At 41.8% G+C, this 62504-nt stretch overlaps 1 protein-coding gene across 3 annotated transcripts; it reads left to right on the forward strand.

Annotated features, from left to right (window-relative positions):
* The first annotated feature begins 6006 nt into the window (after positions 1-6006).
* On the forward strand, positions 6007-57536 carry TCOF1 (treacle ribosome biogenesis factor 1). 3 transcript variants are annotated; one of them, XM_054978474.1, is made up of 18 exons: positions 6007-6213; positions 17848-17903; positions 21770-21900; positions 22830-22927; positions 24154-24505; positions 25522-25604; positions 26168-26398; positions 27010-27261; positions 32835-33015; positions 38048-38196; positions 41214-41441; positions 41996-42308; positions 43365-43447; positions 47615-47849; positions 50681-51154; positions 55329-55394; positions 56038-56073; positions 56798-57536. In XM_054978474.1, the coding sequence occupies exons 1-17, from the start codon at positions 6091-6093 to the stop codon at positions 56067-56069; spliced, it is 3087 nt and encodes a 1028-aa protein (XP_054834449.1). In that variant the 5' UTR covers positions 6007-6090; the 3' UTR covers positions 56070-56073; positions 56798-57536. The 3 variants fall into 3 exon arrangements, with proteins under 3 accessions (XP_054834449.1, XP_054834448.1, XP_054834450.1); XM_054978473.1 differs by having other exon boundaries at positions 55329-55405; positions 56040-56073; positions 56798-57535; XM_054978475.1 differs by having other exon boundaries at positions 26168-26254; positions 55329-55405; positions 56040-56073; positions 56798-57535.
* Positions 57537-62504: the final 4968 nt, after the last annotated feature.

Consider the following 62504-nt stretch of genomic DNA (forward strand, 5'->3'; position numbering starts at 1 on the left):
CTAGTAATTCTTGAAATTACAGCATTTAAAAGTTCGTCATGACCTTAGTTCTCAGAGTTGGCACATCTCCCCATTGTTCTTTGACATAGTCATTCTGCATTCCCAATACAAAAACTAGCCCTTCATAGCATGAAGATGCTTCCCAGCAGAGATGGGCACGATCCAAAAAAAAATACCGATTAAGCCATTCGTGGATCCGGGCCACTGCCAAACCCAGGCCACTGATTCTAACTGATCAAGTCCCATTTCCGATCCGGAATCGGGAAGGCCAAAGCAGGAGGGCGCCCCGCTGTTTCCAGCGATATAGGAACGGTGGTTGGTGGCAGCGGCCGCCAGGCCCGGCGGGCAGGGGGAGGGAGGGGACATTCACACACACACATACACTTAGAGTAGAGGGGGGGAGTTTTTAACCCGTCAACAAGCCGCCTCCCCTCAGGGAGGGGACATTCCCAGGGCTGGATCTACGGTTGCCAGCGCCCAGGGCAACCATAGTCAGGCTCACGCGTGCGCGTGCTCCTGGGTCCCCCCCCCCCCCGCCCATGCAGCAAGCCGGCTGTCCCAGTTCGCTGCGGAGCTGGTGGCTGCGTGAGTGGCTCGGCGGCTGCCCGCACCGTTCACCTGCCCCGCAAGACAAGGGGAGGCCGGCTTGCCCGCGCGCCCCTTGTCCTGGGGAAAGGCGAACGGCGCAGGTGGCCTCCCAGCCTCCCGCACTGCCTTTTGCTTTCCCCAGGACAAGGGGCAGCCGGCTTGCCTGCGCGCCCCTTGTCCTGGGGAAAGACGAACGGCGCAGGCGGCCTCCCAGCCTCCCGCGCTGCCTTTTGCCTTTCCCCAGGACAAGGGGTAGCCGGCTTGCCTGCGCGCCCCTTGTCCTGGGGAAAGACAAACGGTGCAGGCGGCCTCTCAGCCTCCCGCGCTGCCTTTTGCCTTTCCCCAGGACAAGGGGTAGCCGGCTTGCCTGCGCGCCCCTTGTCCTGGGGAAAGACGAACGGCGCGGGCGGCCTTTCCTTTGTGCCCATGGCTTCAGAACACCCCCTTCCCCCTCCCTCCCCTGGGTTGCTGCTCCGTGGTTGGAAGGAAGCCTGCTAATCAAGGAAAGCTGGGCTTCCATTCATGTTTTGAGGGCGACAGAAGGAGGGCAAACACAGCTCATTCCCCTGGCTCCATTGCCCCGGGAATAAAATAGTCAGGCTCACGCGTGCACGTGCTCCTGGGTCCCCCCCCCGCCCATGCAGCAAGCCGGCTGTCCCAGTTCGCTGCGGAGCTGGTGGCTGCGTGAGTGGCTCGGCGGCTGCCCGCGCCGTTCACCTGCCCCGCAAGACAAGGGGCGGCCGGCTTGCCTGCGCGCCCCTTGTCCTGGGGAAAGACGAACGGCGCAGGCGGCCTCCCAGCCTCCCGCGCTGCCTTTTGCCTTTCCCCAGGACAAGGGGTAGCCGGCTTGCCTGCGCGCCCCTTGTCCTGGGGAAAGACAAACGGCGCGGGCGGCCTTTCCTTTGTGCCCATGGCTTCAGAACACCCCCTTCCCCCTCCCTCCCCTGGGTTGCTGCTCCGTGGTTGGAAGGAAGCCTGCTAATCAAGGAAAGCTGGGCTTCCATTCGTGTTTTGAGGGCGACAGAAGGAGGGCAAACACAGCTCATTCCCCTGGCTCCGTTGCCCCGGGCATAAATTACAGGCGCAAGAGTGTCTGCAATTCCGAACAGAAACCGATACATCCAATCAAGTCCCGAACAAGCAAACCCCCGACTGCTGGATCGGTTGCCGTGGACGGAACCGATTAGCTGAGTCACGATGGCGCAAACACCAAAATCGAGGGGGTTTTTTACATCATAATTCAGATTGTGCCCATGTCTACTTCCCAGTAAGAGCCCAACAGAAGAGAGAGCTTTTTTCTTGTATACTTTAAAATCTCCCTTTGGGATAGGGTTGCCAGGTCCCCCAGGGGTCAAAGCAGGGGAGCAGAGAGGCAGGGCAGGGGCATATTTGCGTGTGCACTCCAGCATTCCCCTGTCACGCTGTAAAATTATGTCATTTTCTGATGTGACCTGGAAGATGTGTGTTGCGCTGACGCCCAATTAATTAAAAATGCCAGTTTGGAGGCAAATTGTAATGCATTGGGCTTCAGTGCAACCAGCAGCTCCCCCGTTACACTGGAAGATGAAATCATTTTCTGGCATGACAGAGGAGTGCTGGAGCACACATGTGCTTCTCGCCCACAATGCCTTCCCCCAGCACCAGCTAGGTGAGCTGGGCTGGGGAGTAGCAGGTGGGGCTGGGGATTCCCTGCCCAGGGCAGGAGGATGGCAGGTCTGCTTCAGGAGTCCACCTCTCTCTGGGGCCATTCACAGCCTTCCTAACCCAGGGGGAAGAAATACTAATGTACAGACTTAGGGAAAGGCTTCAGCCAGTGTGTAATGATTCCAAGTAAATGTGTGCATGTGTCTTTAAATGCTTGGTTTGAGCTGGGTGAAGAGTGGGGGGTGAGAGAGGGAAGAGTGAGTGATATGATTGGTTGATGACTGAGAGTGTGGGCGGAGTAAATGCAGTTTAGACTGACAGTGCAGAGAGAAAAGTTTCAGTCAGAAGAAAGCAGGCTAGCTGTGTGCTGCCTGAGTATACTGAAGTATTTATGACAGAAATATAACCTATGTTGAACCTGAACTGAGCATGTTTGTGAAAGGACACTCAGTCAGGGAAAGAGAGGCCAGCTGTGTGCTGCCTGAGCAGGTTTAATATTACTGTGAATAAGAGACAGAGAAAGAGAGGCTAGCTGTGTGCTGCCTGAGGAGTTTTAAGCATTTCTGTGAGACAAATATTGAGTTAGAGAAAGAGGCTAACTGTGTGTGAAGCCTTGGAAGAGATCTGTGTGAATGAGAGTAAATGAAGTAACTTTAAGAACCAAGAACCACTTTTCCATCTCAAACTGTTTTTGTTCTGCTTCAACTTTCAGCTTTTCCCATTCAAGCTGTTTTTGTTCTCTTAGAAACTCTAAATATTCTGGACTAGGGTTGTACATTCCCTCAGGGTTTCTCTCAGATGCAGTACTCCTAGGCTCCACACTGCTTTGTATAAGTATAACTTTCAGTTCTTCTACACTTTTCCCCTCATGAGGTAAATTTAACTCATTGCACTTCTGAATCAGAGCCTCCTTTCTCATCCCCATAAACTCTGCCATTTTCCTCTCTTTTACTTTTATTTCCTTCTACAATTGTACTAAACTTCACCAGATTATGTTCTCTCTTATAAATCCTACTAGTTCTTCTGTGTCTTTCCTTTATAACAGTTCTATATTCCTCATAGGATTTAACTGAACACTCTGTCTCCTTGGCTATCTGTCCCCTCAGAATGCCTTCTCTCAGAATGTTCCTTCCTCCCAGGCTACTATATCCCACTTAAAATATTTTTTTTTACTGTTTTTTCCCTTTTTTAAAAAAATAAAACTTTATTTTTTTAAAAAAGGAGAAGAAACTGTACAGAAGAGATGCCATGCATGTTTGCCGAATGTGGAAAGAGCTTCACTGACTGCTCAAGCCTGCTGGCCCACAAGGAGGCCCATATGAGAGACAAGCCACACATGTGTTTCAGGTGTGAGAGAAGCCTCAGTGGTAGCGCAGGTCTCATGAAACTCGTCAAAGCTTATGACACATAAAAGGACCCACACAGGAGAAGAGTCTTTTCTTCAGTAAATTCATGGCTTGGCCCCAGGGCAGGTCTAGATGAACTCTTTAGCTGGCCAGATGTTTGGAGCACAAAGGCAATAGAGGTTTGTTCCAGATGACTGATCAGGCCTTATTGGGATACAGGAATGCATTTAACAAGCCTTATGCAGTTAGCTTTCCTATCACAGATCATGGATCGTTTTGGTATAGTACACAAGGGAAAACGTTGCTAGAGAATCTTGTCTCCATTTTATCTTTTTATTAAAAAAGAGGTACATTTTTACATGAAAAAATATAGTGTAGGCCAGGACCAGAAAACAAAAGATCACCTTGTTCCCTTCTGTCTCAGACCCTACCAGTACGTTAGCCAAAGATATGTAATCAATCATTAGCTATGCTCTTTTCTCATATTTTACAAGTATTATACACAAAATAGCTGATTGCTTTTAATTGTTAGCTCTAAGTAAAGTTTAACTTTGATATTGCCAGACAGCTTCTAGAGGAAACTGTGGTTTAGCTAGCTGCAGTGGTTTCCATCATCTAAGAACAGGTGCGCTCAGATATATAGCTAAGGAAACGAAGTAGCAGAAGCTAGGTTTTTGTAGTAAAGCTAGCAGGGATGTGTGTGTGTGTGCTAATGTGTGACAAACTATATAAGGAATAAAACAAATAAGGGTAAAGGGGCTTTCTTATAAGAGTAATGGGAAATGTAAACTAAGGCAGAGTTTTAGGCGAAAACCGGAAAGGTGTAACTCCTAAGTACCTCAGCCAGTGGGGAAAGGGAGAGGGAAATTGCGGATGGGGATAAGATGCTTAGAATCTGTCGATTATCAGTAGTGATTTACATTCTATAAAAATGTCTGTTCAGGAAGCCTCGGGGTTCCTCTTTGGCACCCGCGGGCCCGTGTACTTCAATAAAGCAGCTTGTTCCTCTCAGAGTCTCGGTCTCTCTTCTTAAGCAGGTTTGAAGCAGGAAGGCTTGGGCCGACTGGCCCAGCCGCCTTCGGGCGACAATAGTAACCTCAACCTCTGATTTTTCATAGATTATTAAAGATGGTCATATCTTGTAATCTACCTTCTGTATTGCTTATAGTTTACCTTAATTGTTTATTGTTTATGTTGGTCTCTAGTTCTGTAATCCTTGTTCTATTGCTTTGTTCATAGATTGTTTTATGCTGTCTGATTACAGAGTTTTATATCCTGTTAGCTGCCTTGAGTCTCAGTGTGAAAAGGTGGCCTATAAAGCAAGCATGTATGTATTAAGCAGTGTCAAGTTACAGCTTATTTATGGCACCCTGCTTGGGTTTTCAAGGCAAAAGACTAACAGAGATGGCTTGTCATTGCCTGCCTCTCCATAGCAACCCTGGTCTTCATGGGTTGTCTCCCATTCAAGCGCTAACCAGGCAGACTCTGCATAGCTTCCAAGATCTGATGAGATCAGGGTATAGCAAATCAAGAAAATAGTATCAATTACTGAAGGGTTGTCAACAGAAAGGGGGTGGGTGGGTGTCTTCTCCTTTTCCTAGCATGGATGTAAATAACATCACCTTGTAGATAAAATCCCATCTGGCCTGTATTAATGAGACAGGATATTCTTTCTTCGGGTTATTGTCCCTTGTCACCCTTGTCAATGAAGGGTCAGATAGTGTTTAAGACTGCAACCCTAAGGAGGTCTACTCAGAACCCTTCTCAAGTCTACTAATTGGAGTTTACTCCCAGGAAAATGTCCTTAGAATTGCACTGTACGTTTAGCCAGATCACCACTCATTGTTGCCTGATTGTCTCCAAAACAGGATAAGGAGCCATCAAAGCGTAAAAAGGTCTGATCCACTTCAGAATCCAAGTGGGTGATACTATATTTGAATAGTTCTCCTTTGAGGGGGGGGGGGAACTCCATGCAAGTAGTAAAGAATCGTGTGTAAAAGATGGGCTGCAGCCTGTCTTACAGCCGCATTAATTGGGGGTAGGGGTGGTGTGTGGACTATACAAAAGATGCCAGCCCCACCTGCGACCTGAAATGTAGCAGCTCACTCCGCCACTTTATTTTGTAATGCATGAGTCAGGGAGACGCTGTTCTCTAAACCGCTTGCAAGAAGTTCGGAGATAAAGCGGCGAACGTTGCAAAAAAAAAATGCAGCCCCTTAACTTGTGCCTAATCCATGAACCGTGTCTTTAAACGTCCAATTTCTTCTTTAAACAAAACAAAAACAAATTCGTCCCAGAGTTTTAAGGTAGGCTGACCAACGGTGCACACCAAGCCCGAGAAAGGGCTTGCAATAAGACTACACTTCCCAGAAGCCCATTAAGCCGAAAAGAGGAAGTGAAGTGTCGGTGGTCAAAGGGCACCGGAGCAGGAGGCTCCGGGCATGTGGCTCCCAGGCTTCTCGTCGCTGACCCTCGGGTTGCCCTCAATGTAGCGCGCGCTGGCCAAAATAGTATGAAGAGCAGCATGGCAGCAGCGGGCAGCGAGCAGAAGGAGTTACTGGCGCTTATGCACCAGCACTTGGTCCAAATTGGCTACCAGAAGGCGGCCAAGGAGCTGCTGCGACAGAGCGGGCAGGTAACTGTTACCTCTCCCGCGTGGGGGGGAAAGGGGCCCGGGCTAAAGTGTGGCTGTCCCAGGTCAATAATCTTACACGTGGTTAAGGCCGACGAGCGTACGGTAGCGCTTGCTTGGGGATCAGGAGGCTTGCGTTCAGCTTTTTCTGTACTTCCGTCTGCGTTATTGGGCTAATCCTGCTGACTTGCCTTGCAAGGTTGTTGTAAGGATTAGTATGTGAAGTACTTTGCACGCGTGAAGGCTCGGTGCTAATATTGACATGTGTTAAGTAGTCCTGTAGAACTGAAGGGTTCTGAAACGTAGAGAACCTGTCATGAGCTGGAATAAAGGACTACTTTTTGAAATACGAGACACTGGACAAACTTCGGCTTGTTCTCTCTTGGGGGTCGGGCTGCTGTGTCTAACGAAAGTTCTGGATAGGCGGCTTTTTCCAAACGTACTTATAAGTGCCTGGCACCCACAAATCACATGGGAACTGTGGCAATTTCCATGCATTGCTGTTAGTCCAAAGAGAAGATTGGGTGTAGGTTATATGGGCCAAAAGAGTAACTGTAGAACAAAAGCCCTACCCTTGTTGCCTTTGGGAAGTCCCCTTTCCAGTTTAGCACTACAGTGAAAAATCGATTTGGCAAATAAGCTGTTGCCTAGATCCAGCATAAGCAACCCCTGTGAAACCACATTAAGGTACCTATCACTTCCAGGTAGGCTGGCTGTGAGTGATAATGTAGTTTCCCCTCCCCTATCTTCTTTAAATGTTTCTGTAGATGGATTTGGAATTATAAAGCACAGTTGTGACACAGAACCAGAATGTGCTGAGTATTGTAGATAGTCCAGAGTAAAGTCATCAGTTATATATTGATCTTTGCTTTTCCACTGATGAGTATACTTCACTAATATACATAATTTGGGATTTGGAGGAGCCTTGACTTGATATGCAGTCATCAGATACAAATTCCAGAGTAATAGCTGTGATACTTTTTTAAAGTGAAACAAAAAATTAGGCTTGCAGTTCCTTAAAGACTAATGAACATGTCATAAATGTTTGTAGACTAGTGCTGATTTCATCAAATGCAAGAGTAATTGAAGCCTGAGCTCTCCTGTAATGGTTGGAGCCAGGACTGAACAGCCACCAAAAATTTCATCACCCCCCCCCCCCCGACCATGATACAAAACAAATATAACAAAACAAATCACCTGGCTTTCTTTTACTGTGACTAGAATAATAATTGTTAATTCATAGGAAACATTACAGGGAGGGGGTCAGGATGATTAAAAATAGTTTTTACTAATTTATTATTTATACAGTGCACATTGCAAGCTGAATACAGTTCAAAACAAAACAGGAGTAAGCAGAATAAGAAAGACTACTCAGCCAAGGGACCTAACCAGAACACTAACATGCCCTATCAGTTCAGTGGTGAAAGCCAGAGAGGATTGTGAGGCACTCCAAAGGGATCTGTCGAGGCTAGAAGAGTGGGCATCCATGTGGCAAATGAGGTTCAATGTAGCCAAGTGCAAAGTAATGCACATTGGAACCAAAAATCCAAAATATAAATACAAGTTGATGGGGTCTGAACTGACGGAGACTGACCAAGAGAGAGATCTTGGAGTCATGATAGATAACTCACTAAAAACGTCAGCACAGTGTGCGACTGCCATAAAAAAAGCTAATGCTATGCTAGGGGTTATTAGGAAAGGGATTGAAAACAAATCAGCCGGTATCATAATGCCTCTGTATAAATCGATGGTGAGGCCTCATTTGGAGTACTGTGTACAGTTCTGGTCGCCACACCTTAAAAAAGATATCATAGCACTGGAAAAAGTACAGAGAAGGGCAACTAAAATGATTAAAGGGTTGGAACACTTTCCCTATGAGGAAAGATTGAGGCGCTTGGGGCTCTTTAGCCTGGAGAAAAGACGACTGAGGGGAGACATGATAGAGGTTTACAAGATAATGCACGGGTTAGAGAAGGTAGAGAAAGATGTGTTTTTCTCCCTTTCTCACAATACAAGAACTCGTGGGCACTCTATGAAATTATTGAGCAGTCGGGTTAGAACAGATAGAAGAAAATACTACTTTACACAAAGGGTGATAAACACATGGAATTCGTTGCCACAGGAGGTGGTGGCAGCTACAAGCATTGCCAGCTTCAAGAGGGGACTGGACAAATATATGGAGCAGAGGTCCATCAGTGGCTATTAGCCACAGGAGATAGATGGTATTCTCTTTGTGGGGAGGTGGTGCTCTGTTGTCTTGGTGCTGGAAGGAAGGCAGTGGGAGGGCTTCTGGTGTCCTGGCCTCACTGACAGTCCTTTAGATGGCACTGGATTTCTAGCCACTGTGTGTGACAGAATGTTGGACTGGATGGGCCACTGGCCTGATCCAACATGGCTTTGCTTATGTTCTTATGCTTAGTATAGGTGGGGATACAAGTTACCTGGGAATAAGCCCCATTGAATTAAGTGGGGCATCAGTTTCTCTCAAAAAGTACTAAACTGCAAAAATACTTCAAAATATTTCTAAAAACTTGGGGAAGAAAAGAGAACTCACCACATGATGATGCTTAACAGGAGAAGGAAAATTGAGGAGATGTGAAAAGTCAGTTTTATTGTCCAGGGCAGGAGGGAAGGCGGCATAGTATAGCCTGATTTTGTCAGATCTAGGAAGCTAAGCACGGTTGGTGCTTGGATGGGCAACCACTGCCAAAGAAGACTACAGAAGAAGGCTCTGGCAAACCACCTCTGCTTCACACTTGTTTTGAAAGCCCCTGCTAGCGTTGCCCTCTGCTGGGGTTACCGTAAATTGATTGAGACTTGAGAGCACACACTCTCTCTGTTCTGGATGGGGAGGTGGGTGAAGCAAATCTCTTGTTCCTGTTGTCTTCCTGTACCTGAACTAACTTTAGAGAGTAATTCTAGTCCTTGGATGCTGAAATCCAACTTGCACCAGCTCTCTCTTCTCTTCCCATTCCATCCCATCCCCTCCTCTCCTGCCACTGTCTCCTTAAACAAGGCAAAAGTGAGCAGGAGCAGCCACAGATTGAGCAATTGAAATTACCCTGGAAATAATTTCCAGAGTGGCCCAATCCATGCTCCTGATCAGGTTGAAGGTACCCTTAGTAGATCAAAGAGTACAAAACTGACTAGATCTTTTGGGAGCAAAAGTCCCATTTTTTTTCAATGTAATATATTTTATTTTGAAAAACAAAATAGTAATAAAATACAAAAAGAAAACAAAGAATCATATAACATAATTGTATAGATCAGAGATAACTATATATAACAGAATATATAAACTACAAGTGTTTCTCCCCTCCATCCTTTACTTACTTATATTAAAATACATTCTATTCAACATTTGAAATTACTGAATTGATAATCTATTTTACTTTTAATTGTTCTTAGTTTTTCTTAATTTTCAGCTACATAAAAAAACCTTCCTATTTTTACTAAAAATCTAGGATTGGCCTATTATGTTTTTAAGATATTAATTTTGCCATTGATGCATATTCATATAGTTTATTTCTCTATTCTGTCAAATCTGGACAGGATTCTGTCTTCCATTTTTCTGCATGTACTAGTCTCGCCACTGTCACCATATATTTAAATAGTTCGCTACATATTTTTACAATGCTACTTAGTAAGATATTTAATAACATAACACAAAGTGAAACTTTAGTATCTTTTGCATCTCTGTGTATTTTTATCCAATATTTTCTTGCTTTCTTTTATATCCACCACGTGATAGAAAGTTGCATATATGTATTTACATTTCCAGCACTTTCCACTGTAATCCTTATTAGTTTTTCCGAAGTCCTTAGAAGTAATATACCATCTAAAGAACATTTTATACCAATTCTCCCTTAATATTTGACAGTCTGTGAATATGATTTTTTTTAATCCGTACGTTTTCCCACTGACTCATACATATTTTTCTCCAAAGTTTTGCGTCCATTTTATCATATAGTTTTTTACTTGTTCCAATTCTGTGGCATATTGCAATAAAATTTTATATACTTTTCCTAATAGGGGTTTTGAATTTCCAGTGATTAGTTGTTCAAACACTATTTTCTCTCTTAACTGGCCACTTTCTTAGGATAGTTGTTCTTTAAATTTAGACACCATTTGATAATACATCAGCCATGAAATGTTTCTTCCTTGAACTTGAATTTCTTTCCATTTTTAAATTTTGTTTATCTGTCACTTATTCATAATTTGCATAATTCATTTTATTTCTTCTGATAGTATCATAGTAGGCATCTATTGGTGATATCAATGGCTAAGTTGACAAACTTAATATATTTTTACATTGAGACAATATTCTTAATAGTCCCGCAAAATATGAGTACCATCTTGTCTTTTGAATAGTGTTTAATGATTTCTTGATCCATAAATAATTATGAATCCTTTCTTTGGTGACAGTTATCTCCAGTTTTATATTTCTTCTCTTTGAATTTAAAATCCATTCTGATATCCAAACTAGTGCCGCCACTTGATGGTGCAGTTTAATATTTGGTACCGCTAATCCACCTCGGTTTTTTTCATCTTGTAATATTTTAAATCTTATTCTTGGTTTCTTTCCATTCCATACACAATCATTTATCCTTTTCTGCCATTTTTAAAAAAATCTTCTCATCTATATTGATTGGCAACATTTGAAACAAAAAGTTCAATTTTGGCAATATATTCATTTTGACAGCAGAGGTTCTTCCTTGCCATGACATATTCAGTTTTCCCCATCTTTGCAGATCGTCGGTAATGCTTGTACAAACTTTTTGATAGTTATCTTTATACAGGTTATCATTTTGTCCCATTACATTTATTCTCAAATATTTGACTGGTTTCCTGGTGACAGCAAAATCTGTTTTTTTTTTCTTTTGTCTCTTCTTACTCTGTTCTGGTTGTTGCCAATAACATTATCTTAGTCTTCTTTGTGTTCAATTTATATACCTAGTACAATCCAAGTCTAAATATTTGTTACATTACATATTGCAGAGAAATATTTGGTTTTGTCACTGATATAACAACATCATCTGCGTGACTTTTCATTTTGTGTTCTTCTTTGCTTTCTTTTATTCCATCAATTCTAGTGTCTTGCCTAATTTTCACAACTAATATTTCCAATGCCATAATAAACAATAGCACTGATATTGGACACCCCTATTTCAGTTGAAGCAAGTCCTATTTTATTCAAAGGAGCTTACCCCCAGTTTTCAGTTTCCCTTGCATATGAGCTTCATAAAATAAAGCGTATCATAGCTCCATAGCGTGCATTTTGATGGGAATTACAACTTTTCTTCCTTGCTAACAAATATTTTTTCTATGTATGTGGCATTATTTGCAGACTGAGAAGTCACTTCATGCATCTGATGAAATTGATTCTAGCCTTGAAAGCTGGAACTATAGTAATTTTTTTAATGGTGGCACAAGATTCTTTTTGGGTTTTTCCATAACAGTAATATGGCAGCTCTTCTATAATTTTTATTTTGTTCTAAAATCTCACTAGGACTTAGCCTAAGAATTGGTTTTCGGCATAGACTGAGTGCTGGAAGAAAAATACTTCTAGATATGAACAGAATGCCTTTCCCTCACCATTAAAAATCCTGCAGTCTCCTTTATTCCCACATACTTCAATAATTCAGTAGCATACCAAGGAAAAAGTGAATAATATTTTTAAACCCCTCTGTAAAACTAAAGATAAGATAACTGCATTCCCTGTACCTTCCATAAGAATAAAACAAGAGGCTTCCTGCATCACACAAGAGGTTTCTCTAGTCTAATGTGTTATTTCCCATGCTAGCTAGCCAGATACTTCCAGGAATCCCACCAGGAAATAAAGGCAACAGCCACCCCAAATAGTTGCCCCCCCATTGGCATTCTGGAATATACTGAGCATGGAAGTTCTGTTTGTTCAATGGCCACTCATGGACTTTTCTACCTCTATGCATTTGTATCATATCATTTGTTTTAATATAAACTGGAACTAAGGCAGTCATCATTCAATATTTATAACTGTTAAAACAGATTAATTCAGATCACAATGCATGTAAAGTGCGTTGGGGGTGGGGAATCATCCTTTTGCTACTATGATAGATTCTAGGGAAATACTAAGGTCACACACACACAAACATTTTCTGTTCATAATATGAACATTGGTTTTCTGTTGTACAGTTAAGTATGAACTCCTCAGCCAGCCAAGGTAGAGATAATGACACTGTAAAATAGGTGCAAGGAGGGAGACAACACAGAAAAATTAGAAGTGGATGGGGGAGAGGGTAGTAAAGGCATACCAGGTTAGTTGGTGGGCTTAGGAACACCCCATGTTTGCCTTAGCTGTGTTGATGGGTTGTTGCAGCCTTGGAGAACTTTCTTTAAAAAAACAAGAAAATATTCATTATAACTTTGGGTCTCAGCTTCAGGGGGAAATTTTGAACCATTATTGCTTATTTCTGAGTAGGACATTACCAGTTCAGATTCAAATCCATGCATTTTTCAGGGTTCTGGAATTCTGGGACCATTATTTTCAACAGGAGGTATATACTAGGGTCTAGGGCAGCTGTTTATAAAGATAATGGCACCAAATTTGCACAGAACATAGTACTTCCTCTGATTTAAAGCCTTCGTAAGTTTCAACAGATTGAACAAAGGGGATGGGTCAATTTTAAAGACTCTGCGCAGCTGCACTTTCTACTATTTCCTAAAATGGCTGTCAAGCAGCAGCCACCAGGAGAGCTCTAGCTGACCACCAGCATTAAAAAAAGTTCTCTCTGCATTAATTTAATTAATTAATTTAATTTCCCTATTAACAGTGATCAACCTTTTTTTTTTACCTGAAAGCTCTGCATTTGCCATTCTTCCTTATTGTAGTTTGTTGTCTCTTTTCAGAAAGTGAGGAAGGCATCTGCTGTAGACCCCCTCTTCTTGTTGGTCTGCCCTTATTCCCTATGAGGAACTTGGGGGTGGGGCTGGAGTCACTGTTTTTCAACCAAATGACACCAAAATTGTAGCAGAGCTTCTTTTGCCTGCCCAACAAAGAACCCCCAAGTTTCAAGTAAATTGGACAAAGGGGATCAATTTTACAGACCCCAAAATTAGGTCCCTCTCTGCACAGCTGCACTAAGTTCACTCTACTGGTTCCTAAAATTGCCATCAAACAGCAGCCAGCAGAAAAGCTCAAGATGGCCACTCAAATTTAAAAATAAAAACTTTTGTGTTCATTTATGTAAGGGGAAAGTTCCATTAAGCCTTAAAATCCTTAAGATCATAGGCCTTTGTTTCAGGCTTTAACTCTTTGCAGGCCCAGCTCCGACCTAGCTTGGGAAAAACAATGTTAGCTTGCTAATTACCACACCTGCAAGCCTCTGCCATTCTCAAGGGATTCAGTCTTGGGTGCCTGGCAATCTCAGTTCCTACTCAGCTTTCCCCAGTTTCTCACTTCAGCAACGCTAATTAACTCAGTAAGCCCTGATTGGCTCTTGAATGGTGGGCTTACTTAGGCAGGCCAAGAAAAGATATCTGCCTGGTACACTATAGAACTTCTCTGTCTATCACTGCCTTACTATTGTATGAGATAAGACTACTTCCATGTCCTTGGTCCATCAAGATGCCTAGAGCTGCATGGCATGGAAATGGACTCCTTTTCTAAGCCTATTGGTAAGAACTTTCCAGGCAAGAATCCATGTCAGAGAAGCAAGTTAGCCAGCTTTTAAGTATTTAGACAGGTGTTTAGCTAAATAATAGAAAGTGTTATTTGTTTTGCTTGCCTGTTGCCTGACTCTAATAATTTCTGCTCTGCAAACACTGTATTCAATAAACCTAAACATATTGTATTTAGCCTGTCAAGAGTTACTTGTTGTACATGAGCAGGATGAACTCAGAGGCTGAAAAGCCTCAAAAGAACTGGAACAGAGCCCTTTCTATCTCCTTGGGGCCTTGGTGTGTTTGTGGGTCAACACCCAAGGTTAGGAATTGAGGCCCTCTGTCTCCTACAATTTCATTTCCCTACTATTACGATGACTGACAATTTTTTTTTTAGTTTTCTGCTGAAAATTTTTGCTATCTTTTCTTGTTGTGGACTTCCATTTGTTTTCTTTCACACAGTGAGCTTCATTTGCAGACACCCCTCCCCATCAGTCTGCTGTTATTCCCTGTGGGGAACTATTTGCAGCAGGGGGCTGGAGTCATTTTTCAACCAAATATTCCCACACCTGCTAGCAAATAACCCCCAAATTTCAAGCTAATTGGGAAACAAGTTTATATTTTATCAACCCCTGAACAAGGTCCCCCTCCCAACCATTGTAATTGCGCTTCCCTTATTCCCTATGGGGGCCTTTATCCAAGGGTGGGCTGAAACCATTGTTTTTTCAACTAACAGTGCATTCCTATGCAGAGTTACTCCAATCTAAGTCCATTGAAGTCAGTAGGCTTAGATTGGAGTAACTCTGCATAGGATTGCATTGTCAATGTCACCAAAATTGTAGTCGAGCTTTTTCTGCCTGTCCAGCAAAGAACCCCCAAGTTTCAAGCAAATTGGACAAGAGTTTAAATACTATGAGCCCCTGAACAAGCCCAGGCTTTCTACTTTCAGAGGGGGGAAATCTCTCTCCGACCCACAAAGGACAGGGTAAGGAGAACGGCAGCTCTCTGCAGCTTGCAATTGGCTGGGAGTGCTTCGTACTCCTCCTTTTCAAGGGTCTGTTTGGAAGGAGAAAACGCCATTGTCCTGCAAATAATAGAATTTTTAGAAGTGCTCTTGCTATATGGCTGGTAATTGTCAAAACTTGGAAAAAACCAAACATTTTCAGAGAGGGTGTTTCATTATTCCCAAGCATCTTGGATTTATGTTACCGTTCCTGAGAATCAAGGTAGTGATTACAGACGGCGATTTCCATGTATATTTTTCGTTTAGGAATTCCGTTATGCACACCCCCAGAACATCCCTGCACCCCTAGTGGCTGCAGTGAGAATTACAGGAAAAGTAAAACATTCATTCTCTGAATGCAGGATGATTTTAGCTTCACTGGACCCTCAAGGTGATGTTGGGCCCCAGGAATTTTGTCCCTACACCCCCTTCTTTTAGAGGCCCTACCTGGAGCATTTTTATTCAGGAACTTTTTCTGCTGGTAGGCTCTAACATATGGAAAGCTTGTGTCTCAAGTCTTTGTTTTTCCTTTTACTCATAAGATGCTAGTGCTTGTTAGGTAGTTGTTGCCACTTCCCTTGAGCTTATTATCTGGGTGCCTTAGCAGTAGATGTGTGAGTGGGTTTACTGGCTTTGTCACTTTGGCTTTGTAAAAGCAGGACTGAATCGCATACGATTGCACTCATAACATGTATTCTTGGGAATCATCCGATGAAGTTGATGGACCCTGGATTCAGGGTAGCCTCAAGGAATTGCTTTTTCACGTGATCTATAATAAATGTACAGAACTCACTACCACAAGATGTAGCCCCTAGCTGTGGTGGCTTTCAATGTATTAGACAAATTTGTGGAACCATATTTGCTAAATGGAATCTCCATGGTAGGAAGTTGCATGCCTCTGGTTGCCAGTTGCTGGGTGGGAGTGCTAGGGGAAAGCTGCCATTAAAAATGCACACCTTCCTCTCCATATGGTGTGCTTTGAATGAAGTCTTTCCAAAAAGATCCTATCAAACCAGGTTTGGGAATGATTGCAGCAAAGCAGTGAAAAGTAGATGATTAGGGAACAACATATTTTATTTGTCATTTATAGTCCACCTTTATCACTGAGACTCAAGGCGGATTACACAATGTGAGATTAGTACAGTCAGTTTCAAGGACATTTCCAAAAACAATGCCATAGAGTAAATAAACACAATTTACAAAGACATAGCATTAATACAGGGTTGAAGAAATGTTGAAACAGAACATAAGCAATTCTAGGGCTAACATTAGACCACATGAAGCACAAGTAGCTCATAGGAGCACATATTTAATACAACGGGTAGTGCGTAAGGCAACATAGTGGTGAAGTCTATGGTCTCTAACTCATTAGCCAAGCATCTGAGAGCCCCTCCCTACAGTACAAAAGCTTTTTTGAATAATTTGGTTTTTCATCATTTGTGGAAAGCTAGGAGAGTGGGGGCTCTCCTGACCTCCTCAGGCAGGCCATTCCACAGGGTAGGGGCCACCACAGAGAAAGCCCTTGTACGGGCTGCTCTTGATTTCGCCCATGTGCAGGGTGGCACTTGTAGGAGATCCTGTCCAGATGAGCGAAGCTGCCGTGGAGGAACATAAGGAAGGAGGCGGTTCCATAGGTATGCTGCGCCAAGGCCATGAAGAGCTTTGTATGTGATAACCAATACTTTGAACTGAGCATGGTAACTGATAGGTAGCCAGTGGAGTGACTGCAGAATGGGTTGATGTTCATGCTCCTGCTCACTCTTGATAGCAGTCGTGCTGCAGTGTTTTGCGCCAATTGGAGTCTCCTAGTTCATTTGGTGGGAGACCTATGTATAGTGCATTACAGTAGTCAACTCTTGATGTTACCACAGAATAAATCCAGGTGGCCAGGTTGACCAGATCAAGGTACGAAGCCATCTTCCAGGCTACAGTGAGGTTGTAAAAGGCATTTTTTGCAACGGCCTTAACTTGTTGTTCTAGTAGTAGCACCAGATCCAATATAACCCCTAGGCTTTTAACCACGTCTGTAAGGGTCAGACGAACTCCATCGAAAGTGGGAAGTACAATGTCCTTCAAGATCTCTGCCTTCCCAACAAGCATCACTTCCGTCTTGTCTGGGTTCAATTTCAATGTGTTCATTTTTAGCCATTTTACTACAGCTGTCAGGCAGCGATCCAAGATTTCTACTGCATCCTGAGGGGACCTGGATGGCAAGATATAGAGTTGGGTGTCATCTGCATATTGGTGACATCCAACTCCATAGCTGCGAATGAGTTCTCCTAAAGGCTTTACGTAGAGGTTGAATAACATGGTAGATAAGATTGCACTCTGCGGAATCTTGCAAGATAGCTCCCATTCTGGAGACAGTTGATCTCCAACAGCAACCCTTTGGGTCTGTCCCATGAGAAACGATTTAAACCAGTCCAAGGCACATCCTTTGATGCCCACTTCTGTCAACATTGTGTGGATCCTCAATAAGCAAATGAATACTCGCCTTTGGATGAAAGACAGACGCAAAATATCTGTATGGAAACAACTTCTTTCAGTTGCATTGAGTCCAGGTTACAATAAATATGTTCCAAAACAGTTTGTATTCTAGTTTTGATTCCAATGGGTGGTAGATCTGGAGACTGGAGGCCAGATCTACTGTGACTGAGTCTAATGGGAGGTAGACCTAGTGTCCAACTCCATCCCTAAGTGAGTTTAGGACTACAGGCTACCAGTATCTAAGCAAGTTTACTACATCATAAGTTCTCTTGAATTCCATATGATATTTGGAAGGCATGGTATAGGGCTTGCAGCTATAGAAGCACTCTTCATGTCACAAAGAGCTCAGTCTAATAGCTTGTTAAATTTTTCCTGGGAAACCGCTCAAACCATTAACGCTGGAGTAATCCTAAAATGACAGTGGCTTGACTCCGGAGTTGTGAACTTGTGTTTTGTGTTCCTGATTTAAATAAAAGCAAAAACTAATTTTGCTTCTTCTTGTGCAGAAAAACTTCCCATCACCCTCCATCCCTCTTGAGGATATCTTCACTCAGTGGAAGAAGTAAGTATGGTTTTTTTAAAGGAAACTCATATTGAAAGCGTACATTTCTAGTGCTGCCCAAAAGCCACATTTTTATTATTACTCTTTGTGTACTTTAATCACTTGACTTTCCCTTACAGAAATATTACCACAGGGCTAACATAACAATCAAGTCTGGATAAAGTGTCCTCCACTAGATGCCAAGTTTCAGTGACTTATCATATTGTCTAGTACCTCTTTTTCCTTTATCTTTTTATGAAACCCCTTTAAGATCATAAGGGTAGGCACATGTATTGGTTTGAAAACTTCAGTGGTCCCTGAAAGCAATGTGAATCCTCAGATAACAATATTGAATCCAGAGTGTCTTGTTGCCTAAGTGATACAGTAGAATAGTATAATGGCATAATGGTATAATGACTTGCAAACAATTTCCTGCTGTCCACAGAAAAGGAATCTTCTGCATCTCCTGTTTCTAGATAGGAAAGCTCTGGTTTCAGAGCACTTTCCTGGAAATAAACCCCACTGAAAAACATGGGACTTACTCCTGAGTAGACCTATTTAGGAGTGCTCTCATGGTCTGCGGAATATTGATTTAAGGAGGACTGCAGAATCTATAATATTTGATAAGGGGAAAACCACAGATCAAGTGTGGTTTAAATGTTGCAGTTGGAGAAACTCAAAACTTTCCATGTGAGTTATTTTTATAGGAATAATACTTGTAAAAGAAATGAAAGGCAATATAACATGTACTTCCTTTTTATGTAACGCGCCCTGAGCCCGCTTGTGGGGAGGGCAGGCTAGAAATCAAATAAATTACGATCATCACCATCATCATTATCATTGATTATTAAGTATTGATTATTTAAATTTAAGAGACGAACGTGCTGACAGCTCTTGACACACTACTGTTAGCATGCCCAAAGAGCTATGTATGATATGCCACGGACATGGTTGTCCCCTTGTTTATATCAGCAGAATTTAACTTTCTTTCATGGAGGTCACTGGCGCACCTCATCACTTACATTACTTGTTCCTTACCAGATGAGTAATCGACAATACATCAATTGCAATATCCCTTCTATCTCAGGAGAGGGATATAAATAAAAATGTTAACTTTTGTTTTTTACCTGCCCAGCCATTCGGGTGAATTCATAATTTGAGTTTTTTATTTAATTATATGTATTTGTGGTTTTATTCTACCCCCTTCCCAGTTACAAATTAATAACACATATATATTCTTTTACACAATTCCATATATATTCTCAATTCCATATATATTCTCTTACACAATTCCTTCTGAAAACCATGAATTACAACTTTGAAACTGCTGTGCTTGTTTAATACTGTATTGGCAATGGCATTTATTCATTGTTGTTAATTTTATGAAGCAAAAAATATTAGGAATGGAAACTTTTTCACAGGAAAACTAATTTGCTCTTCATCTCTAATTTCAAGCATCATTAGCATGCTGGTCCCATGAGTGAAGTTATTTATATTTGCAATATTGAACTCTCTGTTTGGGCCATGTAATTAATTTAGTTTTTTCCTGCTTTTATAATCCTAAAGATTTGCATATCTGGACTGGGGGGAAATAATAAGAGTAATAAGTGAGATTTTACAATTTCAAATTAATAAGAACCCAGAACTCCTGCTACTGAACTTGAGAATGGAGGATATTCCAGCACAATATAGGACATTGCTATTTTACATGACAGCAGCGGCTAGACTTTTGTACGCGCAAAAGTGGAAAGTGCAAGAAGTGCCAACTATTGAGGACTGGATATATAAATTGCTGTACATGGCGGAAATGGACAAAATGACAAGGAAACTGAGAGACCTTGATCCAGGACAGTTCAACACGGATTGGGAGAAGCTGAAACAATATTTAGTGAAGAAATGGGAGGTGGGAGGAGAACTGTGGCAGTTTGAAAATTACTGAAATACAATAAAAGTAGAGGGAGGTGACTTTACCGGGGGGTGGAGAGGTAAATGAGAATTTCTAAGCAACTATTTTATTAGACTATTATATAAAGCATTAAGTATTATAGGTGTTATTACAAGAATTATAATGATAGAAATTAACCAATTATAAGGATAGAAACTAATTAATTTCATTTCTGGCAATAATTGTATAATGGAGATAATTTTATAATTGCAGTGAAGGAATTTAAGTAAGGTGGGAAAATATATATTAATGTATAGATTATGTATTAAATTGATTGAATTGGTTTGGAGGTATATATGGGTCAAATTGGTTGACTATTTTTGGCGGATAGTTGCATAATGAAAGAATAATACAATTATATAATTAAAACAGTATGAAGATGAGATATGTAGAAAAAGAAATATATAGAGTATAAGTTAAATTGGTTGACTTATATTGAATGTACTGTTTATAGAAGTATCTAAAAATATGCTAAATGAGGGATAAATTGTTTGCCCCATATTGAAGATGAGATTATAAGATAGAGTATAGAGTACCAAAATTAGCTAAATGATTATTATCAAAAGAAAATATGCCAAGAATGTATTATTTAGTTATGTATTATTTAGTTGTTAAAGTAAGTAGGAAGACAGAAGGAGCACTGTGTTATATAGATAAGCTTAGAAGAAAGTGAAAGATTATGTTTGACAGATAGAATAAATTTAAAATGAGTAAGGGAAAAGGGACAAGGGGTTGGAAAACTGTTGGAAGTCAACAAAAGGGGGGGAAGGGAGGGGGTTAGAATTGGAAAAATTAAAGGAAACTGATTGTAATGTACAACTTAATGATATCTAATCCAATAAAATTATTTAAAAAAAAAGATTTGCATATCTGGTACGACAAATGTACGTGGAGATTTTAGATAACAAATTATATATGCTACAAGACACGATTCTGTTACTCAAATGAGAACAAGAAAGTTAGATGAATACTTATATGACTTTAACATGCTCATTCTTTTTCAGTCCTGTGGATTCTGAACTTCTTGTGGTCTCTTTGTCTCTTTCTTTTTGATGTCTGAGTGAGAATGCAGCAGTCTACAGGCAGATTTGTTTTTGTCCATGTAACATCAGGCTTAAATAAGACGCTTTGTCGGTTGTGTGACTGAAGGCTGCTTACTTTGAATCACACAAGTTTTCAAGTATACTTCCTAATTGGGTGACATACACTGCAGAGCTATCTTCAAAGCAGATTTGCTGTTTTCTGCATTCCTATCACTGTGCAGACAAAACTCGCCAGTCTTGATCTCTCTGTACAGTTGTCAAACCGTAAAGCAGGATTCCTAGTGAAGAACAAAAATTTGTCTGTTGTACAAGGCTGACTATTGAGTCAAATTTTATTCCCCATTCCATTTGACCCTCAGAACTATCAATATGGTGATGACCTTGTATATGAGGGAAGTATAAATCTGATCTTCATTTCTTCTTCCTCCCTGCTTTTCCTCAATCTTTCTGCCCTAATATGTGGGATGACTCTAGCCAAGCCCACTTGTCTTTTTTTCTTCTTCGTGGCTATATGACATCAAGGTTCAAAATTTCATTTATACTTGACTGATAGGGGATTAGAATTGAAAATCTGGAGATGGCTAAGGTTTAAAACAGCCATGCAAATAGACTGAAAACTACTGTGTGGTTAAGTTCTGTGTTCTTAGTTTCACGTGACCGTTATATTGCCTTGCTCTCATCTCTTTCTAGTAAGTTAATTTTGGCTATTAATCAATAATCATTACATTTTAAGTGCAGCTTCTTGATGGGAACCCAAGTACTGGATTTTTCAAAAGACAAATCAGGACTGTCAGCCATGTTCTTATTTATCATGGTAAATGTTTCTGAAGTGCATTTGTTGTTGAATGTCTTTCCTTTTTGAAGTCTTTTTCTACATACTTTTAAAATCTCTCTAACAGGGGTTCCTTCCGAGCCCAGAAACGAAAAGCAGATGATATCAAGACAGATACTGCAGCAAAAATCAGAGTTCCTGACCCCAAGAGCAGTTCTGAGACCTCAGAAGAGGAAGAAGAGGCAAACCCCATAAAAAGTAAGAGCCAGTGCTGCCTAAAAAGTAGAGTGAGCATTCCAAAGTAAGAGGGAAAGTGCCCGTGAGTAGCTGTTGCCCTCCCCATGGGTGAAATGTGCAGGGAGAGCAGGGGTGCTGCTATTACCACAGAAACTAAATTAGATGTTTCTAAATTATGTAACTTCTGGTTGCAGTTTTGACAAGTACCAGGGGTGGTAGACGTTAAAGGCAGTGGGGTGGCTTGGGCAGAAACGGAGGAAAAGGATCTTATGAGGAGCGACAGGGAATTATGTAGGACACAGCAACGCTATCCTCCTCCTACAGTGCTTGCCCAAGACACCTCACTGCAAATATTTTCTGTACTGATCCCCTAAACCATAAACATTGTTCTGTACCTAATGCTGCAGAGCTAGATAATTCTGCTTGGCTGCCATTTGAAACAAGATGGTGAATTGGATGGGCTGTTAGTTTGGAATAGTATGACTGCTGATATATTCTTAACTCAGCCCTGCTAGAAGAAATCTGAACACATGACCAGGGCCCTGCCCGGCAGCTTTCAAGAAGCAGTTGTAAAGCCAGACATGTACATTCGCCAGAGGGAAGTGATGGTGTTGGTGTAGTTGAAACCCCTGCCACCATTTGAGGAACATGTGGTGCTTGCCATGTGGCTCTACTTTTAAGCATCCTGCTACCTTGTTATGTCTGACTCCTTAGATGATGATGATGAAAAGAGGGATGCAGCCAAGGAGACATCTCACCATTACTGTTGGAGAGGGGGGTTGCAATATGGGGTACTGGGGAGCCTTCTGAAATGCTTGCAGGATTCTGTCAGATTGTGCCCTTGAGGGGAGAGTAAAGTGTGCTAGAGCAATTTTAGCGTCCCTTCTAAATGGAGACAATGAACTTCTAGAAACTTTCATTTATTATTCCTCCCCTTTCCTGTGTTGCAGCTAACCTTCCTGTGAACAACAGCTCTTCAGCTAAGGTCGAGAGTAGCAGTGAGGATGAGGATTCGTCCTCTGAAGAGGAAGAGGTTGCTAGCAAGATGGTAAACAGCCACTGATCATTGCTGCTTGTGCTGGAAGGGCATGTGTACTTAGGAAAGTGAATTAGGAGAGTGAAATTGACATTCTGTTTTATATTCTAGTTCTCTTTAAAATACCTGTTCAGATGTGATTGGAAGCACTGCTGTCTTTAATATGGAATAAGGGAAGATTTGAAACACTTTGTCTTCCATAGAAGATGAGTTGTATATAAGATTATCAGAGAAAATATTCTAATTTGACACCCATATAAGAAATGCCTTTTAATATAGTCTGTGCTATATAAAGGCAAACATTTAAATATCTGGCCATGAAATGCAGAATTAAGTGCTTATGCAAAATTCTGAGAGAGTCATGGAGTTTGAAACAACTATAAGCTATTTACTTGGAAGCTCGGCTTGCATTGGAGTGGGAAACCGCATGTATTAACTCTTGTCTTCCCCTGAGTTTCCTAACAAGTGTTGCATCCTTCAGTCTGTCCCAGTATTCCATATGACCACAGCCCAGCTTTTGTGATTTGAATCAGGAAAATAAAGCACATGTACAAACGTTGTGAACTATTCTGCAGCCAAAAACAAGCCAATGTATTACAGTGTTGTGTGAACCTACTCACATTGAACTGGGGGGGGGGAGGTCTGCTTCTAGAATCCTTGATTAATAAGCTGAGCCACATGTGAGAGCCTCCCCTCCATTTCCTCTGCAAATGATATCTCCACTAGATTGCACCATTGGAAGCTGTGGTGTCACAATGTAGATGAGAGTGGGAAAGTAGACCAGTATGAAAGTAGGCCAGTGGATTTGTGTGGAAGTTTGTAGTGGTTTGTGACTTCAGGTTGATTTGAGGGAATGAATTCAGTAATACTACTTTTTCCAGGGCTTCAAATATATCTCAGGGATCCTTATTATAATGGAAACCATTTTCCCTTTCTATGTCATAATAAGTGGATCTCTTCACTTTTTGGTCCAGTTCCAGAGGAAGCCAATGGAGACTGTAAGAGTAGCTTAGACCCTTCTGAAATGCAGAAATCAGTAGAGAATAAAATGCTGCAATACACCTTTCACCTCAGGCCAAAGTTCTCCAGTGTCTTTAATGCCCGTTTGGACCTACTAGCTGATGTGAGCCTGTGTGGACCAAGAGTCTCTGGCACAGAACTTGGATCACGGAGATGGGCTCTATGTAAGAAACGGTATCCTAACTTGACAATCTAAATGGATTTTCTGCTTTTTTTAGGTGAAGGCTACTGTGACAGGAAACCAAACAGCTAATTTACTGCAGCTTGCTGCTCAAAAAGCCAATTCTGTTCCAGGTAAAGGGGTAGCTGTAGCTGCTGTCCAAGCAAAAGAGAAACCAAACAAAGCCATTTCAAACAAGCCATCTCCTTTAGCTAGGGCCAAAGCTGGACAGAATAAAGTTCCTTCTGGCAAACCAGGAGCTGCCTTGCCATCTCAGCTTCTTCCAGGACTGAGCACAGCATCAGCAGGCCTTGCACAGAAGGCAGCAGACTCTGAAAGCAGTAGCAGCACATCTGAGAGTGAAGAAGAAAAGAAGTCAACTGCAGTGAAAATGCCAACTCCCAAGCCACGTAAGAAGACTTGTAATGTTTCTTGTCTCTGCCACTGCCTTTAAGAACTGCATCTCCTTTTGGCTCACGGTGCAGGCCCAATAAATTCAGCTCTTGGATATATATCAAAGAAAACTGTTGTCTGTGGAGACTGAAGGCAGAAATATACTTGTAATGCTGTCAAGGGTAGCACATCCATTGCAAACTGATGAACTGTCTTTGCATCCCTTAAGGGCAAGCTCTGTAGTTAAGAGAGTGTGTGTTTGTATTCATGCGCATGTACCACACAACAAGCAGCTTTTTGGGTTAGAGTCATATACAGAGCTGTTTGTTTCTTTGGGGTGTTGAATATCCATTTTGGTGCCAGTCTAAGTTCCTGACTTTCTTGAGTTTTTCTTTCCCCACATAAATACAATACTTTGAATAAAATTATTCTTGGGTATTTTGAATATTAGGGTTTGAATGCAGTTTCTTAAAAACACTGCTGCCAACTCTGGGAATACAAGTCTTAAAATGTAGGTGAGTTTTATTGAAGACAAATATCAATTGAAGGATGCATGTGAGGCTGGTGTAATCTTAAGCATGTTACTAGTGTGTTCTAAACATGCTTACTGGTTTTTAAATTGGTTTTCAGTCGACACAGCTAGTGATAAAAGCATAGCTCTATGGTTTGAGTAGTCCTCTCAGTTCCATATTCAAGTAGCAAACCACCTGAGGTGTTTGTAGTTTAGACAGCTGATGAGAACTCTAGGATTACTACAGAGATCACTTAAAAGATACCATGTAAAAGTACCTTAAAATTGATAGATGGAGTTGAGAGGACTCTTAAGGAATCTGCCTAGTCGCTTTTTACTTCCTTTTGGTCTTGGTTTTCAACACTTAACAGTGCAATCCGAAGAAGAGTTACTCCAGTCTAAGCCCATTGAAATCAATAGGCTTAGACTGGAGTAACTTTTCTTAGGATTGCGCTGTTGGTATATCAAATGCCATTTTGTTTTAAGAATTTAACACAAATGCCTTCTCTTTTCATATTTTAGCTCTAAAAAAGGCGGAGAGCAGCAGTGAGGATTCCAGCGAGGAGTCTGACTCTGAAGAACCAACAAATACAACAAAAGTTCAGGTAGCTCCATCTAAAGACTCCTGTAAGGATGATGATTAATTGCGATCAAACAAGTAATATCCCACTTGCCCTGTCAAGGTGGCGCAGTCCTATGAGTCCTTGTGTCACGTGGCTTACATTTGCACTTGGGTCTGCCCTGAAAACTCCCTTGGGTTAGGGGTGGAATGCATTGTCAGCCATTAGTTTACTAGAGGTAGATGTTTTTCTTTAATGCCAAAATTGTGAAACTATAGTAATCAGGAGAATAAAAGTGTTCAGAGGCAAGCATGAAGGTAGGATCTTTCACATCCAGCTTTTGAGTCCTCTCCCTGTTTCTCTCTCTGCTGCCTTTAGTCTAAGAGCAGACTCATTTGGCTTCCTTCACTGAGACCTTTTGTATTTTTTTTGTATCTCTTTCCTAGTTCCCAAAAAGAAAGAGACCGAATAAGTGTTCTTTATTTTAAATACCTCACCGAGTTTTTGAAAATAAAAATTCCAGAAGGGAATTAAAATTCTTTGCTGCAGGAGTTTCCTAACCTTAAAAGAAAATGCCATGTGCTAATTCTGCACATTCTCCACTCTAGGTAAAGCCAGCTGTGCAAAGTGCACCGACTAGTGCAACTCCAGTGAAGAGCTTGTCTACCCCTGTCATACCTTCTAAAGAATCCACGGTAAAGGCAAGTCCAGCAAAGGCAAAAGTAACTCAGATCAGAGCAGCATTAGGCAATGCAACTGAAAGCAAAAAGCCAGCCGACAGCTCAGACACCAGTGACTCATCTGACAGTGAGGATGAGGAATCTTCCTCAGTAGCACAGGTGAAATACTTTGGAAACTGTTGTCGTATGTTCTTGTCTGTAAGGTTAGAGCCACTAGGCACAAAACAGGAGTAAATAGAGCGTAGTTTAGATATAAACTACCTTACATCTCAGCAAAGGGCAGTGTGTTTTGTCAGCACAAAGTGTATTCTATTTAGCACAAGAGGCTTCTTCATCAGTGCCGTATGCCTTGTGCTGACACCATTAGCTGAACAGAGTGATAAGATGCAATCCGCTGATTACTGTGCTTGATGGTAAATACCTGGTGGCCCAAAAAGGGACTTTCCATGGATATTAAAATTTTAAAGGAACTTGTAATAGAAGACTAAAATGCATTGCTCTTCTTAACTTGGTAGTTCAAAATTCATAAACATTTAGAATATCTGTAAGACACTGTGTTAAAAAAATATTGAAGGGGCAAAGGACAACTATCAGAAAGGGATAATTAAGGTATCCCTTTTATGTCCCTTGAATAAGTTCCCTAGACTTGGGAATCTGATTGCTTCCAAAAACTACATCATCATGTATTACAGGTTGTATTTTTAAAAGTTTAAATTATGAACCAACGGAGTTTTTATTTATTCCATTCTGTTAATTTCTTTTAACACTAGGCAAAATCATCTGAAAAAACACCTCAGGCCTTCACAACTTCAGTGAAAAATGCATCACCAAATCTATTGTCTGACAAGGCAGCTTCTGCTCCAACTCTCTTGAAGCAAATACCAAAGCCTTCTGTGTCGAGCTTGATTAAACCTGCACTTCTGCCTCTCGCCAAGGTTGCTGGGAGTGCAGGGAGCTCAGAGAGCAGTGAGTCCTCTTCTGAGAGTGAGAATGAAGCTCCCCCAGTTCCAGTAAGCCAGAAGGTTAGAGAATTATTGTTTTTACCTGAAATGACACGATTAACCCTTGATTTCCCCCAGGTGTTAACATTTGCAGGATAACAGAAGTGGTGTTACAAATTATTCATGACTGCATGGGTCAGTAAGAGCAGAGTTCTGTATGGCATTTGGGCTGGGAAGTGAGAGAGAGAGAAGGTGGAGTTAACATGCTCAGGTGATAAGGTTTTTAATAGGTTTCCCTAGTCTTGACACAAAAAAGTTATAAAATACTTCGGTTAGGGGCTAGCTAGGGCCTCTAAAACTGTTTTCAGTAACTGATGTATTTAGCCTGCCTGAATGCACATCATGACAGATGTTAAAACCAATTCTCAGTTCCCTTTTCCTTATCTTTAAAAGTGCTTGCCCCACCCCTCTCCCCCATACATTTCTTTGGTTGGCGTTTTTCCATATTCAAGTCATGAAGATCTGAACTGGGCTACAACAAATGAAAGTAGCTAAAAACCTTCTGTGCTTATAGATTTGAATTGTGACATTAAGTTACTCAAACTCATTATCTTATTGCATTTTTATAATACTTTCTCCAGAGATACTGAAATATTGTACATTCATGCCCATACAATAAGTACAGTTGGTAAAATATGACTGGCAACATCCTAATTCGTGGTTCAAAACTTTGGCCATAGGCACAAAGAAAGCTCAGTACAAAGGGTAACATTGAAAGTCAAATTATCCCATTCTTCATTCTGCTCGTATCACCATTCCATGCCTTAACAAAGGAGGACTTTGTGTCGCTAAGTGCACTATGCCCAGAGGAAGGGCTGCAGAAACCAAAATGATTTGGGGGTTTTCTCCTCTTCCTAGAAACTGGGTATGAAGAAACTGTTTAAATTGCAGGTTTGAGTTTCTGTGTTTTGCACGGTGGGGTGATCCTAATGGGAACGCTGCCTGTTGTTCACATTGTAATATCTGCTTGTAATACCCAGTCCACTGTGAATGTTAGTTGGCATATAGGGATGAAAAGTACTTTGTGCCTCTATTAGAAAGTTCCAACCCTCCCCAGGAAACTGTAAGCTTCATTTCTTTGCAGGGTGGGGGGTGGATTGGCACAACTAAAATGGGAAAGGTGTCTAAATTGAATTTAACTTTTTGAATATTTATTCAGCTGGCAAAGTATTTGCATATTTCCTCTGAGGTCAGGAAGCAAACAAACTTGACCTCGAAGAAGTTGCAGGCATTCAGTTCTTCTTAAACATTCCTGGTTCCACCCGGCCTGGACAACATCTTTCCATATTTGCAGCCGTTCCTGGATGTGCAGATAAAAGGCAGGCTCTGTGGGCACTGAAATGCTTTGCTTTAGGTAGAAAGAAATAGACACTGGTGCTTTATGTGAGAGGAAGCAGAAAGTCATTGCCTCCTGGATGTAGCCTAAAATCATTACCTTGCATAATATTAAAACAGTGAGAAGTCACTTATTTTGGTGGTCTTGCATGAGGCATCCAAAATCAGCAGCATTTGGGGAACTTGATAGTACTGCTATTTTGACATGGGTTGCAATAGTGGAAGAGAGGCACCAAATTCTAAACATCCTGTGAGGCATGACAGCAATTGTTAAGGGTAGGGTGATGAGATGCAGAGGGTTGGATCCAGCAGTCTGAAGGAGTACGGCACTGGCAGATCCAGATCTTCACCACATTCCTTTCTCTTCCCCCAGCCGCCCCTTTCAACCATGGGAAGTTGGTTCTGAGGGTGAGGAACTCATGTGGGCTAATAGCCATTTGTGGGGGGGGTGACTGTACTCATGAGGAAGGAGGGGTAAAATTGCCTCTCTTCCTTCAGCAGACCTGTGCTTGAGGAAGAGGAGAAGCAGTTTCTTTCATATCCGTGTGCTACTCAGTGCTGTCCACTCTGGCCCTTTGTGTTTGTTAGTTTATGTGGGCCCTTCCTCAGCTTTCCTGGGATTGGATGGAACCAGTGGGGAAATGCAGCAAAAATCCACGCTGCTTGTGCCAGATAAACAACACTTTGATCAATTTTTCAATTTTAGAGGGTCTGAAAATTGAAGTGGCTCTGATCAAATTTTTAATGATCTGGTCTGGACATGCAGCAAGCGGTAGAATGTACTGTAGCACTTCAGACTAAAGTTGTGGGTGATGTAGATTTGATGCCTAAAAACTCCTGGCACATATAAAGAAAAGCAAGAAGAATGGCTTAAATCTTTCCCCCTTAAAGCCATTAGACTTCTGAAAGGTTTCTATGTGATAGCCAAAATCTTGAATTGAGCTTGGGAACTTTTGGGCGGCCAATAGAGGGACTGCAAAATGGAGTAATATTCATGCTCCATCTAGCTGTTGATAATAACTGAGCTGCAGCATTCTGTACCTATTGGGGTCTAGGGCAGACCTATACATTACAGTACATTTCAGTAGACCAATCTCTTGATGCTGTTGCGTGGATCCAGGCTGCCATATCAGCCATGTCAGGTTAGGGGGCCATCTTTTAGGTTAGACTGAATTAATTAAAGTATTTTTTGCTGCTGAATTAACTTGCTTCTGTAGCAGCAGTGTAACCCCTAGGCCCTTAACGGAGTCTGCAAGGGTCAATTAAACTCCATCAAAAGTGGGGGAACACAATGTCCTTCAAGATCCCAGACAGCATCACTGTCATCTTGGCTGGGTTCAGTTTCAATTTGTTTGCTTTCAGCCATTTCACCATAGCAGTCAGGCAGTGATTCAAGACCTTTATTGCCTCACCGGGGTATTTGGATAGTGTGGTCTAGAGATACAGATATAGATCTGGCAGTAGATAATGTGGAATACCCCTACCTGAGACCCTGGAGAGCTGCTGCCAGTCTGAGTAGACAATACTGACTTTGATGGGCCAAGAGTCCAATTTGGTATAAGGCAGCTTCATCGGGGTGTGTGCTTCGGATTTCCTGTTCAGGTTTTTAACCCGAATAGGGCCCGATTTGTATAGATTCTGGGGTTCCTGAATCGGCCCCAGCATTGCTGAGCTGATTAGGGAAGCCTGAAGCAAAGCTTTCCGAAGCATTTCGGAACACTTCAGAAAGCTTTGTGTAGAGCAGCAGCAGCACTTTCCTTGCCCTTTGCAAATGCGAGAAAAGTGCTGCTGCTGCTTTCAAAGCTCTCTGCCCTCTTTTTCACCTGATGGGATGGAAGAAGAGGGAGTTCCCTCTTCCTCCCTCCCACTAAATGAAAAAAAAGCAGCCTGGGAGTTTTAAAAGCTCAAAGCTGCTCTTTTCAGGGCTGCTTTGAGCTTTTAAAACTCTAAGCAGGCTTTTTCACCAATAATAACATTTGATTTATATACCGCCCTTCAGGACAACTTAATGCCCACTCAGAGCGGTTTACAAAGTGTTGTTATTACCCCACAACAATCACCCTCTGAGGTGGGTGGGGCTGAGAGAGCTCCAGAGAACTGTGACTCGCCCAAGGTCACCCAGCTGGCTTCGTGGAGGAGTGGGGAATCAAACCCAGCTCTCCAGATTAGAGTCCCGTGCTCTTAACCACTACACCAAACTGGCTCTAGTGGGAGGGGGGAAGAGGAAGTTCCCTCTTCCTCCCTCCCATTGGATGAAAAAGCCATCCTGGAAGTTTTAAAAGCTCAAATCAGCACTTTTCAGGGCTGCTTTGAGTTTTCAAAACTCCAGGCAGGCTCTTTCATCCAATGGGAGGAGGGAAGAGGGAACTCACTCTTCCCCCCTCCCATCCAATTAAAAAGCCTGCTTTGATCTTTGATGTGCTCAGAATATTTACAGAGCATAATGAAGTAGCTTAAATACCCGACCCCAAAGCAGCTTGCTGCTTCGGGTTTAGGGTTATTCTGGATTTTTTTCTGCTTTGGGTAAACCTGAAGCAGGAAACCTGAATTTTTTTCCAGTGCACACCCCTGAGCTTCATATGTCCATATATGTTTCATCTTCATGGAGGCATCTTTAGTCTGAGCATTGATCCTCTATATCCTAAAATACAATTGATTTTATTAGATTGGTCTGTAACGCCCATGTTATAATAGCTACACTCTTGTACGCTTTTTTTTAATCTGCTGTAAATGAAGAAACAGGTGTTCAGGCAGCAGCATGCTCTGCTGTGATATAGCAAGGTTTGAATGTTTTGCATCCTAGAAGAATGGCAACTTTATTCAACTTTCTGCTTTATAAAAACTTTGGCTTTTTCTACAACTGTGATAAAATAACAACAACAATAATAGAGTGCTTATATACCACCCTTCTAGACAAATTAGTGTACACTCAGTGTGGTGAACAAAGTCAGTGTTATTATTATCCCCACATTACTCAATACAGGGGAATTGGGGCTGAGAGGAGGGGCTTACCCAAAGCTACCTGCAGAGTTCATGAAAGATGAAATTAGAATGTGGCTACTTGTGGGCTGCCTCCTTTTACGGTTGTATTTCAAAGTTAGAGAGCTTGTAGTATAAGGAAGAGGAATACTAGAAGAAGGATCAGGAATTATTTCCATTAAATCGTTCGTGGGTTGTAACAGATTGGATTACACCATTTAGCTTAGTTTGTAAGCTTATCTCCCCTGAGTAGCTTGATTAAAAGCACAACGGAGATGACTTCTAATAATGATACAATTTCTGTTTTCCGACTTGCTATGGTATATGGGAGAGCTTTTGTTCAGTAAAACAAAAAAGACAGAATGAAGATGGGAGAGGTCTGAGGCTCTCTAGTGAGGATAATTTGTGATTTACAGGAAATACACACAGTTCAACAATGTGGATGCCCCACTGTAAGTGGCTGTTGAGAACCATGAGCCAAATGTTGTTCTGAAAGATTCAGAAAGCAGCTTGGAAGGCTGATTTTATAACTGTTCCTATTCATAATTCAATCTCCTAGTTTTTTTTATGGCAGAGAACATTCCTTTTGGTAAAAGAAAAATGCTGGTTTCTGAAAGGCAACATGTTGTGACATTGCACTATCCTTCACATTTATTCTTGTGAGAAATGAGAATTATAATTTGTTGTCCCATCTTTAAAAGTTTCACAACACTCCTACAAAAGTATCTGTTTTTGCCACGAAATTAGCTAACATTGAGACCTTTCAGACTAACCTACCTCACAGGGTTGCTTGAGAGGAAAACGTGTGTGAGAAACAAAATTGAAGGCCATCCTGAATTTCATGTCAGAATGTAATAAAACAAGCAGTAGTTAAAGTGAGAGATGACCAGAGCTTAAAGCAGAGGATTTTAAAAAGCAGCAAGTGTTTATGCATGAGCGCATTCATGTTTGTTCCCTAGGATCTTCTGGTCACAAGCCCATTCTCTGAAAGCCTTCCTGCTTTTTCTCTCACATGAAACTCCTTCATGCTAAAATTTTCCTTCAGTTCTGGGTCCTAAACTGTTGGGCCCAAGGTTAAGTAATACAAAAGCCACTTCATGTCAACCGTATTTCATCAACTTTAAGGATTATCTCCAATACTGGCAATATCCCTTCTGATTATGTAGGGAAATGGCAGATTAATAATGTGTGCAGGACTCAAATGGACCCCTCAACCATGAAAACAAAAGCATTCACTATGATTTTGTGGTTTTGTTTTGTTTTTCCCCCCTGTGGTGCAGAGATTGCAAACGCCTCAGCCTCCCACTGGAGTCAAACAAAATCAGGCTGCTAAACCTGGCACCCCACCGAAAGCTCCATCAAGTGCTTTGAAAAGGAAGGAAACTGAGAGTGAGAGCAGCAGCTCATCTGACAGTGAGGATGAAACAGTCCCAGCAGTACAAAACCTGGCATCTCCATCTGGTAAGATGCCTTCAGTTTTCAGTGGTGTTTGTGGGGGCTTCTGTCTTCAGCTTTCCTCTACATTTCTTTGATTCTTTAGTTGAATAACATTGAGTCAGGGCATATGAGTAACAAACATGCTCCCTAAAGGCACATACACAGTGTGCTCTGAAGTGCTGAAAGACACAGGAATGGATGCCAATTATTCTAAAGATTATGTCGGACAGATGTATCAGTGTTGCTCAGTTCACATCTTATTTCTGAATATCCTTCCAAATTGGCTAAAGACTAGTGGGAGTTGGGGGTGGCTGTTGCCAATTCCTTGTTGCATTGCAAAACCAAATCCTTTTCTGAATGATTAGCTGTCCTGGAGAGTTACAAAAAAAACCCCTAATAAACTTAATTATGCTCACACCCATATAAGTAAAATTCTCATAATTTTTGTCCAGGACTTGCTCTGCTTTTCCACTTCTGTGACAATGGCTGCTTTCACACACATTGGATAATCCACTTTCAATACTCTTTAGTGAACATTTGGAACTGCTTTTCCATGTGTGGAACAAAAAATCCATTTCCAAAGGATTGCTAAAGTGCATTGAAAGTGCATTATTCAACGTGTGTGGAAATGGCCATAGGACTTGATATTAGACCACCTTACTTATGGAATGAAACAAGTGTGAAGAGCCTCTTTGTCCTGTGAAGCAGTCACTGGCAGAACTAGGCAGAGCACAGGCTTTTTGTTGAAGACCTTCACTTTTCCTCTTCAGTTTACTACTCCAGATGAAAAAGAGAGGCTGCTTTTGTTAATAAAGCCACACAGTGTGAATGCTGAATTATTCACCTTTATGGAATAATAGGCATTGGATTGAAATCGGGATGATGGAAAAATTCAGAAGCATCTTACTTTGGAGTATTTGTAAGGTGATGGATCACATGGTAGAGCTATCATTTTTCTGAAAAGGTCTGGAATATTTGCGTTCTTTAAAATTGCTGTCTGCAGCAGTAATGAAGAACATTACAGCATAAATGAGGCATTACTCAGTGGATGGAAGAGTCTGCTTGGGTGTGAGATGTGTGGGGCTTCAGGCAGTCTTTAAAGAATTATGTGTAGGATATCTAAGGACTAATGTAAATGCCCCAACTTCTTTCCATTGAGGAGGACAGAAGTAAAGAACTCATAACTAAATGGTAGAGCATATGTGTTGCTTGCACAACTACTGCAGTTTGCCAATGGCATATGGTCCCTAGTTCAACACTATCTGGGTTATGAAAGCTGAGCAAAATTTCAGCATTTGGCTATCCAAGAACTGAGTTGAGGCTGAGATTGATGGACCAATGGTCCAGCTTGGAGTAATGCACCTTAATATGAAGGGGGTGTTGGTCAGCAAAAGTGGGGTAGGATAGTGCTTTTCACAGTGGGTGCTGCTGTATCTTGAGTTCTTGAGGTACTATAGACAATCTGTAAGGGAAAAGGCTTTGGAGAACTAGGAGGCTGTGGCATAATTAGCAAGAAAAGTAGTTTATCTTCTGGAATCAGCCTGAAAATGGCATGTTGGTAAGCTTGGTTTGTGTAAAGACTGGTGACAGATTATTTAAGACTCACACTTTTATGCAGCTGGTTTCCTGGGGCTACTTGAAATGATATGCTTTGGCGGTCTTTTGAATATTTTTTTCCCTGCAGTGTCTATAGAAAGACCTGTTTTCAGGGACTCTTGGCCATTGCTACGTGAGATCGTTCAGCGTCTAATCTGAATCTCTTGTGCTTCTCTGATAATTGGAATTTCCCTATGACTAGCTAGACTTGTAGGCTATAAGGCATTTCCAGGCTCTGATTTCTGTCCTAATTTATGCTCTGATGAACTCCTATATTGCACTGTCCCTTTATGCTTGTCCCTCCCTCTAGCCCACCAAATTGTCAGTGCAATCCTAAGTACTTGGATTTCTTCCTGATTTCGTTTGAGCTCAGAGCCAAACCATGAAACTTCTTCTAATTCAATAAGTACGAACAGGGAACCCAAAAGGACTTGTGGGGGTCACTTCATTTTCTGCTGTATCCCCCTCCCTATACTATTCCTCTTTCCTTCCTCCTGGCAGTCCCTATATTCTCTCCCTACATCCTTTTCTCCTTACTTCCAAGTTTCATCATTATTTAATTCATTTGTGTCCTACCTTAGTCCCCAGTGGGGACTCAAAGCATTCTCTTCTCTTGCATTTTATCCTCACAACAACCCTGTGAGGCTGAGAGTGAATGGTCCAAGATTACACATTCATGGCAGAGTAGGGATTTGAACCTGACTCTCCTAGATCCTAATCTGATACTTTTACCTCTACACTAGATATCCACAGATGGGTCCATTTGGAATATTAGATCTATTGGTGATAGACTTATTGTACCAGACATCCAACTGTAGCATTTCCTTCTGTTTTCAGTTGTATGCTATAATTCTGCTTTCTAGTCATTATACTTCCTCAGACATATTTATTCTTGTAAATGGTACACGCTTGTCCTGTTGTCTGTTGCTCTTGTTTGGCGGTCTTGTTGTTTGGCGGTTGCACTTGTTTGGCTTCAGTATCAAAAAAGAGGCCTTTGAACGATGATATCTTGTAGGTTACTTGGGAGTTTTATTTTATGTTTTTTTATTGTGGTGGTTTTGTGTTTCCTTGAGCCACAAGGAAAGGCAGGATATAAATATTTTAATAAATAAATATTAGAACCTGGCTTATCGGTTAGACATCTAACAGAGTGGTCCTAATATATTTACTTAAAAGCAGGGAAATATTTGATTCTGGCATTGCTTACTTCTAAATAAATACTAGCTTTTTCTTACAGTTGCTTTTTTCTTCAGTATGTCCTGTTTTCCATGGGTATGTGGAAAAGTTGCTCTGGTGATTTAAATTTGAAAACTGAACAATGAAGTGAGATTAATAACCTTTTATTTGGCATTTTCTAAATTGCTAATAAAATACAAGATTATTCATCAAGATGGATAGCCGTGTTAGTCTGTCTGTAGCAGTAGAAAAAAGAGAGTCCAGTAAGTAGAAAAAAGAGAGTCCAGTAGCACCTATAAGACTAACAAAATTTGTGGTAGGGTATGAGTTTTCATGAAGCGCACCTCACTTCTTCAGATTATTCCTGGGAGCTTCATAGCAGAAGGGATATGATTTGTCTAGGTTGTATGTTAAATATAGTTGCTGCTCAGATCCACTGTTCCTTTCCTTCCATCAGAAAAGAACTATGGATGCCTGCCAACTTTTATAATGTGGGTGTTTACATTTGGTAATCAAAAGCATCCACATTGAAGGACTTCTCTGGATATAACCAGTGGTATTTGATCACATGAACATTTTTGCTGCTGATGTTAAGCAGCAAAGTTTATAATAGGCCTCTTAGCAGAAAGGGTTTAGTGTCCATGTATTCCCCTTTCCTAAGCAAACTGGCTGTTAGAATTTTGTCTCTCTTATGTTGCCATGGAGTAGAGCAGCCTCCAGAACGAAATAGAAAGCAACAATCCAGAAGGATCAGAGAAATGAAGTTGCTGCTACTTTAGTGGATACTGGAACATGTGACCAGCAGCAGAGGCGTCGTTAATGTTTTCATACTAGGTCCTGTGTGGAGTTAATAAAGATCCTAAATCAGCCTCTGTATGTCACTGTTTCATAACATGAACAGCCAAAAAATATTCCTGGAATTCAAGTAATAATAATACAGGAGAACCCAAGGGACCAGATGTTCTAAAAAAAATGCTTCTCTAGGAAATTCCTGTAGAAGGTTCACCTGTGGAATATTGGGTCTGAAATAATGTTTTGTTTCAGTATGAATCAGAATGTTAATTGAAGAACATGGGCGTTTAGGAGTAAAAAGGCAATAGAGAGAGAGGTTATGTACTATGTACCCTTGTTTGTGGTTTTCGAATCTTAGTGAGGGCCAATGTGGTAAACGTTAGACTGATCGGTTTGGTGTAGGATAATAAAGTCATACATTCTTTCAGCCATGTAACTCATGAAAGAATCATTCTTTGAGACTTAAAATGAGAGAATCATCTTGTAATAACACCCTAGAATATTGATGCACATGCTATACTTTATATGAGCTGTGCACATGCACAGAACAGATTTTAGCACTTGGTTTCTTAAGAACGTCATCTTTCATAGTATAAGTTTCTAGTACTATGTTTTGGGAAGAAATGCTTTAAAATGTACAAGACTTCTTAGTGTCGCTTTGGACGTGACTTTCTGAGCCCTTTATAATTTCCATCCTTTAGTTCCTGTCCTGCCAACCTGTCATGCCCTGGTCAACAGCCCATGTATTGTTCTGTCTTTCCTTCTGCCACTTGTTTCTGGAAAAGACAAATATTGCATGCTAAACTGTGAAAAACAGTTTAGGAGAGGTGTGAGATTTGGGTTCTAAAGGCCCATGGGGTGCCTGTGTCATTTTTTGTGTCTGTCTGAATTGTGCCGTTAGCATCGATGCATTGCTGGACTGTTTGGTTGCAGGACAGGCTGGGGGAGAGCTGCTTTTGTGGATAAGCCTGTTCTAGAAACTATAGGAATCTTCCTGCAGCTACTTCTGTGCAACAAAATGGATCATTGCACTAGCTTGAAACTAGGAAGTTCTTCCTGTCATAGGTTTGGCAGGCTTTCAAGATGAAGTGAAGTCATTTGCAGCTCTCTGGTAATGATACCTAGACATGGGTATTGCAAGTTGGATACCTGTCTTCAGTTGTTCATATGTGGGAGGGGAAGATTTTTTTTTCTTGGTGTATGGCCTTAGTTGTTCTAGCCTACCTGTGAAGCCCCTGCTTATGCTTTCCTTCATTCCTTCTCTGAGAAGTGCTGGTTGAGAACAGATCAGGGAATTGCTAGCAAATGTTTAAAATACCATTCTTTCTGACAGCAGCAGCTTCTCTTCAAACTGTCATTTGCTAGGTGATGTGGCGCCTCCCTTCCTTTCTCAGACAATAAGAGATGGTTACTGCCAGAAGCCATAAGTACATGGGCTCTTTGATGCAGTTTTAGCTTCTTTGACACTTGTCTTTCCTCTGCTTTATTTTAGGAACCAAAACTAATGCTGCAGCTCAACTCTCACATGCCAAGAAACCCTTTTCTCCACCAGCATCACTTAAGGCTGCCCAACAGAGTGAAGACAGTAGCCAGGATTCAAGCGATGAGTCTGACACAGAGGAAGACACAGTTTTCACTCAGGTTATTGTGGGACAATCTTGATCTGTGGGTGGAGCTTCTTATCTGTACAGCTATGCTCAGCAAACTGATAAGAAATCTGTAGCAGAATTTTTACAGGGCCAGGAGAACAACATGCTTGGAGCTTCTGATGCTGAACATGTGGAGCCCAAGAACTAAAATTCTGCGTATTGGCTATTTATCTGGGAAGGAGAGCAGGAGGAAATGAAACCAGTTGGTATTCTCCCATATGCTCCTGCATGTGCGTGTGCACACACACACAGAACAAATAAGTTTACCTTCTTAAATTGGACCCTGTTTGTGGAGTTCTGGGTTTGGATATAGAGATAGGAATGTATGTGGAACCATATTGTTCACATAGCTCTTCATTCATGTAGCAAATTTCAGTTCCATGTGTATATAGCAGGATTGGGGTGATTGTATTTATTTATTCATTTGCTTTGCTGATTTGTCCAGGATGTACGATGTATAGTGAGTGGTGGTGCGAGAGTGCCAGTGTGGCTTTGTAACATCCTTCATGATCTTGGGGTGTTTCTAGGCTGTTGAATTGAGCAGCTTCATTTAGAAACGTTCCCTGGCCTAGATTTTAGATTCCAGGATTGAAGTCTGCTTTTGAACACGGTTCCTGGTGCAGTGGCATCTCTCCTCAAAAACTGCTGCTCCTTGTGTGTGTGTGTGTGTTTGTTATATGCCATCAAGTCACTTCCTCCAAAACATCCTGTCATTAACAACCTTGCTCAGATTTTGCAAACTGGAGGACATGGCTTCTTTATTGAGTCCAGCCATCTCATTTTGGGTCTTCCTCTTTTCTTACTACCTTTCACTATTCCTAGCATTATTGTCTTTACTGTTCCTTGGAAAACTTAAAACAGAGATCTATTGTAGAATCAACGCAGGAGAGTTAACTAGACAATTCTTAAAGGTGGATAATGAAGAGGTTTTTATGTTCCACAGCTATCAAATCTGGCACCCAGATAAAAATCCTTTTTTTAACATTGTTTTTGTTAATGCAAGCAGAGCTCATAAATAACAGCTGAATATGCTTAAATGTGTGCTAGATGTTTTAAAATATGCTTTATATAGTTGTGCCAGATGTGGTATGTGAAAAGCACACCTGAGAACCCACAGAACGCCAGTCTGTGGAGCTGTTTGGGAGGGGCAGATAGCTAACTCTCTCTCTAGCATTTTGTAAGAAAATATAAAGGGAAGGTTTGCAGTTTACTCATAGGGTGCCCCCCCCCAACCACTTCCTATTTCAAAACATTTCTTCCAGGTATATTCTCTTAGCCTTTATCCTGCCATCTGGGAAAACCAGTTAGGCTCTTTGTGAAGCAGTAGCTAAATATTGCTGATTTTTTAATTTCTTTTTATGATGTGAGATTTTCTTTTTGTCAGCACAAAGCAAAGGCTGTGGTTATTCTGTGTCAAAAATCACTTTCTGAGAAGAGAGACCTAAATCCTGTGTCTGGAATGTATTATGCAAATTATATGCCATCTATGTTAATTTACTTCTACTTAGAAATTGAAATCTTTGCTAGTTTAAAATACCTAATCAAGAAAGGATGGGAAATGTGGATGGCTTGAATTGTTGATGACAGGGCTTCATGTACTTAGCAATGATACATGCTAAATCTAGCATGTATCAGTCAGGCATACTTGTACATATATGTTTATTCTTGGCTGTTTATTCCCCATTTTGCTAGTGATGAGGTGAGGCTAAGAATATGGCAGAGGAGCCATTGAAAATACCACTTAGACTGCTCTGTTCATCCAGTCAGCCTTGAATTTTACAGCCTTGCTGGCATAGGTTCTAGCTACATGCAGATTTCACAACTAATTCTAGTTAAAGAGAGGTTTGTTACCATTATGCATGAACACCATTTGCTGTGCTTGCATACACCTCTTCTTCATGGTGCTGGATCAAATCAGGAAGTATTCATCTTGCGGTGTTATCCAAAAGTGAGCACTTTGGCAAACTGGATTTTTTCTTCTCTTGTAAACCAAAGTTCTAAACTAGGTTTTAATTGAGATGCAGAATCTCAGCCCTTGTGGAGGCAAGGCAGAGGAGATGCGTACTCTTAATTTGTGAAGGTGTCTGTACTCGGATGCCATGACAAACTTGAGATTGTTCAAACTAGGAAGCTTATGGGCCAGGAGCAAGAAGAATACACAACAAAGTGAACAAGGTGTGCTTGTGCGCAATGCTGATACACCTCTGTTTGCAATGTTATCGGAATACAACTGCTGCAATTTCTCTAGACAGTTCCACGCATATTTTTACTCATGTTCACAGTGTCAGCTCTTCTTTGTAAAATTGAGGTTACTGTGTTGTGTGACTAGTTTGTTCTTGTGAAGTGCAGTTCCAGAATTCATGGACTACAAACAGCCCTATTTCTGGACAGGGGCTGTCATTCTTGTGTTCAAAACAGGGAACCAAAGTGAACCAAGAAGTTGCCTTGTACTATTTGGTGCCCTATCTGATGCTATGTATAGTTTCCAGGATACCAACAGATATTATTTACATATTTCTTAATTATCAGAAAAGAACAGGATTTCAAGAAGGTTTAAAAAGTGTTTTTAAAGAGAGAAAGTTGAGATTTTAACCATATCTGATACTATATTATATCTGATACTATATTATCTGCATTATGTTGATTCTGAGGCCAGGTAGGCCAGATTTGACAGGTGGAGCACTGAGACTGGAATGTTAAGAAAGACCAGTACAGTGTGCCATGAGAGAAACAGCGTTTGAACAGAGTCTCAGAGTCTGGACCTCCACTTGCCTCCCCATTTCCGAGTGTGATCTATTCTGCGTGTAGAATGCTGTCATTGTCCAGTTTGCAGGATGCTTAACATTCCATGTAGGGCCTAATAAGCTATTAAAACATCTTGTAGGTGGTTCTGGGTAGGCAAGCTCACTTCCATTTCTGCTACTGAATTCATTCCTTTGAATCAGATGTCTCTGTGCATTGCAGCCTCTATTCTTGTCTCAATCTAATAATAATATAATCTGTTCCTAGAAATCATCTCCAGTGACACAGAAAGCCTTACTCACTCCTGTAAGAACCCTGGTTGCAAAGACTACAGGTGCTACATTGGGCAAAGCAGGCAGTGCACAGTCAGCAGGAAAAGGCAAAGCAAACCTAGATAATTTGGCAACTGCCTCTCTTCAAAAGGCATCACAGAGTTCAGAGACTGACAGCTCTGATTCCTCAGAGAATGAAGAGGATGGGAAGCCAGCAGCCCAGGTAAAGGAGAAGCAGTTCTTAAAGCACTTGCTTATGGTGGGCCAGCAAAGGAGAGAACCCACAGAGGCACATGCAAAGTTCAGTGGCTATAACTTCAGTCATGAGAGCCCTGACTGAGACTAGTCAAAGATCTTCCTGTGACACTGATATTAGTAGTACAGTGCCATCAGTGTACATGGGGCTTCATTACTTTTGCCCACTGCTGCAGTAGTCATCATACATATTGGCAAGGCTGCACTTTTCCTCCCTTGGCACTGATTTCCCCATTGCCCCCCGCTCTTTCCACATTTATCTCTGTAGGGTCAACACTACTTTTCTGTAGGATCTTTCAATTAAGGTCTAATTCTTTTTTAAAAAAATGAATGAAGCAGTCTTCAGTATTAATTTGGTGATAGCAAACAAAAATAATACTAAGGAAGTTGCATAGCTTTTATTTACTGGTAGCTAACAATCTAGAAATGGAAATCTCGTCCTTAGCCATAATATCTTTTTCATTCTAAGAATGGTTATGACCCCCCCTTTTTTAATTTTATTTCTCTTGCTCTCTTTTCCAGCCCCCTATCCACCCGTTTTTTAAACAGAAAATACCCTCCAAGAAAGCAGCCACCCCTTCAGGGAAGGATGTACAGGTCAGCACTGCCACTGATTCCATTTCCAGTAAGTGCCAAGGAAAAACCCTTGCCACAACACAAAGGAAAGTGGAGCTGAGTTCCTCCAAAAATGCCAAGCCATGTCAAAGCGAGACTCTCCCTGCTAAGCCTGCTGGGATCCTCAAACACAAGGAGAAATCAAGAAGCAGCAGTTCCTCAGACAGCGAGGAAGAGGCAGTAGCACCACTGGCAACTTCCACACAGATTTCACAGCCTGGTAAGAGGCAAGATCTGAAACCCAACTAATCCTATCTGCACAAAATGGCATTCATTACCCATACAAGGGAGGCTTGTTTTAAGAAGAGAGGAATGGCCATGCATTTGAGTCATGATTATATGGTGATTTTTTTTCACTCTATGGCAGTAGTTTTTTTTTTTTTAAGTTTCAAGACTGCCTAAAAATCGCACTCCTTTACCTGTAAGTGCATTCTGATACTAGATGACGAAAGAGGTATGTACTTGGTCTGGCACATAACATCTTTCCCAAGGCTGAACCCTAGTATTGAACATAAGCCCCAAGGCTGAGCCGTGGATGAGATGGACTTGAATATTCCCTGTGATGGGATGTTTAGAAATGTGCTCCTATGAAGTGAAATAGATACGCAGTGACAAGTAAAAAAAATTCAGTAGCTGAAACAGTTTCTGTGGGTGTTCATTGACTCTGTCATTTTGCTGTGTAAGTGAGTAGTTTAGGAGAGAAGGGAAGAATTTCATGGCCTTTCCCTCCCCGCCCCCATATCACAGTAAGATTTCCTTATAACGAACAAAATTGTATTCCTGACAATACACTTAGAGTATATGGGTTAAACCTGTTGGCAGGCAAAATCTGGAATCCTTACATTGTGGGATCTGCAGAACTTGGCAATTGGCATAATTCCTCGTAGAGGAAATATCTGTGGGTGCTAGGATCTACAAGAAGCACCAGTTAGGAAAATCAAGGCAGTACTAGGATCAAGTGGTGATCCTGGGTAATTTAGCCAGTTTAGACAATCATCTGCCTTTGTATAGGATACCATGCCCATTGTGCAATGAGTCTCTCACTGCCCACCTTAGAAAAATAGTTGGGAGTTCTGTAGCATAGTAAAATCAATTTCTGCAGTTATCCTTAGGCAGATACGTATTAGGAATCGTTGACTCTTGATAGTTGAATTGATCCTGGCAGAATGGGTGCTGAAAAATTCTAAAGGTTCTTTGTTTCTCCTGATCTTTCCAATTAAGATAACAGCTTTACAGTGGTGCAGGGATCTCAGAGAGCGGTTCTTGTCTTTAACAGGCACCTCACAAAAACAAGGAGTAACAAAAAAGGCAGACAGCTCATCTGAAGAGTCCAGTGATGGAGAGCAGGAGCCTTCACAGGTACTGGTCCTCATCTCAGATACTTTGAGAAACAGTGTTTGCAAGCTCTCCTTTAGGTGTTTTTGGGTGCATGCCTTCCCTGGCCCAACTAGTGACCCAAGGATTTTTTTAAAAAATGGTTGGTAGCAGTGCAGTGCTAGGCTCTCCTTAACAATACAGCACTAGCCGTGTATAATTGATTAAAGCAACATTGTTCTGTTTATTTATTTAGTCAAAGCATTTGCTGCCTTTTTACCCAATTAGGGTCCCCAAGACAACTGTCAAGTCTGTTAGTTGTTGATCCTCCAGAACAGGGGTGGCCAATCTTGCTTAATGTAGAGCCACATAGAATAAATATCAGATGTTTGAAAGCTGCAAGACATAATGCATTGAAGTGACTTTAGAGGAATAGGCAGGTCTGGGGGAGTGCCCTGAAAGTGACATTACAGGAAGGTGTGAGGTTTTGGTGCAGCATCCGGGAAGTGACATCATCAGAAGGGGTGGAGCTTGGGAAGTGTCGTCACCTGCCATTTGACCTGGAAGTGACATCACAAGACATGACATCACAAAAGTAATGTCATATCCTTGCTAGGCACCACCCCCAAAGCCTCCTGGCTCCACCCCCAAAGTCCCCAGGTATTTTCCAAGTCGGACCTGGCAACTCCCAACATTTTTATTGAAAATATGCAAATTTGCATTTTATTACCATTAAGTGAGACTGCAAAAAATGAAACCAAAAGTGGTAAAAACAGATATTGCCTCCCCAGTTGGAATAAAGAGGCAGATAAGAAAGAAAGAAAGAAAGAAAGAAAGAAAGAAAGACGTGGAAAGACAGAAAGAGAAAGAAAGAGACATGGAAAGACAAAAAGAAAGAGAGAGAGACATGGAAGGAAAGAAAGAAAGAATATTAAAAAGCATGTGTGGTGAGAGGAGAAGAGAATAGAAAAGACTTGGTAATGAGAGAGAAAAGAAGATCAAAAGGCATAGTTGGCAGAGATATAAAAGCTGGAGAGAGCAACACAAAAAACATAGATGGGTTCCTGCAAAAGCAGTCCAGCCACCAACTTGACCCCCTCCCAGCATTTCCCCAAGGGAAGGGAAAGGAACCCTCACCAACACACACCACAGGCATTCCCCCCGCCCTTGTTCGCTGAGAAAGCAGATTGGACTCCCCCCCCCCCTTGCACTGACTCATTCACATACACACATCACTTGCCCTGCCCACCAGCTCCTGGCTCAGCACCATGGCCACGTCTCCAGTCTAGCCACCCAGCCTCTTGTTACTTCTGCCCCTTGCTTCTGTTGCCGCTGCAGCTGGGCAGGTGGAGCCTTGCTGATCTGTGTGGCTGTGCGTTCTCCTTTCCTGCTCTCTCTGTTCTTTTGGCAACCTCTGGTGGAAGGGAGGAGCTTGCAAACTTGCCTATTACTCCCTCCTTCCCTGCTAAAATAAACTACAGCCCTGGCGACGCTCAGAGACTTCTGGGAGCCGCACAATATGGCTAGAAGAGCCGTATGCAGCTTGTGAGCCACAGTTTGGCCACCCCTGCTCTAGAAACTGGCCCATACCTAGTTACCACTTACCTGTTTAAGAGGTGGACCTCAGAGGTCAATTCACCAGCCATTCACAGATCTAACTTGGCACCCAATAACAGGCTCATCTCCCACAGTGTTAATAAGGGCACATCACAGTATTGCTAGGAGCAGGTGTAAAGTCTAATCACAAAGCACTTGTTCATGATCTAAAAAGTATAAACGTGACAATAGTTCTAACAGCTACAGGCCGGTGAAAGAGCTTAGCCAACCCTGTTGCAAGCTATCAGACTAATAACCAGTATTGTGTAGTGCTTAAAATGTTGGGCTAGGATCTGGAAGACTTGAGTTCAGATCCCCCTCTGTTATGGGATGCTCACTGGTTGACCTTGGGCCAGTCACAAACTGTAAGCCTAATCTACTTCAAAACTTGTTGGATAAAATGGAGGTGAGAAGAATGATGTAAGCAGCTTCAGTTCTCTGTTGGGGAGAAAGGTGGAGTATAAATGAAGTAAACAAATAATAGAATGGCTTTCTTCCTCTGAACTTAGGCTGTGTGTTAGCACTGTCATTTGGGATTCTAAAGATGGTGACTTGGTGAGTGGTAGGATAGAGTGTATGGCACACAAAGACCACAAACTGAAATCCTAGTTTACTACGTTATCTTGGGTATTATCCTTTTCCATCTTAAAGCCATTTACTGATTTAATATAATATATTCAACAGACTGTAATAAAGTTGATGACAAAGGATTGAGATGCATTTGATAGTTAATAAAAATTCATATTTTTTACATTAAATTGAAGCAAGGATAATATGTATACAGTTATTTGGGGTCTGTAATGAATGTATATTAATTTCTATGAGGTCTCAGAGACCCCTGAAATAACGAACTGTTTCCTTTAACTTAAAACCTTCTTGTGTGAATTAGAAAAAACAAAAATAAGTCAACTGTATCTTACCTTAGTGACTACTTCAAAATAAAGTAACATTTGTTTATTTTTATTTTTAATGTTCATGGTGGAATTTTTTAGATATCTTATACCTTGGACTTGCACATTTCCCCCACTTCTCCCCATTTACTCTAGCTGAGGTGTAACCCCATTGCCTTCAGTTTTTTAAAAAAAATCAGAGCAATGGGCACCTTTTTATTATAAGAGAGTTCATGGAGTGTGAAGTACATGTAGTGGATGGGGGAAAGTTACTTTTTTCCCTTTCTTTACCCTCTGCTCTTATGTCTACAGTCTTGAACATAGTTACTTTTTAATGTATGTATAAACTAAAAATATTTTATAATGCATGGGAGAGTTAAATGAGCTAAGAATCAATGGATTAGACTTTTGTTGCACATTTTATACTAAAATGGATGTAGAAACATTGAATTATACAAGTGAGCTTGTACAGGTATGGTTAAAAGCAGGTGCAATTAATAAAGATTACAAAATGACAGAGCACTTTCCATAGCTAGTGACTGCACTTGCCTGACCTTCTGTTAACCCACTGAACCCAAATAAAGGGCAGACCCTGTGTGGAAACTGCTGTGTAGCGAAATGGTTAAACAAGGGGAGCTGTGTTATGCATACAGCAACCATTTTTATTTGTAATTTAAAGCCTGTCTAAACTATAAATGTCTTTACAAGCAGTGTATGTATGTGCCATACATCTGTGACACATTAGACTTGCATGCAAACCTAAGAATATGCTAATAGTCAGCAATCTCTCCTGTGTATGCTTAACAGGGAGAGAACAGAGAAGCAAATTTACTGCATATGCCATAAATCCATAAAACACTTGCATAAATTCTCCCTTCTCTCATAGGAAGAATGCAAGCGTTTGGCTGTTTTTTCACCATGTTTTTTTCCAGTTATGCTGCTCTTAGCCTACAGGCTGCTTCCATGCTTCTCCCCACAAAGGAGAATAATTGGATTACCTTCACAAACTCCCAAGAGCCAGAAAACTCATCTGAAGATTACATGGGTTCATATATGGAATCCATAGCTTGGTATTAAGGGTCAGGGTTGGCAGTTCATGCCCTCCAGATCCACAAGCTTCCCATGGATTGTAACTGGAATGTAGCAAATTAGATCGTACACTAGGACTCCTGAACAAGTCTGTCCCTTGGAGGCAAATTCAGCAGTGATGCAGTAGAACCTGCATTACCAGAGAAGAAAGGCTACTTCTAATACCACAGGCTTTCCCCACTAGCGTTTCCCTGAATTATACCTCCACACTCTTGTCAGATTCATACATTCCACAGAAATTGGTAGACTGCCCTGCCAACTCCCTGCACATGTATTTCCTGCCACCACCACCACCAATTGCTTGTTTATAGAACTGCATTGGATATAGTTGGCAGTGAACAGAGGTAAAATGAGCCCTGTCCCTGGGCTCACGTTCTAAGAAGAGTATTTTTTTCCTTTCCCCTTTCTCCGCCCATCAATGCTCTGTACCTTCCTGAAGTTCATACAGAAGAACCATTTTCCGTTGGCTTATCTATGAGCTCTGCCCTGAGTAAACTAGACTTTGAGAGGCTGTCTAAGTGGGCCTCCTTGTTAATCTTTTAGAAACAACATTTCTTGCTATTTCTTAAAGAATAGCAATGGCATAGCCTGGTAATGATCTCTTTTTAACATCTTGGTATATATGTGCTCTTTGTAGTCTCTCTTAGCAGGTTATCCAGGTATTTTCAAAACCCCTGCAGCCCCTGTGCAGAAGAGTGTTGCACCTAAGCCATCCAAACGGGGGTCTAGGAAGACAGCATCTACTACTGGCACTCCTGCAATCAATGCTCTTGAAAAACCTTCAGAGAAAATGGGCCCTGCTGACATCACATCAAGCGATAGCAGTGACACTGATTCAGATGCTGAGGAAAAACCAGCTGGGCTGAAGGCAGGTTAGTCTTGGAGAAGAGAGGAATGCTAGACTTATTCAGTAATGGTATTATGTGGACACAGGCCTCTGCAAAACCAGTTGCCAAAGCAAGAGCCTGCGGCCCTTTAGCAAGGGCTTAGTTCAGATCCTCCCCTCCCTTCACTCTAGAGTAGGCAGGAGGGGGGCCTTGGCACGGTGAACAGTTTGTTGTCTGTTTGCTGCAAAGCAAAGTTTGTCATGAGACTACACCCTTTCCCCCCTGAGCTCTTGCCAACAGCACTTGAGGGAGGAGAGGGGACAGTCAAAGCTGAGGACTGAAAGTAATGTGCTTTCTCTGTGGTGGCCCCCACACTGTGGAATGGCCTGCCTGAGGTGGTCAGGAGACCCTCCCCCACTCTCCTGGCTTTTCACAAACAATGCAAAACCAAGTTATTCAAAAAGGCTTTTTACTCAGATAGGAGGGCTGTATTATAGGGAGGGGGTCTCAGATGATCCACTAATGAGTTAGGAACCATAGACCTCACCACTGTGTTGTATTGGATTCCTACTAATGCTATGTCTTTGTGAACTTGTATCTGTTTACCCTATGGCATTTTTTATGGAAATGTTCCTGATATTGACTATGTGAATCTCACACTGTTTAATCCGCCTTGAGTCTCAGTGAGAAAGGCGGACTAAAAATGACATAAGTAAATAAAAAATAAATAATGGGTGGCTAGGAAACCAAGCCGAAGTTTGTGGGGCCCTTTAGGGTATTCTGTAACTGATCTAGCAACTCTCCTTACAAGAAATGTAGCATGGTATGATATTTCTCATTTCAGGGAGAATGTTTTCAGATTTTGAAACTGGAGGCTTGGTTGTTTTTAAGCCTGTGTTCTTTATTTTTAGAATTTTGGCAGCATGTATCCTCCTGCTCCGTGCATGAGAAGTGCAGAATTTTCCTGGATTCCTCTTTGTACCTGCAGACACTTCTGTCTCCCAGAATGATCATTTCCAGGGTCATGAGACCCATGAGAGAGAATAGTTACATGAGTTGGAGGGTGGTGCTGGAGTGAGGAAGGACAAGGGGGTGGAATTGCTCCTCCTTTGTCTTCCATAAGTACATTTCACTTAGGAAAGGGATTGAGTTTACCTTCTCCCTCCCCACTCCAGTTCACTGTCTCACAAGGCTGTTCCTCCAGTCCCCGGAATAGCGTTTCTGAGAGTTGGAAGGAGCTGATGAAATGGAGAAGAACGTAGGGGAAACTGTGCTTTCCATGTATGGGTGGTTGGATACACTCTGGTGTGCTGAATCTGTTTGTGTTATTAACATGATGACATTTTGATGTAAATATGTTAGATCTAGGCCTACTATCTCAGACTTTGATGGAAAAAACTAAGAAAATGTTTTCCCCACAGTAAAATTCCTACTTGCCTCTTGCAGCTTGAGCCAAACTATCTCTAGCAATGCTGCATAATTTAATTATAAATAAATGCATCTTAATAGCTGCTCTGACCAATTAAAAAATCTCCAGAAAATAATTGATGTACAGACAGAATACAAACCAGCCATTTGCTCAGCTTTTCCTTTAAGCATATGGCATGGTGGCCCTTGTTTTAAAAGAAGGGACATCTAGCACCCATCTTTAGGATCTCCCTGGCTTGGAGGAGGATGAATCAAATGTTTTTGTATGTCTTTCCAACTAGAAATGTAAATTATCCATGCAGCTGTTTAGCTGTTCCATGGTTAAAGTTGCCCAAACAAAATGAACACATAATGAGGCCTTGGTCTGTAAAATAACAAAAAGGAATTCTATTTCTTGCTAAAAGCTAGGGAAATATGAGCTGCAAGAAACTAGTATTGGATCCCCTGTCGGTTGTATTGCTGTACTTGGAGACTGTTAATTCATCTGGTGAAGTAAGATGAGGCTTCCAAGTCTTTGGTTGGTGACGTTCCATTTTATTAATAGCTTGATATATTTAGCTAAAAAGATAAAGACACCCACATCGTGGAATGTTTTAAGACATTTAATATATTGAGATCAACAAGGTATTTTTTCTTGCTTCTGAGGACTGTATCAGAAGTATCAGCTAAATAATATATTTGTGTTGTTACGTTTAAAGATTAAGAAAAAAAATTCCATGAACTACAGCACAATAATTGGATGAATTACTTAGGAAAAGTGAAGAATTTTTTCCTTTATTAAAAATAGCTTCTTAAGTATTTTCTAAGGATGGTTAGCATCTAATGACTCCTGCCGCTGCAGAGAGATGACTGTATGAAATCAGGGAATGGAACAATACAGAACATGGAGAAGTGCAGTGCCTATACAAAATAGCTTTCCCCCTATCATAACCCTGTCCTCTAACAGCATTGTTTTAGGACCCCCCCCCCCCCATTATCCCTTCCCCCGAGTTTGCTGTGTGTGGTGTGCCCCATCCTATATTACCAGTGAAACACACATTTTAGCCTGCTTCAAAATACCATGTCACCCCCATTGGTGACATGGTATTCTGGCAGCCCATTGGTATGTTTGCAGGAGCAACCCACAAAGTGGTAGTGTGCTTATGCTAGTGCTGGATTGCGGCATACATTCCAAAAAGCTGTGGGACTGGCAAACTAAGTGCACCTCTAAAGCCCTCCTCCCTTCTGCTCAGGAAAGAAGTCTGTTTCGCAATTTGCATATACATAATTCTAGCCTTTTTAATGTTGATCATAAGCTTTGTTACTAATTCAGTGCATGAGATGATTTACCTGTGAACTGCACTGTTTTAAGAGTAGGAGTTGGAGGTGTTGAAGAGGCATATGCATCTCAATAGCTGCTCAGGCAGTAAAGAAAGTTTTAGTCATCTTATTTCAATTTGTTTCTACAGAGCTTGGTGTCTTGCCATTTTCTGCGAAGAAAGCTGTTGTGGCTAAGAAGAGCAAGTCTGGACCAGATAGTGTTTCTAAGGCCTCCCCTGCAAAGAAAGCCACAGCCAAATCTCAAAGGAATGGCAGAGCTAAAGGAAATGCAGCCATACAGCTGCCCCTTGTACCTTGCTCAGAGAGTGGAGATAATAAGGCTGTTGCCCAAGACCCTGGAGCAGGAGCCCAGGGGGACACACAAGCCACCCCTGTTGTGACAGTCAAGACTCCCAAAACAGTAAAACCATCAAAGGCTGGAGTCAAAGAGAAGCAGAAGAAAAAACGTAAATTGGCAGCTGGAGACGCAAGTCTTGGGGAACCAAAAAGAAAAAAGCAGAAAGGGCAGACTGGTTCAGAGATGGTGAAGAAAAAGAAGAAATCCAAATCTTCAAGCAGCACAAAGGCACCAAAGGAAAAAGATGGCAAAGAGAAAAAACCCAGTAAGAGCAAGAGCATCTCTCTCACACTTGCGTGAACTCTATGCAAATTAATTTTCCCCACCCTATTTTTCTCCGTTCAGCACATGCTGCTGCCCTCACGTGGGCTTATGTGTCATTACAAGAAGCCTTAAGCCTCTTTTTGTGTCAGTAACCAAAGAAAGCCGGCAAACTTACTGTTTAATTTTTATCTTATGCTGAACTCTGGGAAGGAGAGTCCAACCTGCAGTTCAGCTCAGAGTCCAGCTAGCTGGACTCTGCTGCCCTCTTGTCTGCTCCGTCTGACTCTGTCTCAACTTCCCCGGTGCCTCCTGTTCCTTTCGCTTCTTATTCTCTGTCTGGACTTTCCCTGCTGTGCCTGTCTCTGCTCCACCCAGCAGGCTGTCTCTGCTAACATAAAGCAGAACTGTCACCTTCTTCCCTTCCATACCTCTTACCTCAGGGGTCCCCAACATGGTGCCTGTGAGCAGCATTGCACCCATTGACACCTTTCTTGGTGCCTGCCAAGTGTTTTTAGAATGTGGGTGGGGCCAGGTCAGCTTTTGCCAAGCATGACTTCTGGCTAGCTATTGAAGATTTGATTGGTCTTGCAGATTTTTAAAACATTGCTTTGGCAGAGGTTACTTCCACAGTACAAGGATCTTCACTGTGTAACTGAAGGTAGACTGTGGCAGCCATTTGGTGGTAGCCATTTTGTAGCTGTGTCCTCCACACTGTCAGAATTCCAAATGTGCCTGCAGGCTCAAAAAGGCCGGGCATCCTGTCTTATACCAATCTGGGGCCAATATTCATGTTTCTTGGATAACCTATTTGAGTAGGTCCTTTTCAGTCATGGTGTGCATGGCTGCAAACAGAGATCAACTTACTCTAGTCCCTTATCCGTATAAATACTGACTTTTTAAAATAACACCACACCCATTTCTAGTAGGATTGCATATTCAGGATGTGTTCACACATTTGCCACTAATGCTTCTTGGGTACAAGGGCTAGGGAGAGAAGTGAGTAGCCAGACATTTGGGAAATGTCTTCTTTCACTGGGCTCTGTCTTACAATTGAAATAGAGATTATCTTTACAGTTTCAGGCGTATGTTCAGGGTCGTCACAGGACAAGAAAGCATGCTTAAGTTACAGAGGGCTGCCAGTTTTTGTTGCATTAGCTATTGATTTAGCAAGTCATGAATATCTCTGCAGATGACTCCGTGCCTTTAAGGGCTGCCTTCAGTTTGCAAGAGCTGTTTAACAGAGTGAGCGAGCTGCGGGATTGCTGTTCATCATTCTCCATTCCGAAAGAACAGCTCTGGCTCTCCTATGTTGTACATTGTTCTTCCCAGTACACTGCTGCAAAGAGTCCTCTCTCACAATGCCAGCTTCTGCAGTGAGAGGAAGTCGTAGCCATCCTCCAACAAAAGGGGAAATAGAATGGGAGGAAGAGGGGGTGGGATGGGGGCTTCTGATGGAACTGAGTAGCCGTTATCAAACAGATAGGTGGGATGAAAAGGGCCTTGTTCTGGCAGATGTAATATCTCCCAATCAGCTTTTGTACAATCATACCACTTTCCCTATCTGCAGGCTTCTGATATTACTTTTGTTGATCTTAGTAAGCATGAGGTTACATTAACCTAGAAACTGGAGAAAGAAGTAATTAGTGAGGGAATAATAGGATGTCTTGTATCTGTCCTTGATTCCAATCTTAACGCATCAGTCATGCAGCAAAAGCCTTCAGTTGGTCCTTTAGTTGACTTGAGATGTGACTGGAACACTCTCAAGTCCAGTTGTGAGCAGCTGAAATGTCCCATAGGCTAGCTCCCTTGAAGTATTGTAGTGTATTCTTCAAGGGTAAGACCATTAACAGACCATCTGCAGTACCCTAATTTAGTGAGGGAAATAATTTCCCAAAGATGATGATAATGTCCTCTTCCCTTCTGAAGCTTTCTTACATTGGAACCTCTTCTGTTTCTAGTGGAACTGCCATACCCTCATTAAGAGGGAGTGCAGGATCCATTTCGTTTCAGTCTCCCTAACTTCCAGATATAAGTGTTAATCATCCTATCACCTGTTTTTCTATTGGATGGCTCCCACTACTGATTTTGTATTTCTTTTCAGAGGAACAGCAAGACAGTTGAAAATGGAGACAGTCCTGGCTGACTGACTCCATTTCAAAACTGGTTCAAAATTGGTCTTTGATTTCTGAAAATATTTTAGGCTCCCCTTCCTATTTCAAGTATGCAAGGGGCTAGTTTTGAAGGGAGCTTTTGTTTTTAAAATATATGGGTTACACTTTTCCTGGGATCCCTGCATCACATAATTGTGGAATTGAACATCTGCTATAGAAAAATAGTGACCCCTTTTGTCTCCACAGAAAAATAGTGTTGGATGTTGCAGTCAGTCTCCACTGATGAAAGGTATTTCAGTTAGCAGAGCAGGATTTCCTCATCTCTCGATTCCCACTGCAGCCCCAAATGATCTCTAAAATGCTGTTCCTGGGGAACAAGGGATCCCCAAAATAGTACGTGGAGGGAAGTCAGAGGTCTGTTGTGGAAATGGGAAATCAACCACAATGCCCTCTTCCATTTGCTGAAATTTACCACAGCCATAGAGAGGAGCATTATCTTTTGATTCTGTTTCTCAGAATTCTGTGAAATTCAGTAGAAGATCATCAGAATGAAACCTTCAGATTAAAGACTGTTCTGGTCCATCCCAAGTAGGAAATATTCAGTTTATACCTTATAAGTGGCATTCTCCCACTGTTGTTTCCTTAGATACTGCTTTTCCACTTTGTGCAGTTAAGTAACTTACTCTTTTTTTGTGATATTTACTGGAATCCTGGCATGATCTTATCTTGTTATGCCTCCTGTGGTTTCCTTTTCGTCCTGCATGTCTCATTCCCTTGAACTTACTCTGGGGCTGTTCATCCAAGATTGTACTCCTTCTGCCTGCCTTCTCTTCATAGAAGTTGGGGCTCACTCTCATTCTTTTTTTCCTTACCCTCGATTCCCAGTGAAATGATAACTTTTTTGATAACTTTCCTGTAAAGACAGAGTTGCTAATTGAAGCTCTCGGCAGGATCTTGACATTCTTCATGTGCAGCCTTTCCCCCCATTAGCTGAACTTGTACCATCTCCTTTAGGTAAGATGCAGGTCATAAATAGACATTCTTCCTCAAACTTTCACTATGATGAGAAATTGTCTGGGCATAGCTTCTTTTGCAGACTACTATTGCAGTTTGTTCTGCAAACTTCCTTACTTGTACTGCCACCTTTAGGAAGGCTTAAAATTTGCCTTCCCTGATTTTGCTTTCTCTTAAGAGAGAATAGGCATGCATATATTCTGAATGTGGTGGAAACCATTTGAACTCTTGTCTTGAAGCATTTGTTTTCAGAGCAAGAATGTGCTCTACTTCCACCACGTGCAGAATCTTTTTTTTCTTCACTTTTAGTTGGCCTTTATGGCTAGGTAGATGCCATGCAGCTTAGGGAGTCACTTGTTTTCTTTCAGAATGTGAGAATTCTGTCATTCTAAGGTCTCATAGGGGTAATGTGTGGGTCATAAAATCCCATTTCCCAGAATGTTTCCTGTTTTAATTACTGATTTGCTGCCTCTAGAAGATTGTTAATAGCAGAAATTGGCCACAGAGGTGACTTCACATCTAGGGTTCATTTTTCTTCTCACAATGTTAAACAGTGGCATGTTCCACATAGGCAGTGATTTTTTGATCTACCTAGCCAGCTTGTATAGCCTAACTCTTGCAAGATGAGAACATTAAGAACCAGACTAGACATGTAGGCAGTCTTTGGAAGGGAGACTTGTTACAGGCATTCGGTCTAAGAAGAGGGCTTTGTGAAATTCATCTGATTGAGACCTCATACACACTGCTCTTATTCAGTCTTAGAGACAAATAGATTGAGAGATGAGTTTTGTGGTGATTTAATGAAACCTTTGAAGAGATCTCCTGAAAGGACCAAAATAGGTAAATGAATTATGGTTATAATTCAGAGTAATCTGTACCTTCCACCATATCAGACACATCCCACTTCTGTTTGTTGCTATTAAGGTAGGAAAGTTCTGCATTTAAACTCTTAAAAGTTGAAGATAGTAGCAGTGTTGGGGGGGGGGGGGGCAAGAGAATGTAGTTCTGATCTACAGTGATCTTTTTCACGAACCCTATGATGTTTTGCAGAGAAAAGTAAGAGCAAAATGTCTACTTCGTCTACTTCTGATGTGTCACCGTTAAAGAAGAAAAAGAAGAAAAAGAAGGTAAGAGGACCTTCAGACAGGCTTTCCTGACCTATCTTTAACTATTTTGTGGTGTTACAGCTTTGATCCTATGTAGCGTGAGCAAAGCCTAACTTTCCTGCCTCTGCTTTCCTAGATCTCTGGGAACAGCTTATGGGACAAAGTATAGGGTTCTGCTGTGGTAATGGGGACTCAGTGAAAGTCGCATCCCCACCCTCCTTTTTTGGCTGGTGGAAGTATCTGCTATGGCCTCTGTTTTAGAATGTTACTGACTGGATCCAGTAACACAGAGCGAATGTTTCTCAGCTCCACGTTAAACCTTGATTTGGCTCACTGTGTCATCAAGTAACCTTCAGCTCACATTTGACTAAGAAATATCTATCATACAAAATTTCTTGCTGCATTAATTTATCAGCATACTCTGCAGTATTTCTTGTACAGAGAAATAAGGAATTTGGCCAGTGTGTGAGAGGGAGGCAGGAGAAATGGTTATGTGGGTGGCTAGGAAGAACTGGAAAGACCTAATTCACCATCTGAAATTGAGTCTGTGTTCTGTCTGCTGGTGGAACAAGCCAGGGATGTCAGAGGCAGTGCCAATTCTTGCTCTGCATTTTTAAACAAAATCCAAGTAACTTATTCTGGATTTTTTTTTCAGAAAACCAGTGATCTTGAGGGAGCAGTGTGAGCAAGTAAGTATAATTAAGCACTTTGAATGCTAATTATTTCATGTTCAGTTTGGCAGATTAAAATCTATGGCTCCCTTTTCCAGCTTCAACCAGATGCTTAAGGAAACTACCCGTGTAGTTTGGAGGGATGTCTTTGTGCTCTATAGAAATAATGTGCTGTGTTTATATCAGCCCTTTTTGTTAAAAACTCTGTGTCCAGGCTCCCTTTCCTCCCCCTTCAGTGCAAGTTAACTAAGGCTATTGTTTGTCATCTTTCTGTGTATGAAAAGTTCTATAGCAGATTCCTGTGCCATCAAGCTGACTGCTTTAGAGTTGAGCTTTTTGCTGCCGTTGGACTGAAAATGCAAATACCTTCTGAGCCATTCCTTTATCCTATTCTTACTGTTCAAGTAGGAGCTGGATATTTTTAGAGGTGTTAGTGACAGCTGTATGACATTCTGATTGGCCAGTGAACCACTGAATGGAAAGCCTTAAAAGCCTTACCAGAGACTCACTCAGGGTACAGACTTGAGAGTCCTGCAGTGTTGGTTGAGATCGCTTGCAGAGCAATTCAGGAAGCTAAGAGGAACGGGTTCCTTGGCTTTCAATTTGTGTGTGGGAGTACGGGTAACCACCTCTTTTCTATTTTTAGATAGAAATGGATGGTAATCACAGTTCTTCCCTATACAGATCACTTGCTATTAGGATTTTACATAGAATTTTAATAACTTTTTTTTTCTCCCTGCAGTAACCTACCGTATGAAATGGATATATACTGAGGGAAAGTTCGGCAGAAAGGAGCAGTATGCATATATTTTTTAAACAAAAGATGATAAATGTTAAAGGTTGAATTTAAATCTTAATTTATAATTATTTTTAACTGTGACTTTTAGAGCTAAGTCTTGCTAGCAAGAGCCCTAAATGGGAGCTTGGGAATTGGGGGTATACTGAAAATGCTGCCAAGGAGAAGGCTTAGACACTTGTCACTAAAATGGGATTTGGAGGACAAGAAGCCTACTCTGGTGACATAATCTTTGATGTAGTCATTTTCTTTAGCACAATCTCTGCTGTATCTGTTGCCCCCCACTCTGCCCCCTAAGAGTTATATTTTTAATGACATCATTGGCTGTTGTGCTACTCACTTTCCAAGTAACTAAAGTCATTTAAATATTAAAGGAGGGTGTTCTGTAACTGTGCTCTGTAGTCTTCTTTTCTGGATTTGTGTTCAAATATGTACAAAGCTTCGTTGTCCCTTGATTGGCCTTTGTCTCGTCTTTTTTATACATATAGAACACAATAAAACATTTTGATTGGAAAAAAGAAAATGTGCTTGATCTTTGCAAATTCATTGAGCAAATTTCTCAGCCACAACTAAACTTCTCTGAAGAATTTTGGTTAGATGCGCACCTCAACTGTGTACTGTGTACAGGATCAGTGTGTGCATTTGTTCTCAATGCTCTTGGTTGCAAGGGAAGGGCTGTGGAAATATATGTGCTTTTCATTCTAAAACGTTGAAATACATTGGGCTACTTGGAAGGTGCTTAAGATAACTGAGGATTTAGAATTGTGCCCTATGTGGTTGCATTTTCCTCCTTCTTTGTTGATCTCTCAGTTGGCATCTCTCCTTTTCCTTAGAAGTGATTTTTCTGTTCTTTCATTTCTCTCTTTACTACATAAAGAAAAGTTGGATTCTGCAACTTATATGAATTTCAGGCATTATCTCTTTGGCAGAATTCCCTTATATCATTTATCCTGCTTTTCTTAATTGTGGGGAGGGATAGAGAACAATTCAGCCCTGGACACTGAAAATGTTTTAACAACCACACTAGCACTTGAGACTTCATCATGCCTGTGTGCTTTTAAGAATATGTTTGCAACAAACATGGGTATAAACCTGCTATTCAGTTGATAAATTAAAAGTGGAGATTTTTGAAGGAAATGTGCAGAACACGGTCAGTGTATTCTGCACTTTATGTTCCCATCTACCTTTTATAAAACAGCTCCTTGTTACAAAATGTTTGCCTCCCTAAAGGGTAGTTGGCAGCTTCATTAGAAATCTTCCAAATGAATGGGACCCTTGCCTGTAATTTTTCAAGAACAAGGCATTTACCTCTGTTAGTTGCAAACCTGTATTTGCCATGAGATTAGAGTAGAAACTACTGTGCTACTGTCATGTCTGTGCCCCATCCATGCCATTATTTTCATGCTGACCCAGTGATGCTGTTCTGAACCAATGTTTCAAGCTGTAACTTGATGTCATATTACCAGTGCCATAACTGTTTTGCATTCACAGGCTATAGAAGCTGCAGCTGCAGGCTTATCTAATGGACTGTACAAACTCTCAGTGCTTGTGACCTTGTATCCCGCTCACTCCCATGCACTGCTATGTTACAACTTTGATCTCCTGCTTTCTCAGAGTCTAGACTTGGTAGTACAAATATGTGAGATGTTCTCAGGACATGTTTGCGCCAAAAGTCCTGTTTGGCTGATGGGAGGGGCTGATATGAGTTAAGAGAAAGGGTTCTCCCATATACTGTCATTCCTGTCAAATTGATCCTTACTGCTTAGTAGCTTACCTTGCTTCTGAGTAACCCTATGGACACATCTGTGGAAAAGATTTGATTTCTGAATAAAACCATTTAACCAAGAGCCTGGATTCTAGCAGCAATGGTACAGGGATCTAACTGCCATAGCCTGTCATCCATAGCCTGACAGCTACTTATCATGCAATATGGGTTTGTTGGCATTTCAAAACTTCCCTGCAACTAAAAATATGATCAGTGCACCATCACCATTTGACTTGGCAAAGCCAACATTGTTATACTTTGTGGAATTGGTGTGGGGCGGGGCGGGGCGGGGGAGGTTAGGATGCAAGCAGGGAGTGGGAGCTTTCCAGTGTTTTGCAAAGCATGCTACATGAACAATTATCTGCCCATTGGGCAGACATTGTAAGGTTCTGCTTGGGGTGGGTGGGGCTAAGGCCTTCTGGGACTTGCTAGAATTGCCCCATGCCTGTACTGACAGTTCCTCAGTGGAGACTGAGCGTCTCAAGGCTGGTGGGTGTCCTGTTGTGGAGGACAGAAATAACCCCTTAGAAAGGACCCCTTCCTTGCACGATGAACCTATATCCATCTTGTACCAAGACTACCCTTCTGGGGTTGTGGAGAGGTGGGATTTTGGTGATGGGAGATTCCGTTATTAGGAATATAGAGAGAAGGGTGTCTGGTTGTTTTGACCACACTGTAACTTGCCTGCTTAGTGTGAAGATAGCAGAGGAGGCATCCGCAGTTATGATACATGTTGACACCAGTAACATTAGGAAATGTAGTTTTGTGATTCTGGAGGAAAAAATTAGGTTACTAGGCAGAAGGTTAAAGTACTGCGCCTCAAAGTTAGCATTCTCAGAATTGCTACTTATTGCACACATTGGGTGAGCAGGATAGGTAGAGATTAGAGGTCTCAATGCGTAGATGAGAAACTGGTTCTGGAAGGACAGATTTAAATTTGTTAGGCACTGTGGAGCTTTTGGGGACAAGCCAAATGTGTATAAAAGAGGCAGGTTTCTTTTGAACCCCAAAAGAGTTCCAGTAGTATATCAAAATAGTGCTTAATGTCAAAAAGGCAGAGCAACTTTTAAACTAACTCTTGGGGGAAAGCTAACAGGAGCTGGGGAGCCAAAGGGATGGTATGGTAAACTTGAGAATGAGAGTTGGGTAGTAAAAGAGATCTATGTGAAGAAACCTAAATGCTGAGGAAGGGGGATCCTTAGATAGGAAGCAAGGCACAGATGCCTATATGCCGGTCCTAGAAGTCTCCAGGCATGATGGGGGAGCTGAATGGTGCCAAATGACAGTTTAGATATAGTGAGCGTTTCAGAAACCTGGTTAGAATGGGGGAAATCAATGGGACACAGTTATTACTGAATATAAACTCTATAGATAGGACAGAGAAGGATGTGTTGGGGGGTAGCATATCGAACAGCATAGAGTCAGATAAGCAAAAAAAACCTTAAAGGAATAAACTCCCCTCACAGAATCACTATGGGTGGAGATACTGGATCCTAGGGGTTACTTAAAAGTGGGGGTATACTATCAATACCATGAGGCAGATCATGAGATGGTGAAGGAAATGGGGAAATTGATGAATGGAAAATGTTGTAATACCCTCAAAACTATCCTCACAATGAGTGCATAAATGTGTGCTTGAGTCATGCTGTAGAAACAAAGTTTCTAGACATAAATAGCTGTGCATTAAGACAGTTGGACACTGAGCCAAATAGAGGTGTACCATTTTTGGACTTGATTCTGAGCAAAGCTCAAGATTTGGTGCAAGATATAGATGTTACATGGATTGGTAATAGTGACTACAATGCTATTAAGTTCAGCATTCATATCAGTGAAAAGTTGTCCACAAAGTCCAAAACAATCACATTTGATTTCAAGAGATAATGTTACTAAAATGAGGGGACTAGTCAGAAGGAAGTTACAAGGCAGAATTGAGAGAGTCTGATCCCTCCAGGATGCCTGGAAAAGTATAAAACACTGCTTTCATGGTTCACAACCCAAATCAAGGAAGGCCTAAAAGGTTAAAAAAAAAAAAAAAAAAAGGCTTCCTTTTAGAAGTGGGTTTTTCCCAGATATGAATAGAAAGTAATACAGGTTTTGGCAAAACAAATGTAGATTGACAACAAAACTCCTGATCTTGCTTAGCAGTCATGGGATAAGAGGAAAAGTCCTCTTATGGATTACAGATTGACTAAATGACAAAAAGCAAAGTAGTAATATATGAACAGTTCTTGCAGTGGAGCAGCCCGAATAGATCAGACTAGACATGGACACGAATGGGGAAAAAAACCCGAACAGGCTGTTCGGTGTTCATTCCCGACGACAAACACGAGCAGCCGACCGGAAACTAACATGTCCTGTTCCCAAACATGTTTGGTGTTCGTTGGTGCCAGGGCGGCCCCCTTAGCACTTAGCCCATATTCACAGGGAATGTGCAACAGGCTCTTCACCAGCCACCACCCAAGTTTGGTCAAGATTGCAGTATGGATCTCGGAGTTATACATTCCCAAATTCGACGCCCCCAGGAAACTCCCAATCAACACAAATGGAGCCACCCTCCCCAGTTCACTTATGCCCCATGCGGTGGTCCTGAAGGCATGCCGCCTCTCCTTTCGGGGGCAGGGGGTCTGGCCACTCACCGGTGGCACCCCCCATGTGCCCGCCCACCAGGCCTCCGGGTCAGAGGCTAGGGCTAGAGCCCTAGCCCAGCAGCACTCCCAGAAGCCTGATCAGATCAGGCACTGATAGTAATGTGAGCCCTCAGCTGAGGTGCCCACTGGGCCTGGCCCCAGGGCCTGGCAGCAGCCCTGGAACCAGAGCGGATAGCTCCCTCTCCCACCCACCACATACAGAAAAAAGCCCAGCTCCAATGCACTCTCCCACTCTGTCCTCCCAAACGCTATTGAGAGCTCTGTCCCACTCCACTGCTTGCTGAAAGTGAAACCAGAACTGGGAGCGCAGTGCCCTTTTATAAGCTAAGGACTCATGGAGAAACGCAGGGGGCCTGTGGTTGGCAGTCAGAACTGCTTAACAGGGTTTGCAGGGACACGTGGTGTCTGCTCCCACGTTACCAATTGTTACCGATTTGCAGCTCCGTGCTTGGAAGGAAGACCTGCCCATCAAAATAAGTTGGGCTTTGATTGGGGTATTCGGGGCGACAGAGGGAGTGCGGACAGAGTTCAGGCACTCCCCCCCCCCTCCATTGCCGAGGCAATTGATTGAAGGCGCTTGAGTGTCTGGCTTCCCGAACAGCGGCCGAGTGCAACAAACAAGGCTTGCGCCGACTGCCAGTTCGGCTGGAGTGGCACATCATGAACAGTCCATTCGTGAGCAGCCAAGCAGCCTGTTTGTGAGTTTTTTTCGTTCGTAATGCTGTTCGTGCCCATGTCTAGCCCAGACTAGCCTGACTCATCCTGAGCAGGGTGAGTCCTGGTTAATACTTGAATTGACTTGAATGGGAGTCCATCAGGATCTGTGTTGCTATGCCAAGGAAGTCAATGGTAAACAACCTCTGCTCATCTTGTGCCTTGAAAACCCCATCAAGGTTGCCATGAGTTGTTTGCACCTTGACAGCACTTAATTATTCTTGCAATGGAGGAAAATGAACAATGGGATCCTACAAAGATTGGTATGGAGACTGGCGCTATTTAATTTGTTTATAAAGTATTTAGAAATGGAGGTGAGCTATGTCAAGTTCCTACCAAACTATTTAGGATAGTGAAAACAAAAGCAAATTGCGAAGAGCTCCAGGAGGAACTCTCTAAATTGAGCAAAAAAACATGGAAAGTGAAGATTAGTATAGGTACACATAAAGGTGATGGCAAGTAAGGGGAGGCATGACTTGAGATTTATAAAATTATACATGAGTTAGAGGAAGTTATGAGAGAGGAG

The sequence above is a fragment of the Eublepharis macularius genome, chromosome 4, assembly GCF_028583425.1.
Source record: "Eublepharis macularius isolate TG4126 chromosome 4, MPM_Emac_v1.0, whole genome shotgun sequence".
In the NCBI taxonomy this organism is placed as follows: Eukaryota; Metazoa; Chordata; class Lepidosauria; order Squamata; family Eublepharidae; genus Eublepharis; species Eublepharis macularius.

Coding starts and splice junctions, on each gene's coding strand:
- TCOF1 (XM_054978473.1), top strand. CDS start 6,091: ATGAAGAGCAGCATGGCAGCAGCGGGCAGCGAGCAGAAGGAGTTACTG. Junction 6,214..17,847: donor TGCTGCGACAGAGCGGGCAG/GTAACTGTTACC, acceptor CTTCTTGTGCAG/AAAAACTTCCCATCACCCTC. Junction 47,850..50,680: donor ACCAGCTGGGCTGAAGGCAG/GTTAGTCTTGGA, acceptor TTGTTTCTACAG/AGCTTGGTGTCTTGCCATTT.